Raw genomic sequence first — 61,825 nt, 5'->3', positions numbered from 1 at the left:
CCCACAGACATCCTCAGACCATATCATTCCACCAGAAGCTCCAACCAGAGATAGCGAAAGGGGAGTAGTCCCTTCTTCAGGAGGTTCCTTAAGTGGAAGTCCGTTAGTTCCGGCTTGGATTTTCACCCAGAATCAGCCAGAGACAGACACACGGAACACAGTGGTGCCAGGTAAGCTCACTTTTGAGTGTTCTGATGTGTATAGAATATCAGTGAGAGGTTAGTGAGCCAGGAAAGAGCTTGAGAGCTATAGCCGTGGATTTTCTCAATCCAGCTAGAGAGAGAGTGATCTCTCATCCCGGAATAGAGACCTCAAGTATACTTGACATAAGACAGAGAATAGCGTAAGACAGTGAAGAGTAAAAAAAAAAAAAAAAAAAAAAAAACAAGAAGAAAAGTAAGTAAGAGAAAAGTAAGCAAAAAGAAGAGTAAATGAGGTAGAACCAAGCAGAGAAAGAACAGAGTAGAATAATGTAAAGTAAGAAAGGTCAGATAGAGATTTCAGTTAGTCTGGGATTAGATGGCGATTGAGCTTTAGTTCAGATAGTTCTGGATACGTGAGGCGTGGAGTGTACACAAAAGTAGTCTGTTGATATGGGACTACGGCATGTATAGATGCGAGCAGGAAGGACTCATGTTATGTAAGTATCCTACTGCGGCCCTGATTGGCACAGTCCCAGCAGATGACTGCTAGTAGTGTAACTCAGCCTGTAGCTCTAGCCATGTCACAGGACAGTGGTTGAGGCAGGAGGAGAGAGTTCTCCTTTTCTTTGGTCGGTTCCCAAGGAAAGAGCTTTAGCTTGGATCTTTATCCTGACTCAATAGGAGGCTAACACATCGAACACGGTGACGTCAGATACGTGCACTTGAGGGTGTTCAGATGTGTAGGTTATCGTGGACCCTGATGTTTCTTTCCCTGTTGTTTTGAGAGCCATTGATAGAGGGGGGTTTGATAACTTCTGGGCTTAGAGTGCTCTCTTTGGGTTGGTAGACCCGAGTGTGATCCATCTGTGGCAGAGTCAGTCAGTCAGTGCAGTTCATAGTTCGTTATGAGTAGATGCGATCCAGCTGACCTTATGGTTCTAGAGTTGACTGTGTGATGTCATTCTAGGGCGGATTGGCTAATTACTCATAGTATTACCTGTGTCTGTAGAGACAAGGTAAGAAAGTATAGAAGGTAAGATGGATCAGAGGCAGTCCTTAGGAGGGGACAGTATAGTATTCCCAGAAGTGTGATATCAGCCCTACAGGCTCGTGACTTCGTTGGGAAGGTAGTCAGGGGTTTTCTTGCTCTTGTTTGAGAGCAGAATAGCCAGGTCAGGGAACCAGCCTCAGTACGCATAGACAGAAAAAGAGAAAGAGAGTTATATGTGTTATCCCAGACAAGCTAGCAGGATTACCAATAGAGTCTGGACGTGAAGTGAGGATGGAGACTAGACTCATCTTCACCTCTTCCTACGAAAAGTTGAAAAAGGTGTAAAAATGAGAAAAGCAGTTGCATAAGTGAGAAGATAGTAGAGCAGTGTGAACTTGGTAGCGAAGGATTCTATCCGACTTAGTACTACACACCCTGGAATGTACTAGTGTCGGTGTAAGAACGGAAGGAGGAAACCTTGAGACGTTGTCACAACTGTGAGCAGTTGTACAAGGTCACTACCAAGGACAGGTATTCCCACGCAGGAATAATGCTCGGTGGAGACAGCTAATGGGAGCTGATTATCCTCCACGATCAATCTAAGAGGGGGGAACGAGATGTTGAGACTTAGAGAGAGAGCGTTAAAAAAAAAAGAAGAGCCAGTATAGGAACGAAGAAGAAAGGCGGGCAAAGATCAGAGTGGCGCAGCAAAAGCGTAGAATAGTTCAAAAACATAGAAAAGCATGCCCAGTATCTACTAAGTGTTGTAGATAAGAGAACACGGCATAGAAGCCAAGTTCTGGAATATGAGTTCGCTTTCAGGGCATGTCTGTATGAATTGTGAAGTGTCACAATACGATTTCTACAGTAAGTAGAAAGTTGAAGCTAGGCATCTAGCATTTCCTTAGAGTTATTGCTCCTCTGCTCGGGGTGAATAAAAAGAAGCAAAAGTGAGTGTAACCAGAGTAGTGTAAATAGAGCTGAGAAAAGGTAAAGAGAAAGGAAAGTCAGTAGGGAGCAAAGAGAGTCAAATGGACTGTGTACAGACAGGAGTGATCAGTAATCAGTGTAGCGTGTGGACACAGCTTAAGCAATTAAGGGTCAGCAGAGTCAGACAGTATAGCCAACCCGGGAGTTTTACTCCAGGGGTATCTGTGTCTCTTCGTAGAGAACGATGTTAGGCTTTCTTTAATTGCTTATTTCCCTGTATGTTTATTGTTGTTGTTTTAACATTCGAGGACGAATGTTTAAAGGAGGGAAGAATGTAATACCCGGCTAATTCAGGCATCGGAATTCCTACCGTCCGGTGGAATTCGGGGATGTCAGAGACTTCTAGTAAGAGGGACTTTGTAAGGTTTCGAATAGAATAGGATTGAGTGTTGAAAAGAAAAGGCTTAGGGGACAAAGGCCAGGTTCGGCCGCCGAAGGTAAGTTCGGCTGCCGAAAGTGCCCAATGTTCGGCCCCCGAAGGTTATGTTCGGCCCCCGAAAGTTGCATGGTTTTGCATGCAGTTTCGACAGCCGAAGCTGAGGTGGTCGGTTAGTTGTGCACGCTCCTCAGTCCGTGGTTTGGCCAGGTGTTCACCTCCAGATCATGACCAGAGGTTAGGCCACGTCTCCCTTGACTCATCTGCAAGCTTTTATCAGCTCGTGCAGAGGGTTGAGTGTGTGTCAAAGCGTTTTGAAGGGTTGGAGAGAAAAGAGAGGTTTTGGTGGTTTGAAGCTTGTGAAGGGGATTTGCTGAGTTCAAGTTGTTCCTCTTCTAGTTTCAGGAGGTAAGAGAGTTGTTCCTCTTCTTGTTTTATTGGTTTTAACAGTTTTTACAGAGGATAAGGGTAGAGTTGTTTATATAGGGTCGTTTTAGTGTTGTCATGGTTTATACATGATTAGGTGTAGTTTTGATGTTTTAATGGTGTAAGCATGGTATGTGTATTGTTTTGTTGGGTTTAAGTAGTTTGACGCTCCTTTCTGCTTGTTTAAGTGTTTATGCATGTTTTAAAGGGGTTAACTGCATGTATTGAGGGCTGAGCAGGTGCTGGAGGGACTGGCAGGCGTCCTTGTGCACGAAACTGAGTTCTGGATGAACTCAGGTTCGGCCGCCGAAAGTCCAAGTTAGGCCGCCGAACATGCCTGACTTTCGTCTCTGGAGGAGACATTCGGCTGCCGAAGGTGCTGCCGAAGGTGCCCTGTCTAGCCTTCCTTTGCTTATTTTGCATGCATGTTTTGAGGTGTTCTAGAGGGGTTTTGGGGAACTGTGTTATCAGTTGCATAGAGTATGTGTGGTGCCTCATTTGCGTCCTCCATTGTAGGATTGGACCCGAGGAACCGAGGTGTTTAGCAGTCGTAGTTGTTGCAGAGTTAGAGGTAGCCCAGAGTTAGCCAAGCAGTGGCTACAGGTGAGTGGAACTTAACGTCCTATTTTATTTGAGAAATGACACGATTCTAGCATGATCCATGCATCATAATCTGCCATGTTATATCTTAGGTTGTGTTGCATTAGAATTCACGAATATGATGCATTGCATAAGATGTTGTTCCTGTGGAGGAATGTTGGATGATCCTTAGCCCATGACAGAGAGCAGATACAGAGTTATGGCATGAGATAGCCATACCAGGTCGCCCCTGGATAGGCCAGGTCACTCCTGGTACTATAGTCAGAGCACAGAGCAGAGTTAAGAGAAGACCAGGTGATGACATCGTCTCCCTGGCACAGTTGGTCATGTTGATATCAGAGCAGAGATAAGAGTAGACCAGGTGATGACATCGTCTCCCTGGCACAGTTGGTCAGCTTATCACATGTAGTTGCGGGCTATTGGTGACACGTTCATCCTTGAGATGATATGTTTGTGATGTGATGCATTTTCATGAGAGCATGTAATGAATGAACTGTTTTTTGTTGTTCCTCCTCACTGGGCTCTAGAGCTCATCCCACTCCCTTAATCCCAGTTTTGCAGGTCCTGAGATAGCTATGGGAAATCAAAGTCAGCAAGAGTACAGAGGAAAGTTATGCATGAATGTATGTTGTAATAGTATAGTGGACATGATGTAATGAAAAGATTAGTTGTACTGTAAGGTGTAAATATGTACTGTCGTATACTGGATAGACTTGTGTTTTTCCTAGTGTCATTGCTATAGTGTGATGTATGATGAATTCTGTAATACCCGGCTAAATCCGACATCGGAATTCCTACCGTCCGGTGGAATTCAGGGATGTCAGAGGTTTTAGAAGGGTACGAGTGAAGGTTTTCTAAAAATGCTTTTAAGTGTAAGTTTTAAAGGGAAACGGCTTTGGAGACAAAGGCCAGGTTCGGCCCCCGAATGTAAGTTCGGCCGCCGAAAGTGCTCAATGTTCGGCTTCCGAAGTTTAAGTTCGGCCCCCGAACGTTGCATGGTTTTGCATGCAGTTTCGGCAGGCGAAGCTAAGGTGGTCGGTCAGCTGTGCATGCTCCTCAGTCGGTGGTTTGGACAGGTGTTCACCTCCAGATCATGATCAGAGGTTAGGCCACGTCTCCCTTGACTCATCTGCAAGCTTTAATCAGCTTATGCAGAAGGTTTGGTCATTTGCAAAGGTTTTGAACGTTTTTGAGAGAAAAGGGAGGTTTTGATGGTTTTGTGTTTTTGAAGAGAAGTTGCTGTGTTTGGATTCTTCAGCTTCTTGGATCAAGAGGTAAGTGAAGATCTTAAGCTTGTTTTAATGAGTTTTAACAGCGTTTAAAGAGGTTAAGGGTAGAGTTGCATGTTTAGGTTTTAAAGCTTAGTTTTGATGCTTTAATGGTGTAAGCATGATTATGTGTTATAGTTGCTGTTTTGTTGGGGTTAATAGGTAGTTTTGGACCCCTTTGTGCATATACCAGAGTATATGCAAGTTAAAAAGGAGTTATGCATGTTTGAGTAGTGTTGGTGCTTGGCAGGAGATGGTTGTGCACGAAGCTGAGTTCTGGATGAACTCAGGTTCGGCCGCCGAAGGGAGGATTCGGCCGCCGAACCCCTTGTGAAGGTAGTTTCGGCTGCCTAAGGTTGCCTCCGAAAGAATGGACTTTCGGATCTGTCCTGCACATTCGGCCGCCGAAGATGCCGCCGAAGGTGTCCTGCCTAGCTTTTCCTTTGCATGTTTTAAGTGATTGTTCTATGAGCTTTTAGAGGGGTTTTGGGAAGATGTTTAAGAGTTAATAAGAGTATGTTTGACACCTCAATCGAGTCCTTTTGTGTAGGATCGGACCCGACAGTTCAGGGAGGTCGTCAGGTTTAGCAGTTGCAGAGTCAGTCAGGTTTCTGCTTGAGGAGCAGAGGTGAGTAGAACTAAACTTAATCTTTTATTAAAGAAACATAGTGCTTTAGCATAGTTCATGCATCATGAATGCTATGATATGTATTAGGATGATTGCATTAGAATCACGAATATGAAGCATTGCATATTATTGTTGATTATGTGATCATAGGTTAGGTGGACCCAGGCGACTCCAATAGCCTAAGCTTCGGCTCCTGTCATTGTGTCAGGTCAGTTGGACAAGTACATGTTGGAATGCCCTGTGTTGCTCCTTTGGGGGGGGCCAGTATTGACAGAGGGTATTTTTGGGGTCATGTCTACCTTAGTGGAGATTGGACCAAGGCGACTTCAATAGCCCGTCGAGGGAGTTTTGGGGTCATGTCTAATCCAAGATATATTGAGATGTTTGTTTGGTGATGCATTTTCATATATAGTGTGTATGAATGAACTGTTTTCAGTGTTTCTACTCACTGGGCTTTAGAAGCTCATCCCTTTCCCTTAATCCCAGTTTTGCAGGTTCAGAGTAGCTGGGAAGGGCAGAAGCAACAGAGTTATGCTAAAGGATTGCATGTGTAATAGTATAGTGTGGACATGATGTATAATGATGTATATAAAGAGATATATGTAAAAGTGATGTAATAGTTAGTCAGTTAATGTATAAATGAGTTAGAATGTGCTTTTGCCTATTGTCTAGTGTATGTTAATCCCTAGTGTATGCATGTATCCTGTTTTACAGTTTCTTGATGAGAAATGAGTCAGACCAGACTTAATATATGTTGTTGTGTTTCGAAAACCCAGTGAATAATAACTGTGAGGGAAGACAGGGTGTAATCCCCTTGACCTAAGACCAGTGCATTGGAAAGACCAGGTTTGATTCCTGTGATCCACAGAGAGAGGCCATTAGAGAAGACCAGGTTTGATTCCTGTGACTCTGTGGTAGCCAAGTTAACTTATGATATGCTGACCCTTACAGAGTGGGTTCTATGACACAGCGCATAGGGCATGGAGGTTACTTGGTAGAGCATCACTGGTGTATTATAGATAGCCTGAAGGCTAGTTCAGATTTGTATATCTGAGCATTTTGGTTCATATGATTGGACCTACAAAGAGTGTTTTAAAGGTTAAGTCTGGTAATTTTAAAGTAAAGTTTTATCAGTTAATAGTCCAGTCGGATCATGTATGGGATTTTAACAGGTACACAGAGTTCAGGAGAGGCTTACTACGGGTCTAGGCGGTCTTAAGCCGATCTGGATCCTAGTGCCGAGCGGTTCGGACCGTTACAAGAGGGGTATCGGTTTTCCGGGTCGTTACAAATTCCTTGTACATGAATCTTGTTTTACGTATCTTGATGAGAAATGTGTGAGTTAGGCTTAATGTATGGCTTCGATGAGATACCAGTGGAATGTGTTACAGATTAAAAGGGTTTAATCCCTTGGACCACAGCAGATAGTAGTCCCTGGTATAGGCCCTGAGGGCCATTTCAGATTGACATATCTGAGTAACAATAGTTAAGCCTACCGAGTTTTACAGGATTGTTGAGTCTAATTGTATCATGTCTGGGATTTATCAGGTACACAGAGAGTATAGTCGGCTTGCTACGGGTCCCGGCGGCCTTAAGCCGATCTGGATCCTAGTGCCAATGATGGTTCGGACCGTTACTGAGGGGTACCGGTTTCCGGGTCGTTACAGTGTTAGTAAGAGAAGAAGGGGGAGAGTAAAAGCCTGTATTTTATGTTAGTAAAGTGCTCAAAGATGCAGAGGTCAGGTACTTAAACATAGAAAAGTTAGCATACGCCCTGTTATTAGCAGTGAGAAAATTCAGAGTGTACCTCGAAAGCCATCAAGGAGTAGTGATGAAGGACCAGCCTTTAAAGAAGATCCTCCACAGGCCCGAAACGACAGGACGGATGCTGTCTTAGTCTGTTGAGATCGGCCTGTATTGTCTCGAATACCGACCTCGAACAACCATCAAGGCACAAGCCCTTGCTGACTTCATAGCAGAATGCTCCTTCAACAAAGAGCAAGCAGAGCTCAATAAGAAACCTTCAGAAGCAATGGAGGAAGAAAGCGAATGACCACCCCCACAAGAATTCAGCTGGAAACTATATGTAGATGGAGCATCGAGCGCTGGAGGCAGTGGTGCAGGAGTATTGTTGAATGGACCAGAAGGGTTCAAAGTCTGTTATGCTCTACGATTAGAATTCAGTGCCTCCAATAACACAGCAGAGTACGAAGCTTTGATAAATGGAATGCAGATAGCAATGGAAATAGGAGTGAGCGACCTCGAAGTAAACAGTGACTCCCAACTGGTAGTCAACCAAATAATGGGGGCATATCAGGCGAGGGACCCTACTATGCAGAAATACTTAGCGAAGGTAAAAGCCATTGAAGCAGAGCTCGGCAAGCAGGGAGTCAATGTGAAATATCATAGAATACCTCAAGAAGAAAATGAGGAGGCCGACTTGCTTAGCCGATTATCTGAAGAATAGTTGGAACAACTCCCGGATGAGGTATACATACAGCATGTTAACATTCCTACCTTTAACAAAATAGATGCTATAATGCAAGTCGAAGAATTACAGAGTTGGATGACCCCATATCTGGAATATTTAGAGAAAGGAAAGCTCCTAGAAGATAAAGTTGAAGTAAAGAAAATAGTAGCCCGAGCTCTCAATTATCAAGCAATAAGAGGCATACTGTACAGAAGGGGGAAATCTAGCCCATGGCTCCGATGCGTAGGTCCAAAAGAAGCAACTAAGGTTATGAAAGAGATTCATCAGGGAATATGCGAGGCTCATGAAGGAGCAGGGACATTGGCGAATAAAATTTTTAGGCAGGGATACTACTGGCCCACAATCAAGAAGTAAGCAGAGAAATTTGTTAGAAGATGTGACGTGTGCCAAAGGTTCGCCAAAACAATCAACATTCCGGCCACCCCTCAATCCAGCATATTCAGCCCATAGCCGTTCTCATAATGGGGCATAGATATCCTGGGACCTTTTCCTAAGACCACGGGGCAAAAAAAGTTCGTAATAGTGGCTGTGGAATATTTTTCAAAATGGCCAGAGGCCGAAGCAGTTCCCACTATCACAGTAAAAAAAATGATAGACTTCGTCTAGGGCAACATCATCTGCAGGTTTGGAATACCGAGGATGCTTATATCAAACAATGGCAAGCAATTTGACTACAAGACCTTTAAGGAATTCACAAGAAACATGGGCATATGGCACAAATTTTCCTCGGTGGTCCATCCTCAAACCAACGGCCAAACAGAGATTACGAACCGGGCCATACTCCAAGGATTGAAGAAGTGACTGGATGGAGCAAAGAAGAACTGGGCAGATGAGCTTAACAGCATCCTGTGGGCATTTTGGACCACCCTTCGAATGCCGACAAAGGAAACACCCTTCGCACTAGCATTTGGAACTGAAGCCGTGGTTCCTATTGAATTACAAGTCCCCACTCACCGAATCAAGTTCAACAACGAAGACACTAACAATGACAAGTTAAGGAGCAATCTAGATGCCCTAGAAGAGATCAGAGATGAAGCGCAAGTAAGAACGGCGGCGTATCAACAGAAAGCAGCTCGTTATTACAATCAGAAAGTCAGGGAAAGGAGCCTGAAGGTAAGAGATCTGGCACTGAGAAAATTGGAGGCCACGGGAAAGAGAGCTGCAATAGGAAAGCTAGCACCAACCAGGGAAACCCTTTCAGAATAATCAAAGTGATGAAGCCAGGTGTATATCGAATAGAAGATATGCGAGGAAATCTAGAGCCGCACGCATGGAACATTCAACACCAGAAAAGGTACTTTCCCTGAAATATAGATAAGGTAACATGAACTCTTGTATTCTGAAGCAATGAGAATAAAATTGACTATGCAAAACAAATCAAACAATGTCATTTTTTTGCCACTCGCATCATTTTCCTTTAAAAGAAAACAGAACAGGCATTAAAAAAGAGCCTGAGTCTTGTTCAAGACGTCAGTGAGGTAGGTGACCAAGCTCAGAAAATGACTCGGCTCCTCAAGAATCGGCTGAAATGACGAAGCGACAGTAAGGCCAAAAAGCCTGAATCTTGTTCAAGGCCTCAATGAGGTAAGTGACCGAGCTCAGAAAATGACTCGGCTCCTCAAGAACCGGTTGAGATGACGAAGCGACAATAAGGTCAAAGAGCCTAAATCTTGTTCAAGACCTCAGTGAGGTAGGTGACCGAGCTCAAAAAATGACTCGGCTCCTCAAGAACCGGCTGAGATGACGAAGCGACAGTAAGGCCAAAGAGCCTGAATCTTGTTCAAGTCCTTAGTGAGGTAGGTGACCGAGCTCAGAAAATGACTCGGCTCCTCAAGAACCGGCTGAGATGATGAAGCAACAGTAAGGCCAAAGAGCTTGAATCTTGTTCAAGACCTCAGTGAGGTAGGTGACCGAGCTCAGAAAATGACTCGGCTCCTCAAGAAGCAGCTGAGATGACGAAGCGATAGTAAGGCCAAAGAGCCTGAATCTTATTCAAGACCTCAGTGAGGTAGGTGACCGAGCTTAGAAAATGACTCGGCTCCTTAAGAACCAGCTGAGATGATGAAGCGATAGTAAGGCTAAAGAGCCTGAATCTTGTTCAAGACCTCAATGAGGTAGGTGACCGAGCTCAGAAAATTACTTGACTCCTCAAGAACCGGCTGAGATGACGAAGCGACAATAAAGCCAAAGAGCATGAATCTTGTTCAATACCTCAGTGAGGTAGGTGACCGAGCTCAAAAAATGACTCGGCACCTCAAGAACCGGCTGAGATGACGAAGCGACAGTAAGGCCAAAGAGCCTGAATCTTATTCAAGACCTCAGTGAGGTAGGTGACCGAGCTCAGAAAATGACTCGGCACCTCAAGAACCGGCTGAGATGACGAAGCGACAGTAAGGCCAAAGAGCTTGAATCTTGTTCAAGACCTCAGTGAGGTAGGTGATCGAGCTCAGAAAACGACTCGGCATCTCAAGAACCGACTGAGATGATGAAGCGACAGTAAGGCTAAAGAGCCTGAATCTTGTTCAGGACCTCAGTGAGGTAGGCGACCGAGCTCAAAAAATGACTCGGCACCTCAAGAACCGGCCGAGATGATGAAGCAACAGTAAAGCCAAAGAGCCTAAATCTTGCTCAAAGCCTCAGTGAGGTAGGTGACTGGACTCAAAAAATGACTCCGGTGCCACAATAACGGCAGAGACAACCAAGTAATACAAAGGCTAAAAGAACCCAAACCTCGAGCAAGTCTAATGAACAAGAAAAGGACAAAACAAGGAAAGGGCTGAACCCCTAAGCTAAGCTGCACGAGACCGAGCTTAGAAAACCAAGTGAAAGAAGAAACCGACCTAGAAAAAGCCTAAATAACAAAACAAAGGCAATGGGTCTCTCCTAACCCAAAAGACTGGGGTAAAAGAAAGGAACGAATATAAGAACAAAGCTACAACCTTGATTTAAATCAACACAAAAGACAAACCCAAGGAATAGGGAAAAAGCAAAAGGTAAATCCGAGCTCACAAATTCTCAGAAGGACGAGCTCCCAGCCCGGACCCATGTCCAAAGTACCAAAAGTCCGAGCTCATTTTCTCCAGTGGGGCATGTAGCCCAACCCATTCCAATAGTTATAAGGTTATACTTAGAAGGAATAAAGCGCCTGAAAACAATAAGGCATCTCTGTGTACGTCTAAGCTCGCTGTATTGATAAAGCCAGGAACTCCATGAAATTTGCCAAGTGAACATATAGCTTAAAAACTTTTTGTTTAAGCTAAATCAAGTCAGAAAGAGTGTCTGCAGACAGAATGAAAGAAGTAAATCAAGCCCTTAACAGGTTAAACGGTCCAGTAAGATCAGCAAGGCAAACATGAGCCAAGAATAACACAAGTACAAGTGCAGGCGGAAAATAAGGAATAGCCTAAAGACAAGTACAAGTAAAGGTAAGATCTCATTCAAACTTGACATATGGTTAGGCAAAGAAAGCAAAAAGAAAAAAGTACAACATAGATACAAAAAGGAACAAAATATTACTTTATTTAATCATCGAGGATTATGGGGAGAAAGATCGTCCTTAAAGGACTTACATTAGTAATTACATTATCATGTACACTATTGTCTACACTATCGTCCCTTGGGAGTCCAGCGTCCTCCCGCTCTTGCCCGTCAGCACCCACAAAGGGTACGACCTCACCCCCCAGATGTCCAACACCTTCTCCCTCACAACCAGCGTTAGTGCACCTCCTCGCTATCAGAGTCCACTTTAGGAGCCCGGAGCTGAGCTAGTGGGGTGGAGGGGGAATCCCTAGCTTCTTTCACACCCTGATTGAACCTGGAGGCAAACATGCGGAAGCCTCTGCTCCATATTTCGTGCTTCATCGCATCCGAAGCTTTGAAATGCGGAAGCCGTGCCTCACAGGCCTCTTCGATTTTAGCTTTCAGCTCAAGGGAGTCTTTGTAACGTTGAAGACGATCTTCACAGGCCTGCTCGATCTCAGACTTCAACTCTGAAGAGCCTTTATATTCTTGCAAGCACTTCTGGCAGGCCTGATCGATCTCTGCTTTCAACTCAGCAGACTCTTTGTACTCCTGCAGGCGTTCCTCGCACTCCAGTCGGACCTTGTCTTCAGTTAACTTAACGTCCTCGAGAAGGGTAGAGCACCACCCCTCTAAGACCCTAATCTCCTGACAAAGTTGCTGATTCTGAAGCTTCAGTCCATCCGCAGTCAAAGTCAGGCTCTTCAGGTCCTCGGTACGTTTGCTCAGCTCCTGCTCGAGAACAATGACCCGGGCTAAGGCTTCCTCCTGCTGGGATTTCACCGTCTCGAAATGAGCCTAGGCATAATCGTGATCTGTCTTCGCTATCTCATATTCGTACCAAGCCTCATCCCTTTGGGCCATAGCTTCATCCCTCTCCCGCCGAGCTTCTTTTAGAGAGGATAGCTGAATCAAAACCTCATCACAAAGAGACTCTGCCACAACTGCCCTCTCGTCTGCCCTCTTAACAGCATCCCGGGTCCAGACCAATTCATCCTCGAGGTCCTTCAAACGACCTTGAGCCGCAGCGAGCTGGCCCCGAGCATCACTAGTAGCCATGAGATTTTCCTCGCGGTGGGCCTCCTCAATCTGGCGATCTACGGAGCTTTGGAGAGACCGGTCGTGGGCTTCAATCTCCATAAAGAGACCCATCACCTAACAAGAAAAGAAAAATTGTCAAAACAGAAAACAATGAGAATAAAGTACAACCTAGAACTGAATGTGACAACTCACCATAAGGAGCATCTCCCTAATTGTGCCTTCGAGCTCCTCCCGAGTCCGAGAGTGGAAGGCCACCTGCTCCCGAGTAGAGCAGGCCAGGAGACCAGTGAGAGCAAGCAGGCGTGGTTCCGAGGCTTCATTAACCCCACCAAACATCCTTTCTCGCAGCAACTTGGCGACAATGCTCGCGGTGGACTGGGGAGTGATCTCCTTAGCGTTCAGCACTTCGTTATTAGGAGCAGAGGATAGAAGCCCTACTGGCGCTTTCTCTTTCTCCAAAGGCAGGAGCGCAAGGACAGGCTGTTGAGACCCACGGGCCTTCTTTGAGGTTGGAGCTGCAGTGGTAGCCTTCGAAAGAGGAGCCCGCTTGCCAATAGCCCCCTTTAGGACAACAGCACCGCTAGCAACAGCCTTTTTGGGACGAGGAGCACCAGGGGCAGGCCTGGACTTGCCCCATACTTAGAAGTATCCTGACTAGTGGGCACTGCCTCAGTTTCAACTACTGGGGCACCCTCGCCTGCCAAGGCAACTTCACCTCCACCTGCAGATCCCTTACTTGCAGCTGAAATGGCCTCGATACTCTCTCCTGGAACATCCGTGGAAGCAGGAATGGCCTCAGTCCTTGCAGGCGGCATGACCTCAAATGGTTCTTCGATAACGGCGAGCTCTGGGGAGGTCGGGGCTGAGGACTGCCTAGATTTAGAAGTCACAGGAGATCGAGGGGCAGTACTGGGCTTGCTATGATGGGAAGACTTAGGAGCCCTCGAGTGTGGGTCCTTGGCGCTTGGCCGGGGGGCACGAGAAGAGATCGGAGCAAGGGGAATAGACCGTCCAGCCGACTGGCCGGAGATAATTTGGGCGACCTCCTGAGTCACATCAGCCACCGACTGGCCAGCTCATAAAGCATCCAGAGCCGCCCTCATACTCTCTCGAGACAGAACGAAATTCTTCAGAGGCTTAATCTTGTCCATTGGATGCTTTGAAGCTGAAAAAATAAAACCCAACAGTTCAAGAGAACATTCAAACCAAAAATAAAAAGAAGGATAAGGCGATGAAAAGCGGAATAAAATACCCGCATCCTTGCAGTCTTAAAGACTGGACACAAACATGTATTTCTCGACATCATACTTCTGCTCAACGGAAGTCAGTCGGAGAAACGCGACCTGCTCAGAGAGGGATAGCTGGGGGAGGTCATTGCAGCCCTGAGGCACTTCCCTCCAAGGGAGGTCCACTTGCCAGGACGCCCCAGAGCTCCCTTTCAGCTCCACCACAACAAATCCCTCTGTCTAGCCTTTGATTGAGTCTTTCTAACCCGAGAAGATGGACAACCCTCCCCAGGGGGTAAAATAGTAAAAGCATTGGACTGCCCGAACCAGTCGAAAAAAGATTGAAAATAAACGAGCCGTACGTGTAAGGCCCCAGCTCAGGCAGATTGACTCAAAGGAACACATTAAAAGTATAGAGTTGGGAGCGAGCATCCTAGGGGTTATATCGAAGTATTGGAAAAATTCAACGAAGAAGGGGAAAAAGGGAAAAGTTAAGCCATATTCGCGCTGTTTGACGAAAAAAACTAAGCTACGGTCTTTTTGAGGGTCGATTAGACCCGAAGGAGGAGGATGGGGAAGGACGATTCTCTCGTTACGAAGGGGAGCCTGGATACGAAAGAGAGGGGTATCCAGATACTCCCGAGAAAAGAAACTCGCCAGGGAAGAAGGAGTGATATTAGACTCTAGATTTATGACGTTGGGAAGCTTTGGGCTATCCATGGCAAGATGAAAAGCGTACCTTAAAGACGATTGGGGCTGAAGGGCAGGAAGAACGGAGCACGTAGAAAGTAGAAAGAGAGTAAGGGTTTTGTGAAGATGGGGAGTATTTGAATTTTGAGAATAGAAAAATGGAGAAGAGACATTTTGATGGAAACTGTCCTCGGGCCACGCAATCATAATGGGTTCTCGGTATTTACTCCTTCATCACTCATGTAATAACTGCTGAGAAGGTAAAGGGGCATTTGATAACCATCGGGCCTCGCACCCCCTTTGGGCTGAATCAGGGCCCACAAAAGCAGACCAGGCCTTGAGTTCGGAACGCCCTTAGGCAGGCCTGCCCAGTGGCTTCCAACCCGAGATCTAGCCCGGAAGATAGGTAGGGTCGTCTGCGAGCCCAAGCCCAGTAAGGAAGTGGGTGGCCCAAGAAGGAGACATGGGGAGAAATGAGCAAGTTTCGTCCTTTCGCAGCCTATTCGCATGCACACTGGGAAAAATTAAATGTCCGCCTGACATACGTATGGCAACTGATGGTACGGGCCTGCCTGACATAGACAGACGTTACTGTAGCAGAGAGGCCGTTAGGCATCACTGGTAAGCAAAAAGAAAAGAATAAAAGGAAAGGAGTACCCTCTAAATTGATCAAACTTACACACACTAAAACCTTATTCTCTAGATCTCAGGATATAAGTTATAATTAAAAAAATTAAATTAAATTTATATAAATTAATTATAAATTACAATATAATTCTTAAAATTTTATTTAAATAATAAAATAATTTTTATATTTTTATTCCAATAATATCATTTTTTATTAATCTCATTATTCACTTTCTATTTTTATTTCTATTTCTATATAATATTATAGATATTAATAAAAATTTTAAATATTAAAAAAATAAAATTATAATAAATTAAAAATATTTAATTTTATTATTTAAAATTTAAAATTTAAAATTTTGAGTATAAATATGAATTATTTTAAATTATTTTTCAAACCATTAAAAATTAAGGTGAATATGCCTTTTAATTTTAATTTAATAATTAAAAAAGTTAAAATGTAAAAAATCGGTGAATGACAGCTGATGAGAGCCAGTTAATTTAATAATTAAAAGTAAAATTAAAAATATGTTAAAAGTAAATAAATTTATTTTTATTTAGGCCATTTCCAACGCTCTGCTAAATTCTATTTTGGCGTTGGAGATAACCCTCTAATACTGCGCCAAAATCCTACGGGATTTTAACGTTCGCTAGTGACACTGTAGCAATGCCATTTTTCTTCTTTTTTTTTAATTTATAATATAATAAAAATTTTATATATTTTTTTAATTTATAATATAATTCAAAATTTATATATATTTTCAATTAAGTTTAATTTCTTTTTACTCTCATAATTTATTATATTTTTAATTTATTTTATATTTTTATAATTATTGAAATTTAATTTCGATTAATATATTCACAATTATAAATAATATTTATAATAAATTAATTTATTTATAATATATTATATAGAATAATATAAAAAAACAATTTATTTATAATATATTATATAGAATATTTCTATTTTTTATTAATAATTTAATATGTATGAGTTTATTTTATTTTTAATTTGTTAATTAATATTTAATTAATGTATGTTTATAATTAATGTTTAAGTAATATTTTTTATAATTATTAGTTAATTAATACATTTTTATAATTAATATATTTTTATTTATTTATTTATAAAATAATTAAATATTTGAATATTGGATAAAAATATAAAATATATAAATATTTAGAGTGAATATATAAAATTATATGAATTTTTTGAGTGAAATATATAAATAAAATTAAAGTAAAATAAATAATATAATATTAAAAAAAAAGAATAATATAAATAAAATATTTTTTTGTGTTAAAAATGATGCAGACGATTGGAGATAATATTATACCATTTTAATGTAAAACACTAAAATAGTGTAAAAAACTATTGCATAGCTGGGAAATGGCCCTATAATAATTAGAATGACGTCAACTTTTTATATACAACTCATTTGTTATATATTGACAAGTCACAGCGGTTACTGCTAATAATTTCTTAGCCTCTAATAATAAGTCCTTCGAATACAAGAAATTATAATATCATGTAAGGTTTTGTTTATTTTATGAGAAATATATATATATATTTTATATTTAAGATATTTAAAAAAATTAATTAATAAAAATATTATTTTAATTAAAATAAAAATTAAATTATTTAAAAAATAACTATCTCTTAGAAAAATTTATTTCTTATATTTTAAAAATATTTTTAAGACTTTTATATATTAATTAGTTAACGTATTTTATTTTTTAAATTAAAATTAAATAATAAAAATAAATTATTTTATTAAAAATATTTTTATAAAAATATTTTTAAAATATAAATTATTTTCTCCAAATAAATAAAAGCTAAATAATGTATAGATTTTAATAATTCAGAGTCATATAGTAAGAGTCTGATAAACGGATGTGCGGTCATGCTCAAGAAAAAAAAGAATCGGACACTGTTATACTCGATTTTTCATCAATACTCGCCTTCCCCTTAAGAAGTTGAGTCTTCACATGAAATTGAAATTACTGTTACCAGACACAATCCAGTAGATTTCCATTGCGCTTGTAATTATGGGATCGCCGACTAGATAAACCAGTGAGATTCCTTATCAAATAGTCGGTCTTATAATCGTCGGATTATCAGGAAATACTACATTTAACTATGTCCTCTTACAATATAAAATCCAACGATTACATAGATAAAAGTATGCAATTCCTACACAACTACTCTTAAGTTCAGAGTATTATATTACACTCATCTATTCTATTCTCTGGTTTACTAACTTGAATATCGAGTGGCTATCGTGGGCACCCACCACCTCACGTTCTCTTTCTTGTAGGTTTAGCCAATGACAGCACAACTCTGTTTTTACTCGCATCATTTGTTGTCATTGAATTGTATTTGTTCATTTAGATTAAATCCAGTCTCTTATCTCCTTTTTTTTTCATAAAAAGAAATCTCTCTTTTTTCTCTCGAAATGATCGGTAATTCATAAGTTACTGCTAAGATTGCTACCCATAAGGACACTATTATTTCTTCCACTCTGGTCAACAAAGCAGATCCCAACAATCTGAGAGATGGTGTTGCTTTCTTCAAAAAGTCGAAATAGCAAAAAAAGGCCATAAGGTAAGTCGCAGACCATTCAAGTTTGACCCACTAAACAAAGGCCATAAAGCAAATCGCCAGACCATCCGGGTATTGGACCCATTATGAAACAGCCCGGGCCAAACTGGCCCAAATAACTTTTGGACCCACTCTCCACTTGGCCCAAAATGGTTAACCCAAATTATTTAGTAGTTTCGTGCTAGCCATTATATACAATTCTAATTTTCTATCATCACCCAATATGGGACGGAAGCCGCAAATCCGCAAGCAGGCAGCTGACCGTTACACTCGTTCCCGCTAAATTTGCGACGTCCTCGTCGCAACTGAATCGAATACAATTGCTAACTAGGACCGAACCCTTGGGTATTGTGGTTTGCTAGTATCTCGGGCGGCTCTACCTCGTCTCTCACGGGTAGCCCTTTCCTCACAGGCCCACTAGCTCTGCACAGTTTGTCTGACCCAGGGTGGCTCTGATACCAATTAAAATAGTCCGGCCCAAATAACTTTTGGACCTACTTTCCACTTGGCCCAAAATGGTTAACCCAAATTATTTAGTAGTTTCGTGCTAACTATTATATACAATTTCAATTTTCTATCATCACCCGATGTGGAACGGAAGCCACAAATTCGCAAACAGGTAGCTCACCGTTACACACTAAAAGGCTATAAGACAATTCATTAATCCCATTAAAAGGCCATAAAGCAAATCACTAGGCTATCCAAGCATTGGACCCACTAAACAAAGGCTATAAGGTAAATCTCTACGCCATCCGAGCGTTGGACCACTAAAAGGCCATAAAATAAAACGCTAGGCCATCCGAGTATTAGTGGGAGGCAAATAATAATAATAATTATTTTATTGTGATGGTGAAGAGAGGCAAATAATAATAATAATTATTTTATTGTGATGGTGAAGAGAGAGACAATGAAAAAGAAATAAATGATGTGTAGAGAGATATGAGACCTCTTTCTAACTCCATTTATCATCTCATTACTCTTAATTTCCTCCCACCATCCAATCACCTTTTCTTTTTTACTTCTCCTTATATTCACTATCATACTTTAAAAGTTAAACTTTTAAAGTTTTTTTTTTATTTAAATATTCTTATATAAATTTCTTACTTTAAAAGTTAAAGTTTTAACTATTTTCACAAATAATCTTTATAAATTACATAAAAAATATACATAAGAGTAATATGGAAAATTTTATATTTATCATGTTAAGTAAATTAACACTAAATTTTTATCATATCAAGAATAGAATATCTATTTTGACTAATTTAAATTATAATAATCTTTAAAAAATATAATATGAAATCTCTTAAATTTATTCAGATATATTTATTATCAAATTATATCTGTAAATATTAAAATTATGCATATTTATATTATAATATTGATATTATTGATACTCTATGAATTGTTACGTCAAAATTTTCCTTTTTAATTATATATTTTAATTAATATAAAACTTTAAATTTAGACAAAAATTTATAAAAATAAAAAAGTTGTCCATAATTAAAAAGAGCTAAAATATTAGTTTTTTATTTTTAATAATTGGGCATTAATATAATATGTTTTAACTTTTAGACTGTGGGCCACTTTTCATATTAACCCTTATAAAATATCTCCCAAACAGTTCAAAAAGGGTAAAAGGACAAAAAGGAAAATAAAGTGAAAAGACAAAATTACCCATCAAGGCATCGCAGTAACACATCACACACACACCCCTATACGCTATGCAGGGGAGTGATGTCAAATGCACAAATCATCACTCTCAACGATTCTTATCTTTGATGGTTCATTATAAATAGATAGACACTCCCACACCTAAAAATGGCCGCCATAGTAGTCTCTTTCGCCTCTTCCTTTCTTCTTTCTTCTTCTTCTCCTTCTTCTTCTTCTTCTTCTTCCTTGTTTTTCACAAAGTTCAGTTCAGCCCCAGTTCTTAGATTCTCTTTTGCAGTTGCCCCCCTTTGTTATCCTAGAGGAGGAGGAGGAGCAAGGAAGCTCATGGCTCGCTCTTTATCACGTGCCACTCTCGGCCTTACTCAGCCTGCCAACATCGATGTTCCCAAGGTCTCCTTCTTCTACCAATATGAAAGGAACCCACTTTCATTTTATTTTGGTGTTTTGCGGTTAGGATTTAGATTGTTTGATTTTTGGATAATGGGTTCATTTCGTTTTCAAAAAAATTAAGGAAGTCAATAGTAGATTCGGTTGTATAAGTCTGCATCTATGTCGTATAGATTGATGTTTTATTGCCTTGTAATCGGCATATTTTGAAGTTGTTGTTGTTAATTTTATCTGTAAATGCATCAAGTTCTAGCTCCGATCTGATTTGATTGGCTGTTATAGGCTAAATTCTTGATCATCTGTTTTTTCTTTTCCGGTTGGCGAATATGGTTTCTTTAACTTCATTTTTTCTGGGTTTTGATTTTACATTTATGATATATATCGTGATCAATAAGTGTGTATAATGCGGTACTTTTCCATCTTAAATTCTGCTTTGATTGACTGTTAGAGGTGAAATCTGTAAATACTTGAGTTTAACTTTTGTTATTAATTTACTTTTGTTTTGAATACTAAATGGGTTTTATGTGGTTGTCATAATGTTCCAAAGATCTCTTTTGCTGCAAAAGATGTTGATGTGGTAGAATGGAAAGGAGATATACTTACAGTTGGCGTCACTGAGAAAGATATGGCTAAGGATGAAAGCACAAAGTTTCAGAATTCATTTCTCAAGAAGCTAGATTCTCACTTGGGTGGTCTCTTAAGTGAAGCCTCTTCCGAGGAGGATTTCACTGGAAAAGCTAGTCAATCCATTGTTCTTAGACTTCCAGGTCTTGGTTCTAAAAGGGTTGGCTTAATTGGGCTTGGACAGTCTGCGTCAACCACCTTAGCTTTTCGCATTCTGGGTGAGGCAATTGCTGCTATAGCAAAGTCCGCTCAAGCCAGTAATGTTGCTATAGCACTTGCCTCATCAGAAAGTATCCCAAACGAATCAAAGCTTAATACTGCCTCAGCAATAGCAACTGGTACTCATTGGATGATTTAATAGCATAATAATTGTTAAATGATGAATGATTCATTTAGCAGCTACAGCTAATTTATATGGAATGGTTTACATTTTGTAGGAACTGTGCTTGGGATATATGAAGATAACAGGTATAAGTCAGAGTCAAAGAAGCCTGTGCTTAAATCTCTGGATATTCTGGGTCTTGGAATCGGACCTGAAATAGAGAAGAAGCTCAAATATGCTGGAGATGTTTCTTCTGCTGTAATTTTTGGAAGAGAGCTTGTGAATTCACCAGCGAATGTACTTACCCCTGGTTCGTATCAGCTGAATCTCTGTTCCATTGGACAAACTAGAAAAGCCCTTTAAATTTGGTGAAATTTATATGCAACTCCATGCAAAAAATGATATAATTTAACTTTAGCTTTGGAGATTCACTAAACTCTAGTCTTTCTTTTAATATATCATATACTTTAATCCCTAGTAGGAACAACATTTTAGTGCTTCAGTTTTTAAATAAAACAACTGTTTAATCCCCAAAGTTAGAAGGCAAGGAAATAAAATATAATTTGCACCAAAAATTGAGGGACTAAAATTGCTATTTTTCTTAAAAGATGAAACTAAAATGTAAAGGAGTATCTAAAATTTTTTCAGTTTCACTAAACTTTGGTCTTTCCATTAAAATATTATATATGCTTTAATCCTAGTATGTTGTTTTGAACAACATTTTAGCGGCTTAGTCTTTTAAATAAAAGAACCTTTTACCCTTAACAATGTGTTTGGATGGGGTGAATGGAGGTTTTTAAAAGTACAGTAAAGTAAGGTAATGAAATATAGAGTATTAAAACTACCTAATACTCCAATTTGGTGTGTTGAAAAAATGAGATTTTTGGAGATTTTGAAACCTCTAAAAACCTGACCTTTCAAGAAACTTCCTCCTAAGCATGAAGGTTACTTTAAAAAAACCTTATCTTACCTCCTAAAAACTTCTTCTCAGACATTGTGTAAGAATTAGAAGGCAAGGAAATAAAACATTATTTAACCTACAAAGTGAGGGCTTGAAATGCTAGGTGAGAGAGTAAAATGTAAAGGAATGCTAAATTATTTATCTTTTAAAAGAGGAAATTTTAATTCATTTTTGAAAATGGAGACAAGTGGAGAGACAAGCATAACTGTGTAACTTCACATAATATCAATGATTTGTTTATTTATCCATTTCTTTTTAATGTTGCATGTGCAACACGCTGCCATAACTTTGAGTATCAAATTCAAGTCATGTGTACTGGTGAACATTATCTATATGTGTACTATCTATTTGTATAACAAATAACAATTGGTTGACACTTTTGTATTTTATATGTGGTCTGATGTAATGATTAATGTAAGTTGCATGCAAATTTTATTGAATAATTGTGTATTGCGCTTTTATGTTTCAGCGGTATTGGCGGAAGAAGCTTCGAAGATTGCTTCCGCACATAGCGATGTTATTTCTGCTACCATCTTGAATGCAGAGCAATGCAAAGAATTAAAAATGGGGTCTTATCTGGGTGTTGCTGCAGCTTCTGCAAATCCACCTCATTTCATCCATTTGTGTTATAAGCCTCCAAGTGGGCCTGTTAAAGCCAAGTTGGCCTTAGTCGGAAAAGGATTGACTTTTGACAGGTAATAATATTTTTTCCACCTGCCTGTCACATTTTTTACAAAAGTAAACTGGAGATTAGGTTCCCCCAGATTTCAGTGTAGCCTGTAGTTTAGTGTCGATTATGGAGTTATGGCAGCGAGGGTGCTTCTGTTCTGAGTCTTCTGACCATTTGCATTCTATTTTGCTGTGTAATGGATGTGTTTTGATATAATGCTTGCCGATTCCAAATCTCCAATTGCTTTCTCAAGTGTACTGGAAGTAGTACGTCTCTTGTTTGATGCTTCAATTTGTTTCTGTTTTTTGTCTTCCGAGATCCTTAATTGTTTTTCTTATATGTTTTCAGTGGTGGCTACAACATCAAGACAGGACCTGGATGTTCAATTGAGCTCATGAAATTTGATATGGGAGGTTCTGCAGCAGTTTTAGGAGCAGCAAAAGCCATTGGTGAGATCAAACCTCCTGGAGTGGAGGTAACTCATCTGTGCTCCTTCTTCCTATTGTTAGTCATTGTCATAAGGAATTTTCTTGGTAATCTATTTGAGGGTATTTTTTACTCCCCTTCCGTGTTCTTAGTTTCCACCTTTTCACAATTACATCAAGTGGAGGTATAGAGTTAGAGTTTAATAAGCAGTCAGCCCGATTTATCTTTGTGGATGAGAGTAAAATAAAATGAAGAGGGCCTATAGAGGAGATAACTAATTTTTATTCTTATTTATCCTTAGATATTATAACTATTTTATGAAATTTAAAAGGTAGGCTGTGGTCTGTACCAAGTAGGTTGCTTTGACTACACACAGGTGTACACATACATACATTCTGCTCTATTACTGCTGCTACTACTGCTACTACTAGTCTACTACTAATAATAACAATGATCTTTGGAAATTTGTATTTTCAGGCTCATTTCATTGTTGCAGCTTGTGAGAATATGATTAGTGGAACAGGTATGAGGCCAGGAGACATCGTCACAGCCTCAAATGGAAAGACCATTGAGGTATATCTTCTCTGTTCTGCCCAAGTAAAAAGAAAAAAAAAATTCGAAGGATTTAAAATCAATTGGTGGGAAGCTTTATTTATTTGGTTGAACTGTTGGATTTTGTCTGGAGGTAATCATTCATTTATGAGTCTCAGAATTTGTCATTTAAGCTCCTTTTTTAATTTCCTCTCAGATGGTAACTTGTTTCTTTAATTCTTTAGTTCCCAGACTTGCAGTATTTTCTCTAAAGTTTCATTTTAATGTGTCATATCTTATTCATTGATTGGAGCTAGCAATTGTCCTTGTTTTGAAAGGTTTAGGTTTAGATTTAGGTGACTCCTACTTTCATAAAGTAGCTATCCCCTGTTTAATCTTGGGCCTTTTTTCCCTTGCATCAATGGAAACATTTGTGCACCACTTTTTTGTTAGCTTGACAAATTTGTCTTATCTGTTGAGTGTGGAAAATGTTCCTGTCCTGATGTTCTCATCCTCTTCTGGTTGATTCTATTAGGTTGGGTAATTCCTTTTGTTGTTTATGGGATTCTAGCAATTTTACTTGATTTTCAATATGCCACAAGAAAGTTAAGTTCCATCCTCTTTTATATCTTGTATATTTAACACTAGAAATTTTAAAATTTATGTGGAATAATATGTAGAACTGGTTTCTCATCTGTATAATTATGCAGCTGTAACTCTTGAGTTTCTTCATTATCAGAACATAGTAATATGATAGTAATAATATGTTGTTGGATGTACCCATTGCAGGTCAATAATACTGATGCTGAAGGCAGGCTTACACTTGCCGATGCCTTAGTTTATGCTTGTAACCAGGGCGTAGAGAAGGTACTGTCAAAATGCCATATATCCACGCTATTTGCAAGATTGTTTGCTGGTTTCTTTTTGCTGTTTTTAGTTATTGTTGATACTGGAATCAACTTGTGATATCTTGGAATGATATGTAGGAGATAAAGTTGATTTTTTAAAAAAAAAAAAAAGCTTTACATGTTCAAATTTATGCTTGATATTTGATTGGTAACCGAAAATAATAGTGGTGTTCCATAGTCTATAATATTATCATATGTTGATATTAACATGATGAGGATTTTCATGTTGTTCACTGATTGTAAAGTAATTGTCCTGTTTATTGAAGTGTTTCTGCCTTGTATGGTTGTTTGCTATGAATTTAAAATTTGTGTAAAACCGTCATTTTGCAGATAGTTGACCTGGCAACATTAACTGGTGCCTGCGTAGTTGCTCTTGGGCCTTCAATTGCAGGTAGGCAAATATTTCATGATCATGCGTTGGTTGATTCTAATTGGGTTCAAGCTTTGAGAATTTCTGCTTCTTTTTGTCCTTTTATCCTTCTGATTGGAAGTGCATGGAACAATAACCATGGCTAATATCTTAAAAATATTAAGAGGTCCATAGCTAAGGTCTGTGTAACATTTTCAAATCCAAGGCAGAAAGAAAATCCCACATCAGAAAAGGAAGGAAAAGTTGTGCTTAGACCCTTGACAACATTCTTCCTACATTCTTCAATGGTGAAGAAGTGTGGCCTCACATTTAGGCCATACAGTTTCTGGAACAGTAATTTTTTAAAACATTCTAGACAGTTTTTAAAACATATAAATATCATGTTTCAGCAAGTGTCTCGTGGCCATCATAAACCATAACCTTTATTGTATTTAGGGCTGAGCATCATTCAGTCTGGTATGGTTTAGTTAAAAACTGAATAACTGAAATTCCAGAAATATGAAATGAACTGAACTGATCTTAGGGAGGAAACGAAGACAAATAATTAGCTTTGATTTTCTGTTCAACGGCTGGAAACTGACCATCAGTTTGATTAGTAAATACCAACCCATTTCAATCCCACAGATTCTTCCCCCCAAAAAGAAGAAAAAGAAAAGAAAAAGAAAAAAAAATCAACACCCAACAAATTGCAAGAGTTTAAAAATTTTTCGTTTTGGGCAGATTCTGAAACAGCATTTTTTTAGCTACAAGCTAGTTGCATAACTATTAAAATTTTTGTCAGTTCCAGTATTATGCGTCTTTTCTTCTCCAAATGAAACTGAAAACACTATACGAACTAAACCTTTTAAATTGAGAAACCGAACTGGGATTGTTCAGTTTCGTTTTTGGTTATAAATGAGCACTATCTACCCTAGTAGTATTTATAGAACTTATAAATTCGTATTAGAATTTGATTTATTTATATAATTTGCATTATTAATCAAGAGGAAGCTATTTCTTAGGTGTCTTCACACCTAGTGATGACTTGGCCAAGGAGGTTTTTACAGCAGCAGAGGTCAGTGGAGAGAAACTTTGGAGGATGCCATTGGAGGAAAGTTACTGGGAGTCCATGAAGTCAGGAGTGGCTGATATGGTCAACACTGGTGGTCGTCAAGGTGGTGCTATTACTGCTGCTCTATTTTTGAAACAGGTACTCTTGAGCATATAAATATACCTTGTGTACTAGTAGCCAAGCTTTTCATACATCATCTTCATAGGCTGATTACTTATGCTACAAGGACTTGTATTATCTTTCTTGTGATGGATATGTGTTTTAACTATTGAGCTAATCTGTATCTTTCAAATTTCCCATTATTTTGGATTGTCGAACCATAATTTGAAGCTGTCAGATGTTGGTACTTAAATGTTGTCATAGTGCATTACTAGGTACTGCATGTCACTGTTGCTAGAATTGTAGGGTGTGATTCAATTCTCTTTCCTAATGATTCAAATCTATGGGGTAAATTGCAAATGTATTTGAATCGTGACCAAATAGGAATAGTTGATGGTAAAATTCAGTTACTTCTTTTTCCTGAGGATTGTTATAGACCCTATAGTTTCAAAATTTAAAATTTTACTTTATTTTTAAAACGAGATGTGCATATAAAATCTTCCCTTGGTTATTTTCTTCCTCTATTGCCATTCTTTTCCCTTTCCCTCTTCTTTCTTTTCTTTTTTTTTTTGGTTAATTTACTTTTCTAATTTTAGTTGTTGATTATGACATTATATATTAATATATTAGAACTATTTTAATTTAACCAACCATGTGTTTTTTATTTGATTATTTGATCAAATTTAATTGAAAGTTCCAGAACATGCATAACTATAATAATTGTTTTTTATTATTAAATATATTTCTATTTAGCTAAATAATAATTACATATTTATCATAATATATTACTATGTTTGTATACATATGAGAATTTTTATCAAATTTTATAATTTGATTCTCGATTCATGAAATGAAAGTTCTGATTCTTGATTTGAATCTCAATTTGACAACTATGGTATACACTGCTTTAGAGGGGTTCCTCATTTTTCCATCTAGGTTTGGGGGAAATGGTGTGTGGGATTAAGTGTGGGGAACTTGGAAGTCATGCACAACCATGGTTTTAAAAAACGGCCGTCAACGGCCGTTATGTAATGGGTTGTGAGGGATGTTACCCATTATCCTGTTATACAACGGCCCTCCTGAATTGCAGGCTGTGAGGGATGTTACCCATTATCCCGTTATACAACGGCCCTCCTGAATTGCAGGCCTAACGGCCGGCCGTTACGGACTGTGAAATAACGGTAACGGCTGTTACCAATAATTGAAGTTCTTTTATATCTTTCATTTTCTGCTCCTATTTTCATTTTTATCAGTTTGCACACTTTTCAGCAGCTTTAAAGGCAATATTTTTTAAGTTTTCCATTTCCTTTCTCTTTCAAATTTCAATTTTCTCTGTATATTTTTCATATAAGTTTGATCTGTCATAAATTAATGCATTTTCAAGCTTATTTCCTCTAAAAATTTAATAAATTTTTAGACCGTTGTGTGCAGCCATTATAAGCCTGTTTCAGTTACTTGCGATTGCAACCGCGAACGTGGCTGCAACTGGTTTAAAAGAGGGGGGGGGGGTGTTAAGTCTCATATCGGCAGAATATTTGGCAAATTGCTTTATATGTGACTTGAACATTCCTTCCCTCACAAGGTGATCTTTCGGTTAGAGTTACACCTAGCTCATTTTATCAATAGCTTTTAGTATCCAGATGCCTGTTCCATTGTAATCATTGTAAATTAAATGAAAGATAAATTACTTTTTTCATCTCTGACTTGTGTCAAAATTAATTGATACATACTCTATTTTTATAACTCAATAATTAAGTCCATGTATTTTCACTCCGTCAAGTTAAAGGTCCTTTCATCAATTTTAGGTTACTTGTATAAGAAATTACTAAAATATCTGTCACGTATTATGGGAGGAAGAGAAGTAGTTGAGTTAGTTGTAATTTGAGGGAAAGAGTAGAATTTGTTGGACAGTTATTGATGTATAAATAAAGGGGAGGGAATAACACCTGTGTATTCATTCATTGAAGTTAAGAATCAATAGTATCTCTCTCTTCTCCTCTTAACTCATTCTACTCTGAATTCTCATCTCTCTCTTTTCTTTGCTCATCCCTATCTCTGTTCTTTCTCATCTCCTTCTATGTTTCTTTTCTCATCTCATCCCTATTCTGGATTTTGAGAAGTCCATATCAGTTTCTCTACAATATCCTTGAGATATAATGCTTTTTCATCTTTTGATTATGTGAAAGTTAATACTTATTATTTCTGTTTTTTTTTTTTTTAAAAAAAAAGATAAATAATTTGGTCCTGTATTTGACTTTATTAAACTGAAGATCATTTGCTAATAGTAGTTGAAAACAATGTCTCTCATTCAGTTTGTCAGAGTAAAAAAGACGGATTAAATTGTTGTTATAAAAGAAATAGAGTGACATATTTTAATTTTGACATAACTCAGGATGGAGAACTAGCTTAACTCCTAAATAAATCCAAAAGCTTCATTATATTATTTTTTGGATAATCTTTATATTGCGCCACTTCCAGAGAGCTTTCCTTTCAAAGTGCTCAGCAGAATCCTCATATTCTCTCTGTAATTTTGCAGTTTGTTGATGAGAAGGTTCAATGGATGCACATAGACTTGGCTGGCCCTGTGTGGAACGAGAAGAAGCGAGCTGCAACAGGATTTGGCATTGCAACTCTTGTGGAGTGGGTGTTGCATAATTCTTCTTAGGCACAGTGTCAGAATCCTTCAACAGGTGATGCGAACAAAGTGGAAGGGCCAAAGAGTAGATGCTGCGAGATAAAGGAGATCTATGAATAAACAGTATTTGGGAATGAAATGGTGTTGGTTTGTTCATGTGTAAGAAAATTAGTTACTAGTTGAACCTGAAAATTTTCTGAATCTGTCTGCCTTGCTTGTTTTCCATAATGAAAGGTCTCTTTTGGTTTAAATAGTTTTCTTTATTCAATTCTCTCTTGCTGTTAATTTTTACATGTTAATCATGGAGAAGGAAATCATACCATTAGATTGGCTGACAAGGGAAACTTTTATAGGATTTTGTATGTATAAAAATTACATCCATCCGCTATGAATAATGCTTATAATATAATTAATAATTAAATATAATTTATTAAATATTTAAAACATTTTAGTTATAATTAATAATAAGTATTAATTATCATCTACCAATAATAATAATAATAATTAATTAATTATTAATTATCAACTGTGTGTTCAATGTTTAAATTAAATATACTCTAAACTCAAGGATTAAATTAAATAATGTATATTATAAAATATTTTCTAAATATAAGATAGTTGAGAAACTATTTTTAAATTTAATGTTGGATTTAGAAGACGCTAAAAAAAGTAATTATTTAAAGTTAGTGCAATAGAAAATACTAATTGAAAAAAAAAGTCTATTAAATAAAAAAAATCAAACATTTATGTTAAAAATTCACATTTATATTTTAAATTTTAAATAATAAAATCAAATATTTTTATTTATAATAATTATAATTTATAGAAATAAATTAAATTTAAAAAAATTAATAATAACTCTAAATAAAAATATATATATATGAGAGGTCAAAGTAGTTTTGGTGTGACAGTATGATTTTGAGCTGTCCTTACTATTAGAATCATTACATGCGTATGGATTTCAGAGCCAAGTCCTTTGAGATTCAAATCAAGAACCATCATTGAACGTTAGCACGTGGCAACGCTAATGCTGTCTAACTCTCATCTAGCCTTGAGGGTTGACTACCAGTTATTGACAAGGCCACCTCATGAACCCAAAGATACTATAAGGAAAGAGTTTTTGCAGCATCCTTAATAGCCAAACAATTGGTGTAGAGTACACTTACCTAAATAAAGCTGGAATCATACACAATCGACAAAATGTACGTCTTCTGTATACATCCTATCCATGACCTTCAATACCTAAAAAAGAAATATAAAAATATTTTATCTATATCCGAATTCAGACATAGAAAAATAGTGAATCCAAAAGTCTAAGTAAAAAAATAAAATCATATTCTCGCTAAAAAAATACCAGATTAATAATATAATTTTATTATTAAAAATATTTTATAACGGATCAATAATGAAAATTTTCTATCATAACAAACTTTATTGTTAATGCATTAGTAACGAATTTACTTACCCGTATAAAATCTGTAACAGAAATTCATTATTAAATTTAATTTTTTTTTATTTAGATTTAGTAATAGATTTATTTAGTAACAGAATTTTCTATTATAAAAATATGTTACTATAACAGAAAAATTTGTTATTATTTTTAAATAAGCATGAATAACAATATTCATTACTAATCCATTACTGTTTTAAAAAAAAGAACTACATGTTATATATTGTGATCAAACAGTTTAATATATAAATACACTCAGTTGTTACAACTAATCTCAATAATAAATGTGAAAAATCAATATCATAAATAGCATAAATAAATTCAAATCCAATATATATATAATATAAATCAAATCAAATTCATATGTATTAATAATATCTAAAAAGCATATCCAAGTATCAAAGTGAGCAATTCCAAACTAAAAAAATTTATTGAAGTAGCTATTTTCTTAGTATATATAGCTAATTGAAAAAAAAAACTACAAATATATAGTGTCCTTGTCATCATAATCAACTTCATTTACTTGATTAGGAGGATGTGCAGATGAAGTTCCTTTACCAGTAGTGGGATTTATAGGTTCGCTAACTTGCCTCTGACTCATGAGCTGCAATAGCAAATCCTTCATCTATGAGAGCTTAGAGGTAATCTATATGTTGTTAGTGTTGACCTATTAGCCTCTGATGCAATACTTGTTCATTATGCTCTTGCTCCTGAAGCTTCTAAGTTAGAAATTGTTCATTCTCTCCATGCTCTTGTAGCTTGCATTTGAGATCAGTCATTCTTAGTGATGTTCTCATTTTGTCAAGCTAATATGAAGAACGTATTGTAGAGAACTTATTCGGGAAGAAAGCTAAAATTTGCAATCTAAGTCCATATACCCTTTACTTTTTCTCTCCACTCACTGCCTTAAAGTATAACTGGACATCATCAATGGGAGATGCCCTGCTATTGTCATTCTACACCTATGATACTTGCTTTTTTTTTTTTAAATTAGAAAGCGGTCTTACAATAAATAAATATCATGTGTTATAATAGTGTAAAATATAAATTAAATTATTTTTTATAAATTTATTTAACTTCTCATATGAATAGATTTTGAGCATACATCAATAAACTCTAATGTACTCTTCTTCTTATGAATAGTCTCGGTTAACTCATAGAGTAAAGGATCTCTGTCTAATCTTCAATGCTGTAAATTAAATTTAATTAGTAATAACATACTTGAACATAAATTAACAATAAACTCGATAAAATTGAAATCATTTGCAAAAATTTAAAGAATTAGCAAAAGCACAGTAAAATTAAAAATAAATAGAATATCGCATACCATCTGCTATTGATATCTATACTGAAATACAAATCCATTACAATGTCTTGATAAGTTAGGGCCTCGCCCACTTATTTCACTCTTTCTATTATTTGAGAATTTCTTACAATTTTTTAGATATTTAGCGGCACTCCAAGTGAATTGTCATGCATCCATCACTCCTTTTGACAATGTTAGCATCTTCTCCTTCCCATTCCTTATGCTACAAATCAGGCTACAATAGGATTCAATGACCTTCTTCCTCTAAGCTATCTTCATAAGTTAGTTTATTACCTCCTCCCATAAGAACTATTTTTGTAATTACTCACATTCAATGAAAAATAATGAATAGTAAAATTATTCACATATACATTAGTATTTTTATAACATATTTACTTTTTTTAAAAAAATTTTTTACCTTAAAGTCTTGCTAATGGAATTCTTTAACCTCCCCTGACACATTCTTTTAATAAAATCCTTGGACTACTAGCTTTTTCTTGAAAATCAAGGTAATTCACCTAGAAATTAGATCAGAAGGTTGCATACTATAAAATAATAATTAACAAAACGATTATTTTTACATAAGCAGAGAAAATAAATGCATATTTTAAATTAAATATAATTGTCACGGTTTTACTTACTTTAAATTAACTCAAGTAATGTGTTGTCTATATTTTGGAGGTCCAGAGGCAGATGTAGATGTAGATGTAGATGCAAATGCAGTAGATGCTAAGGTAATAGCAGATGTGTGCATTTTTGCAGGAGTGGATGATGTGGCTGCTGCAACAATAGATGATGTTGCGTTCTGTGTGGATCTCTCACCCTACTCTGATATAGGAATTAGAGCAGTAGATTGTACTAAATCTTAATTGACATTTTGTGATTCACACATGTGGCCACGACCCCTACTAGTCTTCTCAACCTCAACTAGATGAAGACCCACATCCTTGTCCTCTCATCTTGTAGAAATTCATATTAAACAAATTACAGTTAATAATACATATTTAATTACTTAAATTAAAATAAAATTAGATATCAGTTATGGTATACCTTCTATTCACTATCTATATCTAATTCATCATTACCATTATCATCATCATCATCTATTTCTGATGCTATTATAAGTTCATCTTCCTCGTTTTCTTTACCATCATCAATTTCAATAATTTTTCGAGTTGTATCAATTAATTGTTATGTTGAATCATCATTTTCTTCATCAATGACAGTGCATTCCATTTCATCTAGTTGAAATAGTTCATCAGCCGGTTATATATTTTTCTCTGTTAGAAGTTGAATTATAGAATGTGCTTTGACTTTTACAGTAGCCCACCAATTAACCTTTCCTCTCCTTATGCTAGGATACAAAGTATATGTCAGTTTTACTGCTTGTACTCCTAACACAAAAGTCTCATATCTATTAAAAGAATGTTTATGATTTACATCAATGAGTTTATAGTTGGTATAGATCTTTGTACCTATATTTGGAGTTGGATCGAGCCAATTGTATTTGAAAAGTACAACTTAATTTGTAGCCTTGGATATTCCAAACGTATAACTTTAAGTAACTATCCATTGTAATCACTCTCATCATTGTTGTAATTTGATCCCTTAATACACACTCCACTTTTCATGGTTGCTCTCCTTGTATTGTGTGACTTTATTTGAAACTCATATTCATTTACCATATATCCATTGTATGACATTCCACTTCGTAGTGGACCCTTTCTAAGAGATATTATAAAGTTGCTAGATATGTTGCTATATGAAGTATTAGCAAAATGATTAAACCATATAGAGAATTCCTTCTCTAATCTGATGGCAATATGAGAATCATTTATTAACGGTCATCTGAGGGCAATTGGTTAATATAAATGCTGGAAAAAATCAATTGAGTAAAAACTTAATACATAATAATTTAAAAAATGTATATTTAAAATAATTATTTATGATAACTTACTCAGTGCAGGGTTTCACTTTTGGACAATTTAATAATATTTATGTCTGTTGTTTTATATTCATCATCCATAAGATACCTAATTGTCCCTTTTTCTATGGGTCGATCTAATTGCATGAAAATTAATAGATTGCCTGAAAATTAATAGATTGCCTTAATAATTTTCAGCACTTTTCAAAATAATATTTAGTTTGGACATATAGTCTAAAGCAGTGCGCAAACAATGAAGTTGCTTCTTCAACAAGGTATGCATTATACATTGATCATTGGACTCTAGTTTTATTCTTGACATTATTCTTAAGTCATCAAAGGTAGCTATAAAATTCAAAACATAGTAAACTTCCTTGAATAAGTTAATTAAACTAACTTTTTATAAAAATACTTATCATTAAAAAAGATATATCCATCAATATTACACTGGACCTGCCATTCATGCTTCATATACTACAGCAATATTATAATGTGTTTAACCTTAACTATATAATTATTTAACAATAAACAATTATATAAATTAAGTAATAGCTTATTATTATTTATATTATCTAGAATACTCCAGCTATATGTATATATACTTGTTATATCTAAATTGGGCTTTTTCAATTTAAATTGGTGATGGGCACGTAAATACCTTGGACAAGTAGAGACATTAGGTAAACAAAATCTTGAACTACTTTATGCAAATAACTTTGATTTGATCATGTTATAGGGGCATTGAATTTATAGATATTCAAATGTTCACTCAACACAAGGTATGATGATTCTTCTTGTGGTAAATAGGGATTAGATATATGATGATTCTTCTTGTGGTAAATAGGGATTAGATATGTTACATTGTACTTAAAAGCAAAGATAATGTACAACCAAACTATAGAAATCCTTTTTTGGATAATACAAAGTGTCTCTGACATTATTGCATGTCTAAGATGGGGCATGCTCACAGACATAAAGTATTGTTGTTCTTTTTAGTACACATTGAATTGATATTTTGTTTTTCAAAGATAAGAGCAAAAGATACACTGTAATTGTAGTCATGTTAATTTCAACTATAGTATATCAATAAAAAAACTAAAAATAACAACCATTACATTAGCTAAGGCCATCTTTTAAAACTATGGTTCCTTTAGAATTCCTTTAGCCTTCTGGAATATTGGAACACTAACAAGGAAATGTACAGAACTTGTAATATCCTGCTAAACTTCAATGTCAAAATTCTAAATTTTCAACGGAATCTCCATTGAAATTCAGAATTTCAGAACCTAAAACTTTAGAAGGGTAAAATGAATTTTTTTTTTTATAAATAAAATGAATTTTAAGCATTTTAAAATGTATTTTAAAAAATATTTAGAAAAGTTTTAAGGTTTGGCCGGCAAAGGTGACATCTCCAGCCATCTATAAAAGGGCTTCATCCCAAAAAGGAGAGAAATCTTTCTCCACTTTCCAACAGAGGTAAGTCCAAGCACCTTTTTAAATGTTTTTGAGTTATTCCTTCATTTTTTTTCTTTAAAGAATTTACAATCCTTCCTCTCGGTTTCGAAGATCAAAGTTTTGGCTTAAGAGCTTAAAGTCAAAGGTGTTCAAACCTTTTTCTCCTTTCTCAAAATCCTTGGTGCAGTTGTAGATTTGTCTCAAGGAGGTAAGAAAATCCTTTCCTCTCTTCGGTCCCATAATTTTTTATAAAGAAAATGCAAGTTATTTTGTTTCAATGGTTTGATAATGCATGCAAAGTTTGTGAAACAGCCGGGCCCGAACTGGTCCAAATAACTTTTGGGCCCAATTTTTCACTTGGCCCAAAATGGTTAACCCAAGTTATTTAGTAGTTCTGTGCTAGCTATTATATACCATTCCATTTTCTTATAATCTTCCGATATGGGATGATCAGCTGCCGCAATTCCACAAGCAGGTAGCTGACCGTTACACTTGGTCCCGCTAAATTTTGCGACGTCCTCGTCGCAACTGAATCCATTACAATTGCTAACCAGGACTGGACCCTTGGGTATTGTGGTTCGCTAGTACCTCGGGCGGCTCTACCTCGTCTCGTCTCTCACGGGTAGCCCTTTCCTCGCAGGCCCACTAGCTCCGCACAATTTTTCTGACCCAGGGTGGCTCTGATACCAATTGAAACAGCCGGGCCCGAACTGGCCCAAATAACTTTTGGGCCCAATTTTCCACTTGGCCCAAAATGGTTAACCCAAGTTATTTAGTAGTTCTGTGCTAGCTATTATATACCATTCCAATTTCTTATAATCTTCCGATGTGGGATGATCAGCTGCCGCAATTCCGCAAGCAGGCAGCTGACCGTTACAGTTTGGGGTTTAAGTTTTTAGTTTTGGGATGATGGATGATTTCTTATTTTAATGATGCATGTTTATGTTTTGGTTAGTTTTAAGTGGTTCTTAGTGTGTTGAGTTGTAAATGTATCCTTTTAAGCTGTTGCATATAGGTTTAATCACATTTTGGTAGCTGTTGGCTGAGGCAGAATCGGGTTCTGCATTGTAGAATAACCCAAGTTCGGCCGTTGAACTTGCCTATGAAGGCTGCCTTTTGGCTGCCTAACTTGCCTCCGAAGATTTGACCTTCGGATCAATAAAGGGACTTTAGACCGCCGAATCTACCGCTGAAAGTCCCCTGTCTAGCTGTTTTCAGCCCATTTTCCACATGTTTTCTTATACATTTTTTGGGGGTAATTTTAAGAGTTGTAAAGTTATGTTTAGTCCCTCATTTAAGTCCATCTGTGTAGGATCGGACTTGGGAGACCATAGAGACCGGCAATGAAATAACTACTTCAGAGCTAGGCTTGTATCAGACAGAGGTGAGTAGAACTAAACTAAACTATTATTTTAAAGAAATCAAACGGTTTAAACATGCTCATGCATCATGAACGTCATATGTATATGATTAGGTTGTTTTGCATTAGAGTTCATAAATATGATGCATGCATAAGTAATTATTGTTGTGGATAGATGTTAGATGACCCATTAGCCTTTGAGCATGTTATGATATGTTATGACCGAATATGGAAAGACCAAGGTTGCCCATTCTATGCCCCTAGCACTATGGATATATTGTGTTATGTTTAAGAGGAAGTCTCGAGGAGCACCGATTGAGGGTTGAGCACTATTGGAATTATGGAGGGTTACTAGTGATAAGTACATTTTGATGTGAATTGTTTCTGTTGTGACACATTTATACGATCATGTATCTTATTAAACTATTTTATGATTATATTTCTGCTCACTAGGCTCTAGTAGCTTATCTCTTTCCCCTAACCCCAAGTTTACAGGACCATAGTTAGCTCGGAAGGTCAGCAGTGTTTTATGGTATAGTTCTGATGTAATAGTTATAGTTGTGAACATGTAATCCTTTGTGGTTTAGAATTGTGCTTTGCGCAGGTTTTTTTCTCTTATAATCCTTTGTTCATGATCTTATTATGTAAAAATTTTAAAGTTTAAGTTTTGTTTGAACCAAACAGAGGTATGCAATGATGATCCTACTGGAGCATTTGTTGAGGGCTCTAGTATGGATTTATGTTTTCAGTTATGTTTGTATGCACAAGTCGAGTTTTATTTTATGAGATGAAAATGTTTTTAAGATCATGTTTGGAATTATATTAGGTGTAACATGATGTATAATAGGCTTGCTACGAATTCCGATGATCTTAAGTTGACTTGAACTTTAACGCCAGTAGCGGTCCGGTTTCTGAGTCATTACAGAATTATATACCACTAGAAGTAGAATTTGTAAAAAGATAAATATACAAATATTTTCTCTATGTTTATAAATTATACTCGAATCCTTAAATATTAGCATAGTTAATAGATCGATCCCTGTATTTTTAAAATCATACACTTAAATCCTTATATGATCAGTCCGTCCTTATCTATTATAATTTAAATATTTTAATCCTTCATTTTTATTTAAAAGACACTTAAATCTTCATTAACTTATGTCTATAATATCTCATTTAACTAAATTTTAGCATTTTTTGTTCTTCAATTTCTATTCATTAAAATATTTCAATGCTTATAACTTCAAAATTTTCAAAAAGTACTTACAATTTTAACTATTTTTAAGTGGTACCAAGTAACCCTTAATTAGGTTATAAACTTTTATAAAGAGTATTTTAGGAAGAAATTATACTTTTAGGAGAAATTTGACCATATACTAGTTTTGAACTAATGTTAATGGATGGAATAACTATAATTTTAGACAAATTAAATATAGAGGATTTAAGAATTTAATTTTAAAAATATAAGAACTGATCCGTTAATTACGCTAAAATTTAGGGATCTAAGTGTAGTTTACACAATATAAAATTTTCACCTATATTAAAAAGGATTTAAATGTTCATGAAGATATTTTAAATATTTGAAATATTTATTCTCTCTTTGACTGGTTGAATAACGGAATTATGGATGAAAGTGTGAAAATAGAGGTCCTTCATCCACTTTTACATATAAAAGTGTGAAAATATCTTTATTATCTCTTTTAAATAAATAAACTATACTTGAGTCCTTAAATATTAGTATAATTAATGGATTGATCCCTATATTTTTAAAATCATACACTTAAATCCTTATATATATGATCAGTCCGTCCTTATCTATTATAAATTAAATATTTTGATCCTTTATTTTTTTTATTTAAAAGACACTTAAGTTTTCATTAACTTATGTCTATAATATAGAGGTGAGCAGTATTCAGTTCAAACAAAAAAAACCAACCGAACCGAATTAATTTGAAAATTTAATTCAGTTTTTTATTCATTTCGGTTCGGTTCGATTTTTAATTTTAAAATTTTCGATTATTTTGGTTTGATTTAGTTTTAATCAGAAAAAATTAAAAAAATTAAATCGAACCGATTAGTGATAATAGTATATTATTTTCAATAATATAGAGAAATTAGACCATATTAAAGTTAAAATATTTCAATTAAATTTTAAAATACTAAAAATAAAGTGTAAAAAATAAAAAATTTATTAAAAAATCAAATCGAACTGAATTGAATTGAATTAGACTAGTTCGGTTCGATTCAATTTCTGACCAAAATCGATTCGGTTCAATTTTGATAAATACCAAAATTTTAGTTTTCAGTTTATTCAGTTCGGTTCAATGTTGAACCGAACCGACCAAATATTCACCCCTACTATAATATCTCATTTAACTAAATTTTAGCATTTTTTGTTCATCAATTTCTATTCCTTAAAATATTTCAATGCTTATAACTTCAAAATTTTCAAAAAGTACTTACAATTTTAACTATTTTTAAATGGTACCAAGTAACCTTTAAGTAGGTTATAAACTTTTATAAATAGTATTTTTTAAAAAAAATTATATTTTTAAAAGAAGTTTGACCATTTACTAGTTTTGAATTGATATCTATAATGGATAGAATAACTATAATTTTAGACGAATTAAATATAGAGGATTTAAGAATTTAATTTTAAAAATACAAGAACTGATCCGTTAATTACGCTAAAATTTAAGGATCTAAGTGTAGTTTACACAATATAAAATTCTCATCTATGTTAAAAATAATTTAAGTGTTCATGAGAATATTTTAAGTATTTAAAATATTTATTTTCTCTTCAACTGGTTGAGTAACGAAATTATGGATGAAAAAACTTTCAATTTGGACGGAATGATTATATAAATATTTAAGTTGTAAATTTTAAAAATATAAATATCAATTTATTAATTATGTTAAAATTTAGAGCTATGAAGTGCACCATAAAATTGTAAAATATTAATATTTTAATAATAAAATATTATATTTATAATTTTTAATTATTAAAATTTATATGATATTTTTAATAAAAAAATTAACAGCCTAAAAAATTGCTTAAAAATTAATATTAAGTAATGTTAAGACGTATTTGATTTTCAACTTAAAGTTGTGGACTTATTTAAAAAAAAAAATATTTGACTCCCAAGTATAACGGCTAGGATGTAAATGAATTTAACTGTTCATAAATTACTTAAAATTTGGTTCGATAAAAACTCAATCGAACTCGATTTGATTTTTAAATGGGTCAAAGTCGAACTTAATTCTACAGTATTTGACTCGTTAAGACTCATGAACTCGGCTCGTTTCAGAATTTATGAACAGACTCGCAAACAGACTCATAATTATTATTATAAAAGAAATAAATTTAAATCCTGAATATATTTTCATATGCCAAATATAAATTTTTTAAAATTCAATTCTATATAATTTAGTTATACTCTTAAACTTGCATATATTTGGATTGTTAAGATTTAAGTGTCCATCTTTATAAATTTACGAGTTAATTTGTCAATCTTTATAAATTTACAAGTTAATTTATAAATACACTTATTCAATTAAAATTATTTTACTTTTAAATTTATTAATTTTAAATAAAAATTTTAAATAAATCGGACTATTCCTGAATTTTTAGACATTAAATTCAATAAAAATTTAATTAGTCTAAACTCATTTATTAAATGAGTTATGTTTAAATTTTTTAATATTTAAATTAAATTTAAAATTAATAAAAATTAAATTCCACTCAAACTCAAAAAAATTTTAATAAATTAAATTTAAATTTTTTAAAACACGATTTTTGATTGGATTCGTTTAGATTTCTAATAACATCGAGTGTCTACTTATTTTCTATTATTTAATGAGTTATTTCACTTTAAATTACTTAATTAGTTGGGAGACTCATCTGTCCACCGCTTATTAAGTAAATATAAATTTTAGTTGACCGATCAAACAAGCTTTCAAGGTGTCTATATAAGACAGGACACGTGGACTAAGATGATTGGCTCGTGCTTTTAACTCTTCAAAACGAACTTGGATTATTATTTCCCATGAGAAATTATGGATCAAGTTGGTTCTTTGCTTATTCCATAAATTAAATGTGAGCCCTTCCTTAAGCAATCAATACACTACTTTTTCTTTTCTTTTATTTGTATGAAAAATATGAGAAAATTAAGCTAAAAATATTACTAATAAAATGCTTCTTAATTTATCCAATTAGATTTTATTTTATAACTATTTTAATTTTAATAATTTTCTATCTATTTTTAACGGTTGAAATAATTAGAAAAAAATTATAACAATAACTATTGGTGTTTAATAAAGATAAAGATAAAATATGAAAAATTAAATAATACTTTTTAATTTTCAAATAATGATAATTAAAAATAATATTTAAAAAAGTGACATAAAAGTGGAATGAAAGAATAATTAAAATATAAATTAATAAATAATAAATAATAAAGAGTTATGCTTTTTTATGTAATTCATAAGATTTCTTACATGTGACCATAAATTTCAATTAAGAAAAATTTAAATATTCTGCTTAATTTTTTTACCAAAATACAAACAAGATTAATTTTTTTTATCAAATAAAATTTTGAATTTTGTATTAATTTTAGTTTAAATAAGTCTTGAACTCATAAAATGTTACTTTTAATAATAAAATGTTATTTTATAATTTTTAGTATCATTTTATATTTTTCTTCTTGTATTTATATTTTTTAATTTTCAATTAAAAATAGTAAAAAATTTTAATATCTAAAAGTACAAAATTTAATATTTTATAATTAAATATAATATTTTATTAGATCAAATTTTGACTAAGAATATAACGTTTTAAGGTTTTATTTAAAGAAAAAAAAAATTCAAATTGGACTTATAAAAATTTTAGAGAGAAGTTTAGACTTGGTAAAAATGGTAGCAAATTTTGTTTGATAATACAACAATTATACTTATAAAATATAAAAAATTATTATTTAATTTTTGTAAATTAATAAAATTAACTATTTGGGTGTCTTTATTTTCAATAACATATTAAGTAATTCTTAATTTTTTAAAGAGTCAATAATTTTATTTATATCTTTCAAAAGTATTCATCGTAGTTTTTTTATTCCATGCATACTGTGGATTAGCTTTTAGCTGCTTTCGGACTAACTCCAAAGCCAGGTTTAGATTCCTCCTCTTTTCAAATTTTGTTCATAATTTTAAGGTATTTGTAGAAGTGCAAAATAATTTGATTTTCAAAGGTTTACATATGCCGTTGGATAGTGATAATGATTTGATGATCGTCCAAAGTGAACAATGCGTTGTCAGACTTAACTTTTTAAAGAGAAGATCCAGTTGACGGGATGAATGGCGTTTAGTTTGGTAGAAGTTACCATTTAGGGACATTACACAACAAATTCTCATTATACCTATAATTACGGGATCTCTTATCCATTGACCGATACTAGTAGGATTTTCAGAGAAATCATTAACTAAGTTTATCTTATTACAGTATAAAAAGAAAGTTTACGCAGAATTCAAGATACGCATTCTAAGTCTCAAACCTTTAAGTTCAAACTTTTTGTTACACTCGCCGTCTTTAAAACTCACTGACTTGAGCGTCGGAGTGGCTGCCATTAGGTGCCAACCACCTCAACCTTTCCTTTTACAGGTTGTCAAGTTACATTCAAATTATTTTCAGCAACGTCATTTAGTTCAATTGTCGGGATCCTATTAATTCTCTTACTCATTTGAGATAAATCTGACCTAATAATCTCATTTATTTTTTCATCTTAAATTCCTTTTCACCTCCAAATTCACTCTTAAATGGTTGAAAATTTACGAGCAGTCATCAAAGTCTGTTTCCAATAGGGAAGCCATTATCTCCTCCACACCTGGTTGTGAACAGGATACTCCTCCAATGGTAATGAGATCGGCCTCAATAATTTGAATAACGAGTGGATGATGTAGTACATCAAGAGTTTGGAGGCCTCCTTCATGGCCCTTAGAATAAGGAAAGTAGCTTCTTTCGAGACACCAAAGACTCAGACGGAGGCACTTCATATGCAGTCCAAGGGAAAGCCCAAGATTGAGGATGTGGAATCATTAGGAGAAGCTCCAAATGACATTGACTGGAAATTGATACGTGCTGTCTAAACGTACCAAAAGGAGCAAGAAGATGACAATGGTCTAGATAATGCCTCGCCTTATGAGAAGAAATTCTTGTGGAAACCTTTCCCACAAAGTTCAAGTTTTCTAGTTTGAACAAGTATGATGGGAGGGAAAACCCCAGGAACCATTTGGTTATCTTCAGAACTATAGTGTAGCTCCAGGATGTCAATGACTTCATATTGTATCGGGTCTTTCCGTCCACTCTAACAGCTTTAGCCTAGAAATAGTACTAATAGCTAAGTCCAAATTTTATCAATAACTTTACTCAGCTTGCTACACTTTTTAAGTCTAAATTTATTACATGCATACCTCCAAAAAAACTCTCCTTAAACTTGTAGAAAATTCGACAAGGTAAGGGTAAATCCTTAAGGAGTTTTACCTCTCATTTCAATGCTGAAGCAATATAGATAGAAGAAATAAATCACAAAATAACATGTGAGACCTTGAAAAAAGGAACTTGGAATATAAACTTCATACTCTTTAATCAAGAACCCATCAACCACCTATCAACAATTGATGGATAAGACCCAGAAATACATATACTGGACAATGAAGTCCAAGTGCTGAGAGAGGATAAGAAAATAGGCTAGAGTAAAACTTAGAGATTGGAGAGGCGAGGCCATGAAGGGGATCAAAAGAACTATCTCGTGTCATGGGAGAGAGACGATTGAGGTAAGTATAGAAACTATACACCCTTGAATGACTCACGTATACACATTCTAATGTGGATTAGGAAAAATGATAAAAAAGGTTAGATGGCTTGCCAAGCTTAACCCTAATAAAGCAAGTAGGCGAGACGAGATCAAATATTGTCGAATCCATGAGGATCATGGGTACACAACTGAAGAATGCCGACAGTTAAATGATAAAATTGAAAGGCTAATAAGGGATACACACTCCGAAAGTTTGCCAGAAAAAAGCAGAGAAAACAAAAGGCCAAACCTAAGGTGAGAATACCTAAAAAGTTTGCCTGGAGATTATCCATAGACTCTAGGGTCTCCTTCATTGTATTCTCCACCTCGGTGACTCGAGCCTTCAGTCTTATGTAGTCCTCTTGCATGAGGTTTCTATCTACCTCCTAGGCCCCAAACTCCCTTTTTAGGCCTTTATCACACTCCTTGGCCAGGTAGGCGGACAGAATACACTCAATGGCAAAGTGACGTTGTCATATAGGTCATCCATCTTAACCTCACCCAATCTCTGGTGGTCACCAGGCCACAAGGCATTCTTGGCAATGAGGAGGGATAGTCATGGCTCCTCGAGAAGAGAGTCAACTTAGGTCAAGGCCATCGCTAGTGCTGGATGCTCTGAGGCCAAGGAGCTCCAGTACTCACCTCCTTATAGTGTGGCTCAATACAGTTGGGAGATGGTGGGGGAATGCCCCTAGAGGAAGACTCGGGTTAGGCATTAGAAGGCCTGGTGGTTTTGGCAGATGGAGGTGGAGGAGGGAGAACAATGATATGCTCTGCTCGTCGTTTCCGCTTTGGAGGAGGGGTCGAGGTGCTAGCAGCGACTTTTCCCTTGTGGGCAGCACGTGCTGCTTCAGCAAACTTAATTCTTCCTTTGCCAACCATATTTGCACAATACAGAGAATGAGTAAGTAAGGCAGTTTAAAGGAAAAAATTTCTTAAAGATAAATACCCAGCTTTGCAGAAGAGGGTAGGATCATCCAAGGGTTCTGTTAACCAGTTGGCAGAGGCAATTGAGCCGGTTCTACTTGATACTGACTTCGTTAAGGTTGGATGGCATTCCTCACGGCTATGTTTATGTTCATTCTATGGGTTGAGGCCATCTTCTAGAGGAAATTCAAAGACTCTTCCTTATCTCTGTGCGGTCCAACCCATCTTTTCTGAGCTCTACATAAATGTTTTAGTCAGTCCGTAGTTGTCCAAAATACTTGGACATCTTGTGGCGGAGGATTGAAAACTTGTTCTTCCAATATTTCAAGAAAAAGGGGATCCGGTCAAAGGCCATCTATATCCCTATCAGATAGCACATATGAGATGTCGTTCACCAATAGGGTGTCATTGTTTTGGACCACCCTTAATGGGACTCTGAAGCACAAATGGGATCGACAAAGGAAGAGTTGAAGGATGAGCTACTACTAGAAGAAGAAGACAAATAAGACCTATTCATTTTTTTAAAATAAGAGAGGTAACATAAAGAGGAGTTACTTTTAGAATACAAGAGAGAGCATCAAATGATTAAGCTTTTTCAAAATGGAAGAAATGTTTGAGAGCAAAAGTGGTAACTATTGGAGAAAGGGAGACTTTATACTGTTGTTATGACGGTTGGGTTTGATGCGGGTCGAGAAGCAAAGCAACATCATTTATTACCAGAATAGATGAAGAGAGGTGAGTTAGGGAGCCAATTCATTTGTGCCACATGTCCAGACTATGGAAACTAGCTGTAAACTTAAAATCTAAAGAATCAAAGACCTTTTAGGGAACTTCTAATTGTCCAAAGTGAACAACGTGTGTCAACATACTATTGGGCCACACGGCAGAACTCTTACAGACTACGACCTTCAGTCACTTAGGCTTATCCTTCTAAAGAGAAGACCCGATTGACTGAATGAATGACATTCAATTTGGTAGAAGGCTCATCTCGTAGAATTGTTCGAGCCTCTCATATCATCTTATTACCGTTTAAGGATGTTACACAATAAATTCTCATTATACCTATAATCACGGAATCTCTTATCCACTAGTCGATTCTAGTCGGATTTTCAGGAAAAATATTAACCAACTCTATCTTATTACAGTATAAAAGAAAAGTTTACGCAGAATTCAAGGTATGCATTCTAAGTCTCAAATATTTAAGCTCAAGCTTTCTGTTATACTCGCCCTTCTTGAAAACTCACTGACTTAAGTGTCGGAGTGACTGCTATTAGGTGCCAACCACCTGACCATTTCCTTTTGTAGGTTGACAGGTCACATTCAAATTATTTTCAGTAACATCAAATAGCAAATAATTAGTTTTAAGTTATTTGAATGTTGATAATATAGCTTAAGGTGGACAGTGTAAAAATATAAGGCCTAATATTATTGCAGTGTCTTGGATTCCTCTTTGAATGGTCTGATGAAATTAAATGCAGATAGAGCCTCAAAGGGCAATGCTAGTTATGGAGGTGGTGGTGGCGCCTTGAAAAATAGTAGAAGATTGTAGTTGAATGGTTTAATAATTTGATTAAACATTTGCAATTTAATGCAAGCTGAGCTTAATACTATTTTGGATGAATTATGAATAATTTGGAATCAATGGTGTATAGAGACTGCAAGCCAACATAGATTCGAAGGGGGAGGGGGTTTGGGAACTACTGAAAAATTATGATAACAATGATATGTTAAGTTTTCACAGTTTCGAGAATTGCTTGTTTGGTTTTGACAAGTTGATTATGATAACTTAGGTTTTCACAGTTTTGAGAATTGCTTACTTGGTCTTGACAAGTTGATTTGAGGCATTGCTACCATGAAGCGAAAAAGTAGTTGATGGTCCAGCCAATTTGGCTATTGGAAATGTTGTGCAGATAGATGGTCCAGCCAACTGCTGTGATTGATCTGGTTGATTGGGACATTTAAGGGGTCCTTTCTTCTTGTATGGTTCGCTCCACACTTTTTAAAATTTTAAATTACTCTTTTTAATTTTTAAATCTCTTATGTATTGAAAAAATTATTTAATCTTTTTATTTTTTAAATAATTAATAATATATAAAATAATTAATAATGTCATTATCTTAATTAATTTTGGAATATTAAAACCAAAAATATTAAATTCGTGGAAATAAACTTCAAATGTTCAATTTCTTCTTCTAATTATAAAAATTAAAAATTGTGATTTCAAAATTATATGAAATGCATAATTTTAATTTTAAAATTACAGAAATTAAATAATTAATATAGTTTACAAAAATAGAAACTTATTGACATATTTTTAAAATAAAAAATAAATTAGTTTCGATAAAGTATAAACTAAATAATAATTCACCCCGTATAATAAAATCCTGTAAAAAGTACAGGTGGAAACTAGAAACAGCTAAGGCTAAGCTGGAGTTGGGGTGGTTGCAGTGACGGAATCAGCAAGTATCCACGGTTAGGTGGCTGTGCAATCTCACTTCCAGGTATATAACGTTTGGTGTGTTTATTTTATTTTCATTATTATTTTAGTTTTATTTATTTTATATATTTGCTTTTTATATATTTCTATAAATTCTCCTCCTTCATCGTATAATTCTCATTTTTTTAAAAAATAATTAATAAATTATAATTTTGACTCCCTTATTTTATAGAATATATATATATTTTTTATATTTTTAATATTTAAAACATTCAGAAAAATTAATATATTAAAAGGATATCTCTATAGTTATTTTTTAAATTTTAAATATTTTATTAATACCATTATTTATAAATTTATTAATGTTTTTGCTTTTAATAATAAAATTTGGCCTAATAAGTTGCGTTTAGGGTGATTATTCTCATTCTACTACTTTTCTTTTCTTTTTCTTATATATATATTTTCATTTTTCAAAATTTTTTTTTAACAATTTAAAAAATTGTGTTTATCATATAGGCTTAATTTATCACAAAAAAAATAATAATTTTTTTTTAAAATAAAAATTAAGAGAATAGAATTTAAAATTTTTAAAATTTATTTAAATATATTTATTATCAAATTAAATATGTGAGTGCAAAATAATAAAAAATCTGGAGAGTATTCTGATTTACAAATTTTTTTTTTTAAAGTCTTTGCGACCATCAAAGTTTAATGAAAAATATTATTTAATTCATACCTACCAAATCTTATAAAAAAGAAACACGGAAATAATAATTAATAATATTGTATAATTTCCAGATTGGTGGGTTTGCTTTATTCCAATAGTAAATCAGTTGGAACTTTTATTGCAAACCAAAGTACTTCTAATTATTAAGCAGTAAATGCACAACAACCCAACACTAATAAAAGAATAAAAACAAAATATAAATCACCGTCAACTTTCCCGATCCAATATCCACCGCACGATACAGTCGATTCCTGGGATCCAACGGCAAAAGTGAAAAACCCACGCAAATATAAAATCCCCGATTCAGAACCGGTTTCGGTTCTCTAGACCTGATCGAGGGCCGATTCCGGTTCGAAAACGGTGATTCGAGTCGATTTATATATCAAATCGAAATCAATCCGATTTATGATAATTTGTAAATGGTTTTGATATTTTTAACGGTTTTCGTCCGGTTTACCATGATTATGATTTCATTTTTTACGACTTTGATTTAATTTCAATTTAATTCCAATTAATTTTTAATTTTAAATGATGAATTTAATTTTAATTAGAAAGAATTTAAAAGTAAAAAATTTAGATAAAATTAAATAAAATATAATTATGAAAATGATATTTGATTAAATAAGTAAATGATATAAAATGTGTATATTTACAAATATATAAAATAAAATAAAATTATATTTTAAATAGAAATAATAATTTTTACAAATAAAAAATTTAAATTTAATTTTTTAATAATTTAACATACCTGTGTATATTTAAATGGCAAAAGTTTATACATAGTGAATGGAACTGGAAAGAACCAGACCACTGGTTGGAAACAATAGGTTCTGTTTTGATTACGATTCTAATTCAGAAGAAAGGTCTATAACCAGCTCTCTGGTTTTAGGTTTTGGTTTGGTTTAGAAACCGGAATCAATTGACCGGTCCGATTCACTGTCCGAACCGGACCGTTGCCAGGTCTACCCAACTTCATTTCCCCTGTGTGGTGTGGCGCTTTCTCGTCTTAAGTACCCCACGACGCAACCACCGTTGCCAGTTTTATATCTAGCGTGAGAAAGCTCACGAGTTCTAGAGAGAGAGAGAGGAGTTGGAGTAGAAGAGCAAGTTTTGGTGGATCTAGATCCTGCCCTGTGCAGCCATGGCGGGAGGGTCTGTCGTATTCAAATTATGGATCTGTGTCTCTGCTTTGCTCTTCCTCAATGGTCATTGCTTTTATCTCCCTGGTGTCGCCCCTGAGGATTTCCTTATGGTAATCGTATCTCTGCATATCTATCCATTTATGTGACTCTTGTATAGTTGTGTGAATTTTATGATTCCATGATAAATGAATTAGGGTTAGATATTGTTGATTTTGTCTTTGACTCTGCGCTACGATTTGTTCTGTTCCTGGATCCGTGTTGTGTATTATTTTGTTATCGTCTTATTGTTTTTCGCCTCCCCTCTCCCTCTTGGTTTGCGTTTAAGTACTTATGCTTAGCTTGCTGTTTACTTCGGATTTGGTTCTGATCTATTTGGTGTTTGCTGGGATCATTTACTGCCAATTCTTTTTCTTTTGATATCTTTTCAAATTGGCTAAATTTTGTTTGATGACTTCATTTGCTGTTCATTTTGGGCCTCATATTGTTGTGCTGTATATATGGGGTGGTGGGGGGGGGGGGTTGCGGGGTGGGGTGGGGTGGGGTTAGACTAATAAGAGACTGAGATTGGCTGAATAAAAGAGAGAACCTTTTGGTGCCAATTCATCAACATTTCTAACGAGATGAGTAAGTGTGATCATGATAAATCTAAAGCAAAATGTATTTGTTAAATAAGTTACACACATCAAACTCTCATAATATAATAAAATTTCACAATATAAAATAAAAATGAATTTTTCAGTATTTCGTTATTGGTCTAATGCTTTCTGAAAACTGCATTGTTGATCTGCTTAACGAAACATGTAGATATATGCTACACACACTGTTGAGGGAATTTTGTCTTGGAATGCTTTATAAGCAAGCTCTATGTATGTGTGTGTGCATGAGCTGGTGTTGGGGGGGTGGGAAGAGTCAACTGTGTGCATGTGAGTCTGCTCCAGATTTCACTCGCTTGGACTTTGGATCTGGGATTTGTCATGTTTAATATTTGTATGTTTGGTTTATCCCAAAATGCACTAACCCTTCTGTTTATCCACAAAGTTAAAGTTTCTGAAATAAATGTCTGCAACATATGCTCTGTTACCAGGATTATCTGTAGACTGAGAGAGTTGACTTTTATAAACTTTTATTCCTTGGAAATTCCTTTGTGGTGTGTTACATGTTTTTTTCTATTTAGTGATGTAGCAACCAAGCAATTATGGACAATGGTAGGCAATTTCATGCCAATTTGGTTTAATTTTGTTTCTTCTGGTACAGGGAGATGAATTGAAGGTGAAAGTGAACAAACTGACTTCTACAAAAACACAACTTCCTTATTCATACTATTCCCTCCCTTACTGTCATCCAAAGCAAATAGTTGATAGTGCTGAAAATCTTGGGGAAGTTCTCCGTGGTGATCGCATTGAAAACTCTCCTTATGTGGTAAGCAAGTGTCTCAAGTAACTTTTTGTTGCTCTGTGTATGAGACTATAAAAGCTACTGCTTGGTTGACAAAGTTTTATTGCAGTTTAAAATGAGAGAACCACAAATGTGCAAAATTTTATGCCGAATTACACTTGATGCAAAAACTGCAAAGGAGTTCAAGGAAAAGATAGATGATGAATATCGGGTGAACATGTGAGGCATTAATTTAGCTATATTCTATATGTATATATTGCAATTCAAAAAAAAAATTGCTATTATGGAGTAATTAGTATGATACTTTATGCTGTGTTTCTTTAACAGGATTTTGGACAATCTTCCACTTGTCTTCCCCATTCCAAGGCTTGATCAGGAAAATTCCTTGGTGTATCAACATGGATTTCATGTTGGTCTCAGAGGACAATATGCTGGAGTAAGTGCTCAGTTAATCACATTTTGTTTTGATAATTGCTTTTTGTGCAATCCATTTTTATTGCTTTACGTGCATGATGTTTTCGCAGAGCAAAGAGCAAAAACATTTTATTCACAATCACTTGGCATTTACTGTCAAATTTCACAAAGATGCTCAGACAGATTCTGCCAGGATTGTTGGATTTGAAGTAAAACCATTCAGGTTGAGTTCTATGATGTTTTGCTATTTGATGAAATTTGGGTTCAACTTGATGTTTCAAATGTTGGCCTACTATATGCTGAAACTTAACTCTTTATTTTGGATGATTTTAGTGTTAAGCATGAGTTTGAAGGTGAGTGGAAGAATGAGAATACACGTTTAACGACCTGCGATCCCCATGCAAAACGATTGGTCACCAACTCTGAAACTCCTCAAGAGGTGGAGGATAAGAAGGACATAATTTTTACATATGATGTTGAGTTCCAGGTCTGAGTCTGTACCTCTTTAGTGAAGCATTTGACTTTCTCTGGTCTCAAATTCCAACTTGCTCAGGTTTGTAATGCTTTTTCTGTATAATTTTGTTTGTCCCTTATTTTTACCTTGCAGGAAAGTAATGTAAAGTGGGCATCTCGGTGGGATACCTATCTTCTGATGGCTGATGATCAGATTCACTGGTTTTCAATTGTCAACTCATTGATGATTGTCCTTTTCCTTTCTGGGATGGTGGCTATGATTATGTTACGGACACTTTACCGGGATATCTCTAAATACAATCAATTAGAGACCCAAGAAGAAGCCCAAGAAGAGACTGGGTGGAAATTGGTCCATGGGGATGTTTTCAGGCCCCCATCAAATTCAGACTTACTCTGTGTCTATGTTGGGACAGGGGTTCAGTTTTTTGGGATGATTCTTGTTACCATGATCTTTGCGGCCCTTGGTTTCCTCTCCCCTTCAAACCGAGGTGGGTTGATGACAGCCATGCTCATACTCTGGGTATTTATGGGCCTGTTTGCTGGATACTCTTCAGCTCGTCTCTATAAGTTGTTCAAGGGAACAGAATGGAAGAAAATGACCCTCAAAACAGCCTTCATGTTTCCTGCAGTAGTCTTTGCCATTTTCTTTGTATTGAATGCTTTAATATGGGGTGAGAAATCCTCTGGGGCAGTGCCATTCGGAACCATGTTTGCACTGGTATTTTTATGGTTTGGTATCTCAGTTCCACTTGTCTTTGTTGGTAGTTATATTGGATTCAAGAAGCCAGCAATCGAGGATCCAGTGAAAACTAATAAGATACTGAGGCAGATTCCAGAACAGGCCTGGTACATGAACCCAGTCTTCTCTATCCTTATTGGAGGCATTCTCCCATTTGGCGCTGTGTTCATTGAGCTCTTCTTCATCCTTACCTCGATATGGTTGCATCAATTCTACTACATTTTTGGTTTCTTATTCATTGTCTTCATCATCCTGATAATCACTTGTGCTGAGATCACAATTGTTCTATGCTACTTCCAGCTATGCAGTGAGGACTACCTCTGGTGGTGGAGGTCATACCTGACTTCAGGTTCCTCCGCCCTTTATCTGTTCCTTTATGCTGCTTTCTACTTCTTCACAAAGCTTGAAATTACAAAGCCAGTGTCTGGTATGCTATACTTTGGGTACATGCTGATAGTCTCATATGCTTTCTTCGTGCTGACTGGTACGATCGGCTTTTACGCATGCTTCTGGTTTACGAGGCTCATCTACTCATCAGTGAAAATTGATTGATCCATTGATCCTTGCTTTTTCTGAATGAGACGGTCAATTTGTTTCCACATGATAACGCGCATATTGTTTGGACAGGGTTGATACCTCAAGAACTACCATTCAGGTTCAGTTTTGAATTGTTAAATCATAGGAATTTATTTTTTTGTTTTTAGCCTTTATCATACAGGTTCTATGGTAGGATTAGTTCTTTTTACGGTTTACTTTTTTTTCACGTTCAACTGTTTTGTATGGTGACATTTGAGGGAATTGTGGAGCAGCCGCCCTGTCCTCTATTCTAGAAATGAAAAACAATTCTTGTATTATTGGTGCTATTTCTTGTTCATTCTATTTGTAGGTCCCAATATATTGGGATTCGATAACACCTGTACTCTGTAATAGAAAATATAAAATCTAAGTTATGTCAAATTTTTTCTACTACTATTATTATTAGTATTATTATCATTATTGTCAGATTTATTATTAGGTCAGAAAATTTTCATCCGACACCAACAGATGATGGTTTTATGTTTTATGTACATGAGTTCTGCAGCATGAATTTATAATTGAAAACAGTGTTACCCGTAAAGCATAGTTGTGAAAGTGCAGGTGTAATTGAAACACAATGTCTAATTGAGTCTGTGTCCATGTGTGGCATGGGGAATCCGAATCCATTTTTCATAGTGTCCATTAGCAAGAGCCTGCTGGTCTCTTTCTTCGTTTGGTTTTGTAGTTGGTCCTGCTGGGAATTTTCAGAAACTTACTTTTACAATCTGTAGGGTACAACGGTAATTGTGCGGTATGCAAGTCACACAGCCGAAAGTCCAACGAGATTCTCCATTTTGCAGTTTGATTCTTTGAAAAGTGGAATGCAGCACAAGTTCCTGAGGGGGCTAATTTTTCCTCTGCAAATCACTGTTTCTTGGGAGCATACTGCTTCTTGTGTAGTCAAAGTCAATATAGATGAGCTAAGGGATGGCGTTCAGTGGTTATTAAATATGATTCCCTGCTGGTTGTTTTGGTCATTCATTCTGGATTCTTTTTTCTTTATTGTCTTCTTTCGATTTAATTATTTGTGATGATAAATCTCTAGCTTCTGAGGTTAGTTACATTCATTTAGATCCACTAAATGATTCTCAGATCAGAACACCAACCACTGATTGGGTTTAAAGAAAATATGTTTTCCTTGTAAGAGAACTGTTGAAAACAATAAATTTCAGTACTTGCACTAGGCTTTTTTTCACTTTAAATCTATGCCTTTAATCTAAGAAGCCTTAAAAAAAGTAGTTGAAATTCCAGGGCAAATAAGGCAGCGCAAGCCTCGTAATCTGAATGGCTTTGTCAACCTGACAACAATTCCAGGGTAGAAACTACATATTTCATGTCCCAGTGAGTGAGCATGTAAAATACAGAGTCAGTCACTAGTATATAAAATTGAGTCATAGATTACAAATCAATCTGCATCTTCAGCGCTAAAATCAGGTTCAGGAGGCTTCTGTAGTTTCACCAATTCCCTAGCAGTCTTGGCGTTCCGATTTCGATGAACGCCACGAAGAGCATTGGCTGCAAACCTTGTAGCCAAAAAGGTAGCGCCGATGCTGTATGAACCTCCACTAGCATTGCTGCGGACTTCATCTGCTTCTACTTCCTCCTCTTCCTTCCTACGAAGCTCCATATTCTTCCTTTTGGAATAGCGGCGCCATGCAGCTTGAATAAAGCAAGCAGCCCACGTCCTCCACTGCTGTGAGTAAAAACGGAATGTGTGTTGAACTTGCCGGCTGTGAAGACGCCTAAACTGGCTTGCTACAAATTTCAACTCTTCAGCTATGAGGGCAAAAGCCTCTACTTCTGTTATTGCCTTCACTGTCCGGGTAGAAGATGGGAGATTGACACCAGATTTAGGATCCAATGCCCATGTCAAAAGCTCCTCTCCACAGAAATCTCCTTCCTTCAGCATACTGCGGTTGAAGAAACCACTCCTCCCACCATCTGTAGTTACACTCTCAAGGCGACCACGTATGATAAAAAGCATTTCATCAACCGGATCTCCTTCTCGAACTATGTAAGTATTCTCTGTAAATAAGCAAGGTTTCAGCCGCTCACAAATGGCATCAAGCAACCTTTCATCCATACTCTCGAATAGAGGAACCTGCAAATGCCAGAGAAGCAAATAAGAACAGAACAGAATCCAATAAACATTGCTTAGCCCAGTTTAATAGAAAAGGACAAAAGGTTTAAGTAGAGTTTAAAAGGAGGCAGTAGGCCAAAAATGAGACTCATCACTCGTTCTAACATCATAGTATTAGAAGGGAAAACCTCAACTACACAGGATCCTATCTGACGCAGTAAACCTTCATTATATCATATCAAGAACTAAAAGAAGTGTCCTTTCAGGGAATTAATAGCCAAATACATGACCACACAATAACTGAAAAATGCCATTTTCAAATCTCCTGTCAGTTCAGATTGCACAGAAATAAAAATGAGAAGTCTGGACCATTTATGCAAAGGCACCAGCGAAAGCTTTTCATTACGTAAAGGAACCAGTGAAAGTTTGTCATTCTATCATTCACATGTGGACACAAGTTTTGGGAGCTCATTTAGCAAACTTTTTAGTTATTTTTACGCTACCACATGTAAATAAAAAAAAAGTTATGTTCAACATGTTGAGATATAGAACCTATTGATATATTATGGACTGTAAATCATACTACACCATGGTCAACAGTCGTAGATCTTTATGCTGAGTTGGTCGGGAGTGTGGAGAGCAGGACTCCCAAGACAGATTTTTTTAGAACTATTTTGTCCTTTTTGTTTTTTTCCTGAATATATAAATATGTAATATTTTCCTAGTGTATTTAGTTCGAAAACTCACAGAAAAATAAAAAAACTCTAACTGCCATGAACATAGCCAGATCGGTAAAGCACGTTAAATTTGTGTGATTACTTTTCGTGCTTAATTTTTGAATTGTGTGATTATTCGATTTTTAACACAACACACATTGTAAAGGGGATAACAATGTCTTTCCCCCCTTCTTTTTGTTTTCTCTAAGAGAATTTTGACTCTTAAGTTCTCAGGTGTTATATACCAACAAACCAAATCCGCTCATGAATAGATAAACAGAAAACAAGCAACAAAACTTAACTCAACTTACCCTTCTCACCAATGCCAAACAAAGGTGACGTTTGATGTCTCTCCTAAGATCCTTCGGCAGGCTCTGCACCAAATTCTCTTCATCCACCCCACGTGTTTCCAACCACTTGTACTGGTCATAGCGCCTCACCCGTTCCCTAAGGTCTTGTGGAAGCAACCGATGATGCATCCATTGCTCTGAGTCACGCCTTTTGACCCTCATTTCTTCTAATCGTATAGTAAGTGACTGAAGATAGGTCTGTTCCAATAGCAGAACTCTAAAAAATTTAGCACTATTTTGCATATCATACTTTAAGAATCACAAATTACTACTCATTATCAGTAATTAACATGAAATTTGCATCTAATGCCAATTGGAAAGCTCTGCATCCTCGCATGAATATCAAATGAGTTTATTGCCCCTGCATCTTCAATGGATCTTGGATAAGCACAGATATAAAGGTACACAGGCAGGCACAACAAGCAAACACAATCATGTGAACACCTAACTTGATTTAGTCCAACTGAACATGTTTTCCCAATTGAAATTATATATATTCTTTAATTACTACAGAACTTAAGCAACTTCTAAAATAACACTAAAACGTAGTTTAAACTACATTATTCAGCTAAAAACTTGGTGTAAACAACCATTGAAAGGCAGAACTAGGAGGCAGCCATTCAGTCTAACCAAGACAATAGAGCTGGGTTCCTCTGACCCAAATAACAATAATTTCAGTATGTTCTTACCTTACCACTATTGTTCTTAACCAACTTTAAGAATGTAAAAATTCAAGTCATGACTCATAACAGCTATAAAGTGCAGCCATATACTTGAAGAGTAAAAAATAATAATAATGCTAATAATAATAAAAGGGCCGTCAATGGACTTCCTGTAGCAGAAATACAACCAAAATAAACTAGTTACGTTTACCTGCATATTTCCAATCAGAAGAGCAAAAAGGATGAGCCCCAATATAGCTAGTGCTATGGAAAATATAACCTCTAATGGGTATGTGCTGGTTTGAAGACCTTGGCCAAGTGTACTGTTAATGAAACAAGCAAAATATACTCAAGTGTTAGCAAGTCTTAGAATAATAGCTTAATTCCATATCAAAAGAATTTATAGAAAGATCATAGGCACCTTAATTATAAAACAATGAGAATAATTTTAGTTGACAAATACCACATTTGCAGGTATGTTGAGCAAATAGCCAGGAATCTACAGACTCTTTTATTTGTTTATTCATTACTAAAAAGAAATTAAATACAAGGCAATAAGGGGATACCAACCAATGTCAGCAATAAAGGATACATGGGTAAACAACGATGTTTCAAGTACAACTGTTTAGCCTGTAGTACAGAATATATGGGGTATAAAACACATAATTGACAATAATTTGACTAAAATTTCATTTCAATGTATTATCAGGAATCAAGTAGGATCAAGAATCTTCAGGAGTTATACGTCACAAATTGATTTTGACTTAAAAATGTAATTCAGAAGTTATAGCATCATCTCAGTAATATGTAACAAGTTGGGCATGATTAACATTTATGCTCCAACTTGAGGGGGAGTGTTATAGATTATAGGAAGTAAATATATTAATATAGGAAGTAAATATTGATAGATGGGTTAGTTGCTTAATCTTAGGGATTGTATAATCATAGACTTGATTTTCCTTCCTTTTTAAATACCGTCTTTTATATATAAATAGGTTGTAATCTTTATTATGAAACAACAACAAAATATTATATTTCTACAAAGCTAAATAGTATATATTTGATATACTTATGTTTATTATATATTTGTATACATTGTTCTGAGTTAAATCTATTGATATCATATCATTTTATGAACTTTGCAAATTGATTTGAAAAATTTGCGTAGCGTCAGGCCGTTACCGTTACGTTACGGCTGTTACAGACCTGTTTCCGTTACCCGCGACCATGACAGTGAACGCGGCCGCGATTTAAAACCATGATATGCAGTCAGCCTAGTCAGTCAGTTTATGCATGATCCTCGTGAGTCTCATATGCAAGCTGTTTTTCGCATTTTGCTCCTAGAAAAGTTCTCCTACTCTCTAAACATGGTCATCTCCGCATACATGCATTCGCAGATGCAGATTAGGCGAGATCCCTTGATGATAGAAGGACGACCAATGGTTACTGCACACTTGTAGGAGAAAACCTTATCACTTGGAGAAGCAAAAAACAAAGTATTGTTGCTCGATTAAGTGCTGAGGCAAAATATAGAGCGATAGCATAAAGTGTTTGCGAACTCCTATAGTTGCAGAGATTGTTAGATAAATTAAAATTGTTGGAGAGGGACAAACTCTTCTTGTACTGTGACAACAAAGCTGTCATCAGTATAACTCACAATCCGGTTCAATATGACCGAACAAAGCACATAGAGATTGATCGACACTCCATTCAAGAGAAATTAATAAATGGTGTCTTCAAATTAGATCATATGACTTCCAATAATCAGTTAGCTGATATGTTTATCAAAGGGCTCAGCAATAAGATCTATCACACCTTGGTTTGCAAGTTGGGCTTGGTTTGCAAGATGGGCATGTGTGATATCTAATGCACTAACTTAAGAGGGAGCATTGATCAACATAAGAGATTCCTAATTAAAAAAATTCAAATCATTGAGATCTTAATTAGACTTGATTAAAGAGCTTGATTATAAGGATTTTATTATTTATTGTAAACATTCTTATTTTAGGTTGATTCTTGTTCAATTATAATAGAATTAAAAATTCCTCTCAAAATTTTTCACAATTTTTAACCCACGCTAATCAACCTTACTTTTTGACCAGACACCAGTCCACCTTCAAGTACATTGGTGTTATATCTTTCAACCAGTAATACATTTCTGGGAGTATGACAACTCCATACTCAAAAACTTTTCCTACATATAGTTCCCTATTTTTATATGAATTATATTAGATATATTACTCACTCTAAATTTTCACCTGCCGTCTCGATGTCTAATTTGATAATATGTCATGGAACCTTACCGAGAAAAAAGGTCATTTATTGCTACAGATCTAAACTACTCTACAAAAATATCATAGCACACTGCAATTACAGAAGCAAGGAAAATAAACAAAATCTGGCAACCATGGACGCTCTCTAAAATGTAAATATTAGCTTCATATATAAATGAAAAATAAACAGGTGAGTTCACCTCAAATTCTGAAGGCCCCACCACAAGCAGTAACAGTATTTAGAGATGAACTTCTTAGAAGAGGCAATGCCAGATGACAAAGCATTTTCATAGATTCCATAATCAAATGGTCCATTTTCTTCTGCTTCACAATGATTCTTAAGAACATCACCACTGATGTTACTCCATGCAGCATAACCATTCATATGTTCATTGCCACAGTACAAGTAATTCTTATCACAATTTGAAGTAGTAGGATCGCTACAAGCCTTTTGCCAGCACGTATCCTGCCGCTCTACAGCTAACAAATACCAAAATGCACCAACTATCTGCAAAAATACAAGGGCAAATTGCTTAGTAGTAGAATAAAAATTGAAGATCAACACACAAACTATATAGATTATAAAAAAAGCACTAACAGATAACAATAAAAACAATGAAAAGGGGATATACATTCAATCCTTACACCAAAAGTAAGCAAACAATAACAGTCTGGGATGCAAAAATCAGAAACCGAAGCAAATGCAGCCATTAGCTTACGTGCTCAAGCCTAAAAGATTGAGAGCAAATAATTCTAATCTTACTATTCATGTCCCACATTGGGTTTGGGATATGGATTTAATACTAAATATAAGGATTTGGACAATCCTCCCCTATTGAGCTAGCTTTTAAGGTGAAGTAAGGTCAGTTCCATTTTATGAACATAGTATTAAAGCTTGTCCCTACTTCAATTGGGCCATCTGCAAATGTGTATGCTAGTAAACTTCACACACAAGATGTTCATGCTTAGGCATGAGAGGGTGTGCTGTCCACATTGGTTTGGAACATGGATTTGACACTAAATATAAGGATTTGGACAATCCTCTCCTCATGAGCTTCCTTTTGGAGTGGAGTTAGGCCATTTTATCAACAATAATTCTCAAGTCAAAACCTCCCTTATGGATTTCTTGCTCATTTAAATGGGATGGGGATTGTGAAGGAGGAAAACTATCCCACATTGAGCAACCTACTCCTACGCACTCACCACTGAACTAAATGAATAAATGATGAAATATAAAACAATGAATCTAAGTATTTATAAAAATTAAAAAATAAACCTACAAGGAAAGCAAATATACCCATAGCATAAACAACACATCATTCATAGAATGAATTATCCCGCCTAACCCTGTTTAACAGGTTAGACCTGGAGAGGTCATTCAATGTTACATCATAGTCTCAATGGTAAATACAAAGATAGAATGTTGTAGAAAGCATTAAAAACAAAAAAGAAGTTCAGTGTTTACAATAGATTCTATGGATAAGAAAAGGCTATCAAACCAAACAGGACTTACATGACTAGCAAGCATGTATAATAGCATATAATACGCAGCACCTGCCCATGCAGTTTCAGCAAATACCCCTGTTGTTCTTTTCATTTCTGAAGTTATTGGTATGATACGAATAAACCTAGGAATATACTGAAGCACGATAATCAAAAGCAAGGCCTGCTTGGTCGCCATGACATCTGAACCTTTTGACCTTTGAAGAAATCTCCAAACCATAATCTGCACATAAAGAGAAATAGTGAATAACCGATTATTTGCATTCTCTTGCAACTTAAGAACTATGACATGGCGATGCATGCACACAAATTATGAAGCTATCTAATTATTCATAATTACCCTCCAGAAACTAAATACAAAATCCCAAATGCATTTTATATAAAGTTGGATATTAAAGCTATGCGAGGGTTTGCTGAAGATTTAGGATCACATCTTACTGCAACAGTTGGATTGAAAACCTTATACTGTCATGCCAGAGAGGTCTAAAAAAAGACAATATCTTTGTCCTTCAAGACAAGAAGGAACATGAATCTTAAAAGAAATATTGTGAATAAGAAACATCAAACATATTAAGATAAAACTGCAGACAAAGCTCAGCATATTATATAGATTATACATCCCAAAATAAGTGTTGTTTGGACTTTGGACATGCCATAAACATTTGGATAAATGGAGCTCAAATGTCCAAACAAACTTTACAAAATTATTGCTAATCAATATATTTTGATTTCCTTGCTCACTTTGAAACAGATTTTAAAAACATTTCCTAATTTATAAAATTAATGACCACACACATCACTAATGCAACAAGATCCTAGCAAAAGACAGATAATGTTGCCAGGTCTTTTGGTTAAAGATTCTGATTATCATATGAATCACATAGCTTCAATATAATTTCTAGTGCCCACAGAAAACTCTGCCTTTGCAACTAAAACAGCCACAATGGTCTCTAAGTTTACAAAAAATACCATCATTGACAATCTTCAAGAAACTATAAGGTTACATTGAAACAAATCATAACCAAACAGTTACTGGTGAATGAAACCTTCTTGATGAAATAAAAGAAACTAAAAGTTCTAAAATTGATCATCGACCGGGGACCTTCATAAATAAACAAATGGGTGTATAGGAAATTCAATAACCTATGGATTATTAATTCTATAATCAGAAGTTAATAAGTATAACTAAGCAATCAATATCAAGCACATGAAAGAACAAGAAAAATCTTATAAGAAAACACTTCATACTAATAGAAATGGAACAAAAAATAATAGACCAACTGCAATGTCTGTTCATAGTCAAGAGAGAAGAATACGAAAATAAAATATTGCTATAGATGCCACAGAAATGATAAATAAATCAGAAGCCTTCTCATATCTTTTATACAGATCTAGCACACAAAATGGAAATTGTTGAAGGCAATATAGTATCAACTTTTACACAAAAGCATGTATGCATCCTCTGCACAAATATAAATAGGTATAGCTTTTTAAACCTGTGGTACGGGGACAACAGAAAGAAAATCAATGATGAAGTATTGACGCAAGTATCTCTTTGCTATTTGTGCAGGATCTATCACAAGTTCACCTCGCCCAAATACACGAGAAGAGGGAGCAATATAAGCTGTTCGGAACTGAAGAGCCATGCGAATGAGATAGAAAGCATCAATAATTGTCCGCAAGGTTGTCACAGTAATTGCTAATTTCCGATCTATCTCAAGACAGTGTGATGAATCATTAAAAACTGGAAGATAAAAAAATAGAGGGTCCACAGAAACTGCTAGAATACAAGATATGAAGAATAGCCTATTGCACCACAGGAGAAATATGTCTTGAGGATCAAATATTTTTTTCTCTGAAACTTTAAGGTCCTCTGGAAATACTGCTCGAGATACCCCAAATCTAAGTGACCGACCAATAGACTTAAGTCCTTCAGAACCCTTTCTAATCCCTTTCTTGAAAGATCTGGATGTTGTATTGGTTCCCTGACCGGAATGACTAATGCCAAATCCACATTTTTTCACTCCTGTATCAGAAGATGATGATAATCTGGAATCCAAGTCATCCAACCTAAGAAGCATCAATACCAACCATTCAGACACACATACTCTAAAACTCCAAAAAGGGAGGGGATAAAATGTAACAAAGCAATTCCCACATCATTGAAAACACGAGTCTTACAATCTGATCACAGAGAAGGTATGTAGCTCACAAGGCGCAATTGAACATATGAAAAGTTCTTTATCTAAATAACTTGGTCAAATAGATAGTTACTAGCAACCATGGCTATAAAATAAACAACCAAATTGGAAAAACAGTGAATATAGCAACTTTATGTCATATGACCAAAATATTCTAAAAAGGCAAAACATAAAAAGCCACAATTTTCCAATTATTTTGCTTCCTCTATTACATTTAGCAACATCCTATGCACTCCTAGAGCTCTTGATCCTGATTTTGGCTTAATTTTCTTCTATGGTAGAAAAAACTCAGAAAACAATAGAGCGAAATTTCCTATAAAAGGAAAATTTTGCATTTGGTTGAAACTTGCAAGGATAACAAGCACAATATTTTTAACTTAAAAACCACTTGAGATCTTAAAATTTCTAAGCCAAGACTTTCCCATGAACCACAAAGTGGCTGCTGATGGTCCAGTAGAAAAATATGTCACAAAAGATTTCTTGCCAAAAAGTGACTTCCTCTTACATGCATAACACTCCTCCTCAACGTAGTCAATAATGCAAAACTATATCGAAACTACTACCATGAATTAGTAATTATCTTGTACAACTTAAAC

The 61,825-nt window shown here is 35.4% G+C and overlaps 3 protein-coding genes across 3 annotated transcripts in view; 2 read left to right on the top strand and 1 right to left on the bottom strand.

Moving 5' to 3' along the window:
• The first annotated feature begins 19,355 nt into the window (after positions 1–19,355).
• Positions 19,356–28,524, top strand: LOC110617336 (leucine aminopeptidase 1). The gene is made up of 10 exons (XM_021760063.2): positions 19,356–19,679; positions 20,224–20,638; positions 20,738–20,932; positions 22,053–22,278; positions 22,602–22,728; positions 23,157–23,252; positions 24,000–24,077; positions 24,449–24,509; positions 25,490–25,677; positions 28,175–28,524. The coding sequence occupies exons 1-10, from the start codon at positions 19,437–19,439 to the stop codon at positions 28,301–28,303; spliced, it is 1,758 nt and encodes a 585-aa protein (XP_021615755.1). The 5' UTR covers positions 19,356–19,436; the 3' UTR covers positions 28,304–28,524.
• A 19,206-nt stretch (positions 28,525–47,730) lies between these two features.
• On the top strand, positions 47,731–51,729 carry LOC110617820 (transmembrane 9 superfamily member 8). The gene is made up of 7 exons (XM_043957541.1): positions 47,731–47,956; positions 49,101–49,265; positions 49,351–49,460; positions 49,569–49,677; positions 49,766–49,878; positions 49,989–50,142; positions 50,263–51,729. The coding sequence occupies exons 1-7, from the start codon at positions 47,846–47,848 to the stop codon at positions 51,418–51,420; spliced, it is 1,920 nt and encodes a 639-aa protein (XP_043813476.1). The 5' UTR covers positions 47,731–47,845; the 3' UTR covers positions 51,421–51,729.
• A 941-nt stretch (positions 51,730–52,670) lies between these two features.
• The window catches only part of LOC110617264 (probable cyclic nucleotide-gated ion channel 5), an 11,694-nt gene continuing 2,539 nt past the window's right edge, over positions 52,671–61,825 (bottom strand). The window contains exons 3-8 of the mRNA XM_021759939.2: positions 60,525–61,098; positions 59,039–59,251; positions 57,726–58,033; positions 55,464–55,575; positions 54,552–54,788; positions 52,671–53,545 (exon numbers count right to left, since the gene is read on the bottom strand). Coding sequence (XP_021615631.1) covers positions 52,850–53,545; positions 54,552–54,788; positions 55,464–55,575; positions 57,726–58,033; positions 59,039–59,251; positions 60,525–61,098 — 2,140 coding nt within the window. The 3' untranslated portion in view covers positions 52,671–52,849. The remainder of the gene's footprint in view (positions 53,546–54,551; positions 54,789–55,463; positions 55,576–57,725; positions 58,034–59,038; positions 59,252–60,524; positions 61,099–61,825) is intronic.

This window comes from Manihot esculenta, chromosome 6 (assembly GCF_001659605.2).
Source record: "Manihot esculenta cultivar AM560-2 chromosome 6, M.esculenta_v8, whole genome shotgun sequence".
Taxonomy (NCBI): Eukaryota; Viridiplantae; Streptophyta; class Magnoliopsida; order Malpighiales; family Euphorbiaceae; genus Manihot; species Manihot esculenta.
The sequence above is the reverse complement of the archived record's forward strand: the minus strand, read 5'-3'. Positions and strand labels throughout refer to the sequence as shown.

What these genes read in the sequence shown, in the direction of transcription:
- LOC110617336 (XM_021760063.2), top strand. Translation starts at nt 19,437, where the DNA reads ATGGCCGCCATAGTAGTCTCTTTCGCCTCTTCCTTTCTTCTTTCTTCT. An exon ending in TGCCTCAGCAATAGCAACTG is followed by an intron (nt 20,639 to 20,737) that starts GTACTCATTGGA and finishes TACATTTTGTAG; the next exon opens with GAACTGTGCTTGGGATATAT. An exon ending in GTAACCAGGGCGTAGAGAAG is followed by an intron (nt 24,078 to 24,448) that starts GTACTGTCAAAA and finishes GTCATTTTGCAG; the next exon opens with ATAGTTGACCTGGCAACATT.
- LOC110617820 (XM_043957541.1), top strand. Translation starts at nt 47,846, where the DNA reads ATGGCGGGAGGGTCTGTCGTATTCAAATTATGGATCTGTGTCTCTGCT. An exon ending in TTGAAAACTCTCCTTATGTG is followed by an intron (nt 49,266 to 49,350) that starts GTAAGCAAGTGT and finishes GTTTTATTGCAG; the next exon opens with TTTAAAATGAGAGAACCACA. An exon ending in TCAGAGGACAATATGCTGGA is followed by an intron (nt 49,678 to 49,765) that starts GTAAGTGCTCAG and finishes ATGTTTTCGCAG; the next exon opens with AGCAAAGAGCAAAAACATTT.